The 72,089-nt window shown below is 39.4% G+C and overlaps 1 long non-coding RNA gene across 1 annotated transcript; it reads right to left on the bottom strand.

Moving 5' to 3' along the window:
* Nucleotides 1–37,798: 37,798 nt before the first annotated feature.
* LOC135579693 (uncharacterized) lies at nt 37,799–46,797 on the bottom strand. The gene is made up of 4 exons (XR_010473294.1): nt 46,066–46,797; nt 44,323–44,379; nt 43,257–43,316; nt 37,799–39,876 (listed from the first exon to the last, which is right to left on the bottom strand). It is a non-coding gene; the product is annotated as an uncharacterized LOC135579693 (long non-coding RNA).
* Nucleotides 46,798–72,089: the final 25,292 nt, after the last annotated feature.

Genomic DNA, 72,089 nt, shown 5'->3' on the forward strand with positions numbered 1-72,089 from the left:
TACCCTTTACGTGATTGACATGTGACATATTTTAGCTGTCTTCTATGCCTTCATCCTCATGGTGGAAATTTGTTCACTTTTAATATCCTTGAGTTTTGGCGGGGCGGGGCGGGGGGGGGGGGGGTCTTTCTGTTCTTTCTCTTCCTCAAATTTTTGGGTGCACTCTGATGCCTCAGGGAAGTAAGCAAGAAGAAATCCAAAGCAGCTGGACCAGAGAACAGTTGCCCCCACACAGACCATCCATTTGAAACCAGAAATCTACCACACCTAGTTTATCTGCAGGATGTTCCTTCTATGCCTCCGCCAAGCCTAATTCCAGACGGAAACATTGTGGATGTGGCTGCAAGAAGTGGCCTTCCAAAATTGCGTCCCCATTGAACAAATTCCTGAAGCATTTGTATCTTGTCTAGGAAACAACAAGAGACAGGTTAGGAGGGTTTGCCAAAGCAGAGCCCAGGCTGCAATGACTGTCATTCCAGACTGGCACTGATTTGAAACAGAACCTCCCTTCCCAAAGCAGCTTCAAAATCTCAACATAATTATTCAAATTTTCTTAGAATTTGGATGAGCCCATCTAGGTGGAGACTGGAACTGTGTTAGGAGCTGCACAAAACCATGTTAAGCTGCAGTCTTTTCCCCATAAAGCTTACTGTTCTTACATGAACCCAAGCAAATACAGATGTGATCTGAATGTGAGAGAGTGATTGATTGGCAGCAAGGAAAGATCTTAGGTTTCTCCTTTGCCAGATGGCCCAACCACATACCACCCTGGGCAGTGCCCAGGAAACAGAGGAACAAGGCTACAACTTCTTTAGGTTTTTTTCAGTTCCCACCTAATAACCCGTAACTGGCAACACAGAAACAGAATGAGAAAGCAAGCAAAGGGATGGAGAAGTGGGAATACTTGCTGCAAATCACAACTGATTAGTGATAAGACTGCAAGCACAGCGCAAATCTCATGGGTTCCAGTTTGCTGCTGTTGTTCATGGACCACCAGTGTCCCTGTGGGCAGTTATGCACATGCCTGCAACAGGCGATGCCATCCTGACCTGTACTTCTAAAAGCAGCAGTCTTTTTTCTTAATGATACAAATTGTTTTTGTCACAAAATGGTATTGCCTAGGAAAGGTATTCCCAAAACAAGCAGAGAGCAATAAATGTACATGGACTAACACTGTCAGCAAAATATCAGAAAAGTGACAACACCTGGGGATAATGTACCTAAATGGGATGGCCAAACAAAATTTGGGATCTGTGATGCCCAAATTCAGGTCCCTAGTGTGTCAGTTTGAGAGTAACCTGGAGTTAAAAACTTGGCTGTACCTTGGTCCAGGGGCCTAATCCTGTATCTACTTGTGTACTTAGTACTCCTGCCACATGCAAACACTAATTTACAAACACTGGTTTGTAAAGCTGGTTGCTTTCCTGTGAATCTGCAATGTGAAAGCACATATTTCAACTCCATCTTAACTATAAAATTTCAAGTATGTTATTCCAAGAAACAGCTAAATCCTAACACTGTCAAGAAAAAATCTAGGAGCAATTACTAAAGATATTCTAATTAATATACTGAATATATTCTGAGGGTTTTTTTGTATCATTCTACATCAACTAAGACTATGGTAGAAAAATATTTTACTTGGGCTAATGCTTTCTCAAGGGAAAATACTCTCCTGAGAGCCTGAAGAAGTTTTTTCCAGAGCAAATCAGAAAAATATAAATTTTTGATTGATGGACTGTACTTCCCTGTGTACAATTTCAAGACTGATGCCATACTATTGTGTATGTCAGTGTACAACAGACCTGAATTATTAATTGCTCAATGATTCCCATACTCTGAATGATACACTCCCTCAGCGCTTCTCTGAATGTGTATTCTGTACATGTAAAACAAGAGCAAAAGCATTACTGCATTCCCAGATAAACAGAGGCATTTTTAGGATTGACAGTATTTCTCTGCCCCCACCAAGAGAAAGAATCAACCAATTTAAAATCGCTAAGCAGCAGGGAAAATATTTTTTTTCCCCATGTCTTTCACACCAGAGTATTTAATTATGAATTTATGCAAACAAAAATTTCAGAGCTCTCAGTGCTCCAACAGACTCTTGCCCGAGGTGCTTTCAAGCCCACAACTGCAGAACAGAGGGGGCGGAGTAGAGCCCCAGCATTTCAGACAATCAGCTTTGAAAGCATGTTACAGCCTGTTTAGTTGCAGGGCCCTATTCATTTTCTGTGTTTCAAACAACAGTCACTTGCTCGAACACTGCTTTCTATTTTTTTTTTTAAGTCCCTTTAGTCAAAAAAATGAAAACATATGAAAACAAGAACAAAAGCTAAGTGCAAGTGGAAGACAATAGAAGGAAGCTGTTAAATGTGACCAAGGAAATCATATTTTTTTCTTTATTGGCTGTATCGGAACTGAAAACACAGACAAAGGAGCTCCTAGTTACACTTTTGTAGACTGAGAATAAAGCCACTGAAGCCATGGTATCTTCATCTATTAACGAACCCAAGGTATCTTTGTGTTACTTTACCACAGAAAACATACTTGCATTTCAAAACCCTGATTCCCATTTAAGCAAAGGCCACTGTAAACATTTTGGGTGATGTAAGCAGACCTCAAGGTAGGAGCAAACTATATTTACATCTACTGAATGACTACTTTGAACAGTCAGAGTGGCATGAAGTAGCCTTCGTGTCAATAGAGATCAGATCTTTATTTCCAAAACAATAATGCAATGACCACACTAATAGTTAGTAATGACCAATTTGTAAAACCAGATGATTTTAAATAAAATTTTCCACATAATCTTCCAGTTAGTAGTTTATCTTTACAGGGGGTTTATGTTTTTCAGGTGATGGTTATACACCATGCAACAGGCTCTACAGGAATTAAGGAGCACACCAACTTCACTTATGTATGTTCAAGCAGAGGTGACTCAATTGAAAAGGGGATTACATCCCAGTTTGGAACAAAACCTTCAGACCTTCTAGAAAATAGACAAGCTCCAAATGCATAACCCAAGTCAGGCAGTCCCACCACCTGCCCAAGTACCACCTACTCCAGCAGTGGTGGGAGCACTTCCCTGGCTATGCCAGAGCTGCAGACCTGATGGACCCCAGACTGCCTGCCTGTTTGGGAGTCACACGCTGGGAGCCTCACACTGGTGGTCCTGCAACCACTGGGAACCTCTACTCTGAGATGGTCTCTCAGGGAAGCTAATTCAAAATGAGGATCTGCGTGAATCCTAGGAAATGCAACTGACAGCAATCTGTCCAAAAAGCTGATAAGATCTATGAACGTAGGAGATTTACAGAATCACAGAATGGTTGGGGTTGGAAGGGACATCTGGAGATCATCTAGTCCAACCCACCTGCTGAAGGAGGTTCACCCAGAGCAGTCCACACAGAAACGCTTCCAGACAGGTCTTGAATGTCTCCAGAGAAGGAGATTCCACAACCTCTCTGGGCAGCCTGTTCCAGTGCTTGCCCAGAGCTTTAGAGACTTCTAAAGTAGAAACAAGACAGCTGGAAAGGAGGCTGCAAGCCCAGCTGCACCATGGCCTACAGGGTCAGCAGCTGGTAGTCTGGGCTTTCAGGCTCCCAAATCTTTTAGGAACCTCTCCCTGAGACAGACATGATCTGCTATCAGTTATATGAGGGAGCTACTGACCTGGCTGCCATGGTCTCCTCAACACTCGCTGGGCAGGCAAGCTAGCAGGAAAAGAGAAGTCATCAAAACTCTTCCTCTTCTCCTTTGTCTCCATAGATTATTTTGGATTTGACAAACAGCAGTTTTCTGGGAAGAAAGGATTCTCTCAGAAAACACCCAGCTGAGCCCAAATTCCACTCACCTCGACGTGCAGCTATCTCCAGCAAACACAGTGTCATATACACTTGAAAACAGGAATATACAATACTGAAAATGAACTTTTTTTTCACAGGATTCCCACACTGCCAGAGAATTAGTGAGAAAACAAACTGTATCTGACAGATATTAATCACATCACTTAATACATAAGCACCAGGTGTGCTGGAGATGAAATGGTAGAAGAATTGGTACAGAATAAAATTAATTGTTTCCAACTGTGTTTTTCACAGAAGAAAACCCTCTAGCATGTCTCCCTAATTTTTTTAATAATTATTAGTCATTCTTTCATCAATTAATTGTAAGTTAATATTCTGAAGTCAGTCATTTGGAAAGAAAAAAATACAGGTATGCTCAGGAATGACAAAATGCTGTTCAAAGAAGAGCAGTACTGCCACACCTGCAATCTACTTTGAAAAATTACCTGAAGCCCACAATTAAAGCTCTTGAGAAGAGAGCAGAACATAGTTAGATTCACCTTTAATAGCACTCTCATATCAAATACTGTCTCATCTCACCCTAGCAGCCAAAAAGGAGAATTATCAGTGTTGACCCATATTTGCAGGCTGTGTTGGGGTTGCCAACAAGGATGTCAGAAGCCACAGCATCTGAGGTGCCACGCATTAGTACCCCAAAAGCAGAATATGCTTAAGATACTTCGCCATTGGTTTCCCAGCACTCCAATTAGAACAAGCTAGCACAAATTAAAAGAGAAAAAGAAAATTACTGTATGAACATTTCTCCCTCCAGAGATAATTTTCTTGACTCCTTGGCTGAGCACCAGGCATCTGTTTGTTTCTGTATTTGCAGGTAAGCATGGCAACAGCCACAGTGAGGTCACTGAAGAAATGTTTAGGTTAATGCAATCATTTTATCCCTTTGAAATATAGCATGTCTTCCCAGCAAAGCCGCACACCAGAGAAGCAAGATCTTTGTTTAAGAGCAAGTGACCTTGCTCTTCTCTTCATTTCTCCTTGTTTTGCACTAACATAGCTCAGCTGCTTTCTCTGGCATTGTTTAAGGAAATTTCTAGATACAAACAGGAGCCCAGTGATGTCAAGATTCAATAAAATCTGCACCATCATTACTGATGACTGAAGAAGTGTGCATCCAGGAGAAAGAAGGCTCTATCACCTTACCCAGTCACCACTGCCAAGAGGAAGGAGCATCTAGTTGATCCAATCCTTGACCTCCAACAGCTCCACATCAGCATCAATTACATGGTCACAAACATAGGGCTGGCCCTTCCTGCCTTTGGTCTCCAGAACCCATGCTGCACTGGAAGACACAACTGCAGGACAGTCAGACCAAGCTTTAGGTCTCTGCACTGCTGGGGACCACCTCCTGCTCCTGGGACACCTCTGCCCACAGGCACTGTGCCACCCCATTGCCAGCAGGATCAGGGGCATGGGGAGATAGAGGAGATCTTTGTAGGACAGAGGAACTGCTTCAGGTGGGACCTCCTAGGAGCAGCAAGGCATATGATCCCGAAGCTCTCTGAGCTGACTGATCTCTTCTAAGACATATACAACTCTTATCGACACCAGCAGGAGAAAGACCCAGGGACTCTGTAGGAAAATGAGGGATCCTATTAGTCTTATCTGAATTCATCGGAGAGAAGTGCAGAGACACTTGTATCACATCGCCAGTGTGTCCTTTCAACACTCACAACAGTGAAAGTAATGTACACGGTCTTCATTGTACTGTCCAGAAGAAACACACATTATTTATTGACTGGAAGCTGGAAAACTGAAGCACACCAGCCTTCTTAATACTGCAAGGAACTTATTTGGTATCCACCGAAGTTTTTTTCATTGTCTTTAATAAGCTTTAATAATACAGGTTCACATAGTATTACTTTTTGATTGAATCAAAAACAGAACTACAAGCTAGTTTGCAACAGGACTGGTTGTGCTATTTACTTAGGATACGCATCTACTGCTAAGCACTTTCTTTTTCTCTCTTCCTCCTCTCCTGTTATTTTTATATTTGTTTTCAATAGATTTTTTTTGTGCCTATAACTCTGGAATTTGACAAGTGAAAACACTAATTAGAATCAGATACTGAGATTTTAATGATAACCATATTTCCTATTTAATAAAAAGCAGATGAGCCTTAATTTGAAAAAAAAAAAAAAATATAAATCACATTAAAGGTCAACAGACGCAAACACCCCCTTCATTACAGCCACTGATAAAATCACCTGTGATTTTCAGTGGCATCCAGATTTAGGTCTACTGATCAAACTGATAACCGCACAAGAGAGGAAAATCAGGATCTGTCCTGAAAATTCAAGCTGACACTCTGACCTTAACTCATGCTGTGGTTCTTTTTGAAAGGGAGGCAAAGGAGCAGCTTTCTTCTCAACAGCATGAGTTCAGACTGAAGTGTCAACCCACATTTTCCTGTCTCTCTTTACATAGTTTCATTAAACAGTGCGTAAATATGTTCCAAGATGATTAAATATTTAAAAAGGGACAATTCCTTGCATTAGGCAGAGTGCAGTCAAAAGGCAAAGTGCAATCAAAATTAGCCCATTTCAGAGGGACAATGTTTTTATCCATACAAAGTCTACAAAGACTTGTTTTATAGTGAGAACTCAATGCTTTTAAGGAAAAAAAAAAAATAAAAGGAAAAAGTCAGCTTGTATTGCCTGTTGGTTTCTCCAGTGATCCTTATAATAATATAAAACATCTTTTTTAAATGCTCGATTTCCACTGGAAACTAAGCTTGCCAATATGGAAAACAAAACATCAGTTCCTAATCTTGCAAGATCTGGAGATCTTGAGTATATATGTTTTATTTTGATATTTCCATGAGTTTCTTAAATGCATAATGCTGATGAGATTGTTTGTCTGATTTTGATGCAGGTGATGTACTCTGAGCTCAGTGATCCAAGAGAAAATTTCCCAGCAGGCCACACTTGACAAGCAGGTGTCACTCAATCATGCACGTTTTCACCTCCCTGAGAGGACAGATGGTCCCAGCCTATTTAGCAATTCCACCCTCTGTTGGCAGCCCCCTCTTCAATGCAGTGCCGTAATAAAGATGCTCTGAGATTTGTGTTAATCTGTGGTCTTTGGGGTAAACTGTAAACAAAGGGTGTAGAGTTATCGTTTCTCATTATGAGCTGGACCTCTTATCTTCTCCTCTGCCTATAGCATACAGATATCTTTAATAGCCTATACCCCTGGACTCAGCTTTCATGGAGATTAGTTCCTATCATTTTAAGCACCACAGAATTACTTCGTCTGCAGAGACTTGACCTAATCTGTTTGAGGCTTTTACTATAAAGACAGTAAGACAGTCTTTTTTCCCTCCAAATTAGGAGAACAATGGTTTAAATTGGCAATAGCTCCTGTTGCTGAATTTTATGCATATGCATCTATTATACTTGCTGATTTCCTGCTCGGAGGTAGTATTATTCTTCTCGTCATCATTCAGAAAGAGGAGCAGCAAGGATTGAGAGGGGAGGGAATAAAAATACTTACATCTGAACAGCAGGTTGAGGGGGGTTATTTGTCGATTCTTTTTTCACTTCTGTGATACATTTCCACTGCATCCAATTTCCCGTGTGTAAAATGAAGATTATCTTCTCCTCACAATCTGACAAGTTTAGTAGGGAAAAAAAGGCAGAGGGAGAGGGGGGGTGCCTGTAAGATTTCCAAGAGTCAGGTCTGGTGCCTTCTGTAATGTGTGCCATTAGGGAATTCTCCAGGAGTTTCTACATGCAGAGGGGAAAAAGAAGGTCAAAGGTTCAGAGTCCTCATAACACTACTCAAAACAAAGCCAGAGCTGCTTCCAGCACCAGCATGTGCCATGGAATGAGACTGGAAGGATATCACATCATTAAAATGAATTATCCAAATTCATGCCTTTATTACAATTTTAAATCTCTTAATCTCATCTTTCAGGTGTAACAGAGATTGCATAAAAACCAGGGAGCATCATACTTTAGTTCTGGTTTGTAGCAGCCTCCTTAAGGTGGTCTACGAAAGATTCATGGTGATGCTAGTGGGCTGTGCATCCAATCAGAGTGGCTGGAGGGACGGATGTCAGCTGATGGAAAAGGGAATATTGTCCAGAGTTTACCTCTGAGAAGGTGGAGGAAAATTTTCACCTGTTGAAGCTGGTGGAAAGAATTTAACAAGGCTTATATGTGTGTCATTTCAGAAGTCCTTGGGTTTCTCATTCTTAGTCACAAATCTTGAAATTCTTACCAAGTCCTGGAAAAGAAAAATGCTTTTACATGATTTTGTCAAAGACAAAAATAAACACTAAATAAGAGTTCAGAAGAATCAGCTGGCATGTAGCGAAGCTGAATAGATGGCAGGGGAGTCATCATGTCCCCACAGGTCTCCAGGAAACATATTTTTTTGCTTCGTTACTACCTACATAATCACTATATTCCTCACAGGGTAACAAACTGTTGCAGACCTTGTGCTGGAAGCAGCCATGAGGTAACAACTGAGGATCCTCATCACTGACTCCAAGTCCTTAAAAGACTAACAAGTAAGATAGGGATGGATATAGAAGACATTAAAGAAAAAAAAAAAATCAGATTAGAAGTCCTACATTAAGGTTTGACTCAGTCCTGTGGTCGTTGTACACTCTGCTGCCTGTCTTAGGAATTGGAAACCTGTGCAAATTCAGTAGTGCCCAGGGGCTTTAGCAGAGGTTGGGGATTCAAGAGCCTCAGTGTTGCCCTGAGCATCACAATGGGCTGAGGACACAGTGGCACAGGCACATCCAGCAATTTCAGCCTAGATCTGCCTGAGCAAGGGGGCATAGCCCAGATAAGATCCCTAAGCTATGCAAGAACTTTAATTCCCATGATAAAATATCCCATTTTCCCAGACTTGCCCATTAGTCTGGGCTCAGCAATAGCTGCAAGGCTGAACAATCAGACCTAGCTCACCCTCAGCTAGTGGGAGGAGAAAAGAAAGGGCAACACACCTTTCCGTGGCTGGCTGTGGAGATGTGCCATGAGACTGAAGACATCGGCATTTCTAATTTCACTGCTTGTCTTCTGGGTCACTCATCAAGCTATTGGCAAGTCATTTTGTCTCCCCCTGCAAAGGCGGCCATGATGGGGACTTCCTGTGGACAAATAACATTCCCTAAACTGTGATGTTTGTCAAAGGTAAAAAAGAATGTTATAGCACCAGAGTAGTAAGATATCAAGCATACTGAGTATCAAATCTCTTGCCTTTCAGCTCAGTACCCTGTAGAGTACCTGCTAGAGCAGTTCCCATGTGAACACCTGCAAAGCTGGTGTGCCTGGTCCCTCCAGGGCCCATCCACTTTGTCCACACTGCTCAGTGGTCTCCAGCTCTCAGGAGCTACAACAATATTTCCACAGACTGCTTGGGCATATATTCCTTTCTTATTTTTCCTTTGTAGAAATGGAGCTTTGCTTTCTTACTCCCTTAAACATCCAAGTCTACAAAGCACCCCTGTACTTCATGAACTCAAGCCATTTGAGCAGCCTGTGAGTATATTTTGGATAAACCACTTGAGTTTTCTCATTCCCATCATGAGGAGAGCTCATAGGAAATAAGAAGTGAGTGACTAACAAGCTAAACGACTGTAAGTTGTTGCCAAATAAGTCTTTCACTGAATAGAGGAAAATATTATGAGATTATTTCATGTAAATTCAAACCGCCGTCAAATGAAATATGAGTATATGAGTGGCTACAGTGGGTCACACCAAAGGCATGGCTAGACATACTCTGTTTGCAACAGTAGCTATAAGCAGATGCCCAAGTAAAATATAAGAGCAAGACATGTGGATGTGACAATCCTTCCTAAGCATCTCCAACCTTCAGCTGTTTCAGCTCAGGGGCTTCCAAAACTGGAAGAACAGAACAGAGAACAAGAAAACTGAAGCAAAACATAGATTCTAAAACTAACAGACTCATTCAAATAAGATGAGGTAGTAAAATTTAATTTCAGATATATTTGAAAGGATATTCAGAGCTTAAAATGATAAAATGAGCTAGCATCTACTTAGTTTGTCTGGGCCACTATTTTGTCTATTTTATTTTATATTATTTGGTATTAGCAGTAAGATCTGGTGACTTTTAAAAAGTATTCTAAGGGGAATATAGCTGTATTTGAGAGGAAAAGACCATTTATTTCTTCTGTATCTAGCCGTGCTCACAACTATAGAGTACCACAAGTGAGAAAGAATAATGCAGTTTAAAAGAAACATGAATCAATCACATCAGCAATATCATACATGCAGCACTATACCTTCGGTAATAGGTATGCACCCTCTGGCTCTGACTTAGAAGCTGTATGCATATGTCTGTGTATTAACGTGCTCCCATGTGCATTTTCCTAGTGCAAAACCATTTCCACCACTGAAAGAAGGGCAGCAAATATATCAATTATCTATTTTGCAGAGCAGCATTTGTTTTTCATCCATACACCCAAGGAATAGGGTACATCCCAGAGTAGTTATTTCTCAAGCTTCTATCAGTCCTCTTTCCCATTCTGACTGGTGCTTGATTCACTGAAGCATCAATTGACAGTAAAACCCAACTGTCTATGATCTTATTTTGGCAGAAACAGAAGGAAAGAAGCAATGCATGCAGTAATAGGTTACTCAGCTGCACATGCTTTTTGTAGCTTGCACACAACCCTGTTCCTTTCTCCAAACCTCTCCTCAGGTCATATCATGGCAGTGGGGATCTGGGCTGCCATTTAACACAGCTGGAATCAGTGTCCACTGTGGAAATGAAAAATGTGTCTTCTCGAACCTACAACCTGGGAAAGAAACAGCTAAATTCCTTAATGTGTTGGTGTTAAATACCCACTTACACCTCTGGAAGGTGTCACCTGAGGATCATAATCTTGCCTATAAAACAAGCACAATAAAACTGATTGGTTTAGAAGAAATAAGAATCCTATAAGATGTTATTGTCCTTAGGACTGGAATAGGACAATGCAAGCAAGTAAGGGGAACACATATCCTGCTTCTTAAGGACTGGAAGGGAAAAGAAAAGATGGATTAGAAAAGCATTAAACAGACAAGCAGAACTGCGTGTACACTGATAAAGCTCCTGGGGACAAGTTGACTGGTTACTCTTAGTAGGAAGGAGAATAAGGAAGGCTTTAAGGCACAAACTGAAAAGGGGACACAGAAATCTGCTAGACAAGAGCGAGATAAGAGATTCAGCTGTTGAATTTATTTGTGAAAAGTCATAGACATCTGAGATGATGTATCCACAAAAGCAAAAGGGAATGCACCATATATTAAAGTCTCAATCTAAAGGGAAAGTCAGGCAAGGACCAGCCTCTGGCTGTTAGAAACACTTGTGGACTCTCCAAACCCTTACAGCATTGGAGGGATGAATCTGTAACTCAGACATACCAAAACAGCCCCAAATCCAAGTTCTGTCCCTTATGAAGTAACAAAACAATTATGGAAAAATTCTTACTAGAACGAATGCAATACTATGCGTCACAGAGCTAGGTTTTGTTGACTTTACATTTCTGTCGAAGTAGCAGAAAAAAACACAATACCACTGGTTAGTGAAAGAAACATCTAATCGCCTGTTTCACTTGTAAGACAAAAATTACATTACTTGTGGAAATTCATGATTACTCACAAATACTGGTAGTCCCTGAGCCTTATCATAACTCCAACCATTTTGTGGGGGGTTGGGGATTTTTTTCAGTGAGAAAGTGTGTTATTTGCATAATTTCTTTTTGCAACTCTTTTTTCCATAATATTTCATTTAGTTTTTACTAGTGGAAATCACATTGCCCATTCTCTTTTTATATGTTTTCCTACTCCTTTTTTTCTTCCCCTCAGTATAGAAGGTTTTCCTTTGTAAGCATATTATCAGAAATTCCTAACAAAAATAAGGGTTTATTTTTTTTCAAAATTACAATAGAATATAACTGCTAAAATGAGAAAAAGCATTGAAATTATTGATAAAACTAATTTAAAACATTTTCCTTCAGCTAGCCCTGAGAACTTGTGAAGTTGTCTCAGATTTAAGATCATTTGAGATTCAGTTAAACACAGTAATTGGTTGTAATCCAGCCCATCTATGCTAAAAGCATTGCTAGAAACTCCTCATGTATTTGAAAGGAAGAGCTGAAAGTCAGAGAAAGAATAATTTAACATATAGCTCAGAGGTATCATTAGTAGCAACAGCGTGATGTTCAGAACAGGGAAATTTAGGTTGAACAGCAGGAGAGGAGGCTGAGCGCAGTCACAGGTGCGATGAGGGGCAAAAGCCGCTCTCCCATCACAAGACCCCAGGCACATCACTCCCAGAAAGCTTTCCCCATGCTCAGCTCTTCATCCCGTTTTTCTCCAAGGGTAAATCCCCAACAGTGGTAAATTACAGGTCAGGCCCCAAAGTAATCATTAAAACTAGATTGCTCAGTAGATGAGAAGTTGTCCTTCTATTAATACACTGAAAAAAACATAGACTTAACAAGAGACAGTAAGATGCAACTTTTCTCTTGTTGCTGTCCTTCCACCATGACCACTCCTCCACATTGACCTGTCTTTGTGGATATCGCATCTATGTCTAACTGGAGGATTTCAGGGTTTTTCAGGTTCACCTGCCAGCCCTTACACCTTCTTCCAACACAAATTTTGAACCCTACTAACTGCATTAGATTCATGTATCTTAAGACATCTCTTTAAGACCAGACATCAAGCAGAACAAGAAGACTGGCAGAATTATCTTTTCTACTTTAAAGTTTTTGTGCTTTTTTAACAGGCAAAATAATATTTCACTGTCGGGTCTTTTTGGGAAATACAAAAAAAAACCTAAAACACATCAACCTGATATCCACAAAACCTGCTCCAAGCAGAACAGGATTTAAGGACAGCATAATCTTTCCCAGAGACTTTTTCAAACAAAGATGCTGTGGTTTTATTTGGTTTCTATTTAACTCTCCTGAGATGTCTCTCTTTAAGTCCAGGCATGAAAAATACATTCTCAGTCCAGACACAGAGATTTTAGAAAAGAGAAATGCAGTGAGACAGCATTTCATTTGCAAGTCTTTTATATTTTAACAGTGTATATTGCTTTCCACTCAGCAAACATGACTGAAACTACTGCTCCCTACAAAAAAAAAAAGTAATCTTTAAAACTGTAATATTTCAAATAGTGTACATATCGTATAATGCAGTATAAAAAAGCTTTAGCACATCTGCAAACATGGGCACAAGAGATGCAGGTATTTGTGTTTGTGCACAGTATGTACAAGCAGATGATACGCAACATATACTGCATATTAATATGTGTGTGCAATGTTATTTTCTAAAACTAACGTACCTAATTTCAGAAATGACATTGTTTAGAAAATGAGCAGCCAAATCCAGCCAACAAACACTTTTTAATTGATACCTGGAAAAAGTAGAAAAAGAAAAAAGGTTAAGAAAAAAAAAAAAAAAAACAAGCTTAGACCTGACTTGTCATACATGAGGAAAAGAGATGGATTTTAGTCATCATAAAAAAGAATTCAAGTTTTTCTAGTGTTTAGTCATATTATTCGGGTTCTAAGAAAGGAAGCAAAATTGAATAGAAATGACTAGGATTTGTTTGCATACTTTGGTGAGCTTTTCCATAATAATAAATGTAGCTCAGACCCTTTTAAGCCAAGTAATTGTGTCTGGGAGCTCTGTTTTAAATGTGCTCTGGGGCATCTCATTGTTCCCACTGAGTGTAAAGTAGATTGTTTCTATGCTTAAGGAACTACAGTGTGTGGGATTAAATAATACACTTAATCAAGAGGCTAAAATGACTGCATTCTTGCTACTTCAAATGGATTCCAGGAAAGAAAACCACCCAGGATCAGTGAAAACATACTTTTACCATCTCATATTTTATTAATACACAATCTGTAGTGCACCCTACTTAAAACTGCACTTAAGGAGTATCTAGCTATGATATTACACCACCACTGACTTCCTCAGTATAAATCTCAACATCTCATCTTTCAACATATTTATCCTTCCAACTCACCTAGGACCAGCCCTGGCCAGGTGAGCAGTGGAGTATGGAGAGGTTGACTCTGTGAAAGAGAAGGAAAGTGCATCCATGTCTCCAAATCCTAGACTACTAACCTAATCACTTGAGTAGAGCTGCTGAAATAACAGACTCAGACTAGATCATGGTTTTTTAGCATAGCAAACAAAACTCAGACCTTTCCAAAATCCTCAACACTTGATGTCTTCTGCTGTCCCATAGATGAACATCTTTTGGAAGGGAAAGTTGCCACCAACATTCTTTGCAGAACAGATGTACATGGAACAGCCCCATGTCTGAACATGGGAGGAAACCTAGAACACCTGCACCTGACCAATGCTTCTCCCAAGCACAAGGGAACTGCAGTGAAAACTACTTGACCAGCACTCCACTGCCACACTATGCCACAAACACACTGGTTTGTGAGGGTGTAGCAGCACACTAGTGGATTCCTGTAAGCTATTTAGGAGATCCTGTTAATCTGCACTAACAGGTGAACTGATGCTGAGGTAACAGTCAAGTGATGGCCAAGTTTGGTCTATGAAACCCTAAGTGGCCTAGATCCTGACAACTCCAATGCGTTGTCCCATCTGAGCTTTGCTGTCACTTCACTTTTGACATCTCATGTCAAAAGGGAATTAACTGCTATGCCATGTGTATTTCAGACACGTTCCCACTTTTACTTACCATCGTCTTCCAATGACCCTCTAACATATTTTCCTATATTCCTGCACAGTGTTAGCTTAGAACTCATTTCTTCGCAGTTCATAAAGTACCAATTCCATTTTAAACCAAGGGAATCAGAGTTCCTTCCCTGCCACACTTGACTCCAGCCAGAGAAGGACCTGGATACTCAGCTGTAACACCTGGAGAATGAAGGATTTGCCCTAGGTTAGGCATATGCTTCTCAGTGATGTTTACTCTTGGAAAATCTGAGAGGATAAACCACCTCTTGAGACGCTTCTTGTCACTTCATGGCATGCAGCACTGTTTGCACAAGGTTTTTGTGACTGGGCATGTGCCACATGCTTTGCATACCCCCTGTGCATGCCCCCACTGGTGTTTGCCATGTTTCACAGATGGATCAGCAGTGGCACACATACAGACCCATGTTTGGAACACAGGTGCTTAATGCTGCATTTGCTACCAAGCTAGCCAGAATTGTTAATTTTTTCTTTTTTTTTTTTTTTTTTTTTTTTAAGGATAGGGGCAGCTATGAGAATAGAGAAGCTGCCAAAATACTCTACTGCTAATATTGGCACTCCTTTTCCTTGCTAAAGCACACAACGTCTCAAGCCAAAGCCATTTAGCCTTTCTGCCCATCTCTGACTTTTACCCTCTATTGTGTCATATAGACACAGTGTTCAAAAACAGCTCTAATGATCTGAATTCTAAAGTTTAATGTATTTTGGAATTTAATCCAAAATGCAGACATCTGATCTTTATGTCCTTCTCAGTATGTACACAGAAGTAAAAGTTTTGTTTATAAAATTCCACTTCCAAAGCATTTGTGTGTAAAAAATATTCAAGCTCCCTCTCCATCATTTGCAAATAGTCTCTGTAATTCGTCTCTGATGACCAAAGTTATTGCAATTAGCAAAATCAGACAACAGGATGGAGCCAAGAATAATGAAACACTAACTTCTGCTGCCAATGCTTGCATCATCCTACTGAGATCATCTTATAGAATACCTAAAAGGTGAGCCAGTTACTGGGAATCATAAATTGTGTATTTCCCTCTCATACCAGCTACCAAAGTGCACTGTGGATGTTGCCCTGCCTCTGTTACTGCAGCTCTTACTCATTCTTTGTCTTTCCCAGGGGGTAGCCTTGGAATTCTTGTTCGCCTCCTGCTTCATCACATCCTCTGTTCTGTGCAGTCACCAACAAATATTCAGTGGCAATGGAAGCAAAGACTTTTGGAAAAGAAAAAAAAAAGTTTTCTGCCACATGTCAATGTGCTTCAAGGAGAGCTCAGACCAGGAGAAAAAAAGGAAGTTGAGGGTCAAGAAAAGGTTCATACATTCCTGCCTCTGTGCTGACATCTGAGACTGATGCTGCAGAGTTTTGCATGAAACTTCATATTCACAGGGAAGATATAACTTCATGCAAGTCTACCTAGACTTGAAACATACAAACAAACAAACAAAAACCAACACACCTGCATTTGAGTGCATGATGCTATGTATGTTGCTCTCTTGCTTCCAGATCACCCTTCCCTGTAGAGCCTATTCCAAGATGTGACAACTGGCACAAGAGCTGGCTCAAATGGCTCTACACCAAGAGCCACCTTCTCTAGAATAATTCATTGGTAGTTCCTTACAGCTAGATGCTCTACTCCTTGTGCTTCCTGAGCCAAACAAAGAAATAAAATCACTTATGCTCACAGGAAGCCACTGAGAGGGTCACCCTTAAAACTAGCAGCAGCACTATTGTCATTTGGGTTTTTTAATTTTAAATACAATAATTAGGGTCAGTATAATATAATTCAATAATCTCCACTATAAACAAATATATTCATCCTCTAAAGGACTTACAGATGCTGACAGGTTTAATGGTGAACCTTCATGAACCACTTTACCATTAAACTGAGACATTCGGTGAAAGAAAATTTCAGGCTTACTAGTTTCAGAAAGCATCTATAGCTGCAACACACCATCACACTGGCTAAACTTTGTCTGCTCTGTTCACAACACAGCCTGTCACTCTAAAGCTAGTATGGATGTATTGCATCAGCTTATCTGTTCCCTTAAAGCCTGGGGATTTATGGACTGCAAAGTCTATTTGTAAAACCTACAGTAGACTGAGTGTGAATTCTTCACAATAAATTTTTCTTTCAGCATCCTAGGATCTTCCTGCTACTGATTTGTCACATCCTGGACACCTTTGGTGAAATGGAGTCCCATAATATCTGCCCAGAAACGGGAAGATGACAAATATGCAATACCTGACTAGAGAGATTCATAATATCTCACAGCTCCTCTCTAAATATTGTCGCCTGCTCTAGGAAGATGCTGGATTCTCCCAACGATGGATCTTTCCAGAAGAAAAGCTCTGTACAACTAGAATAACACCAACTGCACAGAAGAGAAATAGGCAACTTAACTGACAGGATTCTCAGTTTCTGGCACCCGATATCTCTGTGTTTACATAGATATGCCATCTTTATTTACAGGTCTAGCAGTGCTTCCCTCTGTGTGGGACAACTGTGCCCATTGTTCTCTTAAATGCCCTCAACAAATGAGCATCATCATAGTGACTTTGAGACTTTTTTTAACTGGTAGAGCTGGCAGGTGTTATGGTGTCTACACAGAAAAAGAAGATGTAGAGGAGGCCCTGGCGAGGACATAAAGCAGAGGGTATTAGGAAGCAGATGTTGTATAAGGGTGACAGCAAAGCACTAGAGGAAAGAAACAGAAGCCAAGTCTCTCTAGAAGTATTTCTTATATAGTTATTACAACAAATGGGTGTTTGACCTCTTTCATGAATATTTGAACCGAAACTCCTGAAGGTGCTTACGAAGTAAGTACTTCAGCTAGAAAATAGGTTTGAACAGGGATTCTTTATCAGAATACCTAATCGACTCTTTCTGCACATGAGGGAGAGAGATTACCAAAGCACTGTGGTCAGTAACACACAGGGATAACATCCACCCCTACTGGCTGCAGGTTTGCCTCTGAAAACAAACAAACAAACACACCACTCTCTTGACCTCCATCTGAGAAACTGCTCCATTGTTTCTCAACTCCATTCATTCCTTTCAACCTGTACTGCCAGAGCTGCACCTCCTATTGCAGGGTTTTTCAATAGGAGGTCACGCAACCAAATGATGAGCCACGGGCATGTAGTAGTAATGGAAGATATTTCTCTCTTCCTGAAGTGATGAAATGAGAGATTAATTAATTGGATACAGGTTTGGTTGAAAGGAGCACTGCTTCAGGTGCATCTGTTTGTGACTCTCCTCCTCCCCTCGCCTTGCCTCATCAGCATGGGGTTAATGCCACTTTACACAGCTCTTCTCCCCAGTCCTAACCCAGAGGCGTACAAACTGCCTTTTTCCAGTCTTGAGGCAGAAGGAAACAGAGCTGCACAAGAGACAAGTATGGCATAATAACACAAAGAGGATTGGGAGAGAGAGGTTTCATTAGCCGAGTTGCCAGCTTTGAACTATAGCCTTGTAACAAGGCAAACTCCAGTCTTGGCCATCTTCTGTCATTACCTCAGAGCAGGACCCACACAGGCCTCTGCATGTGTTCATATGTATATGACAGGGTGTCTTGGGAAGCCTTTAATAACGAAGTTCAAGTACATTCCTGTTTATTCCTGAATAGGACATTTAAACAAGTTTATTTTTGCAAAGCTGCTGAACCCCCACCTGTGCCTTTGGCTGCCCTAACTTCATGGAAGGCCCCAGAGCCTCTCCCCTCGCCAAGCCCACTGGCTTTCCCCAGCTCCCCTGCCACCTCCTCCTCCTCTTCCTCCTCCTCTGTGGCAGATTTCTGCCTTCACTGAGCTATGGCAGGTCTCTCTTCTTCCCATTTTAAGTCATCTCAGTCACAACTGCTGCCAACACAGACAAGTGCATGTTATTATTAATGCATTATTAAATTTTATCTCACATTTAGAGCCCTGTCGATGGTGCTCGCTTGTAGACACTGTGGTGATAAGCACTATAGGAATGGCTATAAATAATGAATATTACCCCTGTCATGTCTCTGCAAGTCTCCCAACCCAGTAGGTATTCACTGCAAGGCAAATGTAGATCAACTCCATTATATTTTTACTTGTTAAAAGTATCACCAGGGTGGGTAGTGGCCACAAGGTAGGCAAAAGACTGCAGTTACTGTGGGAGACAGCCCAAGATATTTGAGCAGCTTCTGTTCCCACCAGGATACATTTCTCTAAAAGAAAAGCAATAACTAATTTGCCTGTTACTTTCCTGCTCCTTGCAGGGCTCCAGAAATTGAGAGAACGGGTGGAAAGATAAAGGGTCCAAATTCTCCTGATGTTTGCTTTTTAGAGATCAATTGCACAATGCAATTTTTAATTGGGGATTGCATGATTTCCAGCATTTGCCTGCTGCTCAACAAAGTTCAGACACCCACTGTCACAAAGACACCCCAAAAGTCAGTCACCAACCAACCAAACCAAACAAACAAAACCAGTCTGGGTCACCTACAGCATTTTCTTCTATTAATATTATAGTGTTTAATTTTTATTTTGACCTATTTTTCAGTTGTGTATAATTAGCTTATATACAAGAATATAATTTTCTTTGAGCAAGAAAAATTTTTTGTTTGTTTGTTTGTTTAATGCTGCAAATGTCTCAACTTTTTCTCAAATGAGCAAATATACTGGGTAAATAAACTTTTTCTAGTTAAAAGAAAGTCCCATTTTAGTACATCCTTGGCTTCTGTGTATGAGAAACACAATTCTATGAAGAAATTATCATCTGCTCCATCTCAGATACAAACCCAGAAAGCATATCATCTCCCCTGATATTCAGACTAAAGTTACCCCTGACTTCATCAGGGCAGGACTAGACCTTATCACAGGCTCTTATAATCTTACCACATGAATTCTGGAGTAATCCAAAATTACCAAGGAAAAAACTTCTCAGGTTTCCTGTGCTTAACACCTCCTGACTTCACTCACTTCACTCACTTCACTAGACTCATGTTTGCCAAGCATTTGACCCAGGTTTCCAAAAGTTTTTTCATTTAATGCCTTTACTTGAGCTGCTTCAGAACTTGATGTGGGCTTGCTTAAAGCTCAGGTTCCCCATTGCTGTGTTCTTTTCTGAAAGATCAGCTGAATTTTATAACATTACCATAATGAATGGATCTATCTCAGCAACCATACTTTGCACTATGTGGTTGTCTCAAAACACACAAAGAAAATGTTCCACACTGATAGGTTTAATCACCAGGACACATTATATCACCACTAAGGGTGTATCCTTCTGTAAAGCTGGGTTTAGGTGTAACATGGTTACACAACTTTTGGCCAGCTTAAATTAGAAGAAAAGTTAGTTTCTGCCTGCCTGCAGAAAACTCCTTACATGCACCATCAGGAATATATCATGAAAACCACAAAGAAATTTGATAATGAACCAAAGCATTCAAGCTTATTTAGCACATATATTCACCCTGGCGTCATTTATATCTTATTTCTTAAGTGTCATAGAAATATATTAATAAACATTTGTGCTTGAAGTTGCCTACATCTGTGGACCCTAACCTCAAACCTTCAGCATCAAGCCTAATTCTAAGGGGCACTAAGCAAGCACCTACATTCCCCATTAGTTTCTATTTTGTCAGGTGTTCCCACCAATACATGGAGCTTTGAAAGTGAAAAAGAGAATCCTCAAGCAGACGGGGAACAGTTATCACTCAACACTCCCAAGATCTGATTCAGGGTTACTATCAGCAGCACTAGAGCTCCTCCAAACCCACAAAATACTAACTCATCAGACAGAAGAAAAAAACAACTTAGTAGCAGCTGGGGTCCATGAAGCAAAACTGTCAAGACCCCTCTCCTAAAGTGGAGATGGCAATCAGTCCACTCCAATATTTACTTTGTGATCTACCCATCACAACAAACAATAATTAGATTATCATGGGTCAGGTTTTTTTCTAGAGAGGTCATGCAACCATATAAGATGCTGTCTTGACAAGACAATCCCAGCATTTTCCTTTCAGATTAGAAACATTTTCCTCTGTAGCTTTACCCAAAGTTTCATGATCTATAATTACACCGTAATTACACAACATACAAATCATAACACACAACACACAGATGTAAATTACAAACAAAGAAGGCATAAAATATGAACAGTCTTACACACCTAACTTGGTGCATAAAGGAGAAACAGCAAATGTATTTTTTAACCCAAAAGGGGAAGAGCAAACTACTCAAATGCTCAAATAACCCTCTCCAGCCACTTCTTGTTTTTCAGAGCTTTCCCTACACCTACACGATGTTTCTCAGGATTAAAGAGGATTGAGTAACTCCTACCACACAGGTTTTCACCAGCTCACACATGTCAGGAGGCCTCAGAAATCATATCATAAGCTGTAAATGCTGATGCTCCCAGTGCTGTACTTTCAGGAGGCAAGCTTGCCTGAGATAAATGTTGCTTGGAATACAAGCTGTTTCTCCTCTTATCAAGGAAATATTTTGTATCCTGAGGATTCCCCCATAAATTAGCCAAGCCCCACTGCTACACCCACTGCTTCCCTACAGCAACACAAAGAATATGGTAACACTCATTAGAGCGCACCACCAGGGAAAAGTCTAATTGCTGGATTTACATTTTGTAGGCAACGTGTATTTATTCTAATAATTCTATTTTGTGCTGCTTTACTAGTCAGAGAAGAAAAGAGCACACTGTATTAAGCACCAGCCCCCAAGCACTGAAATAACACTAACAGATCTAGAGAGACGGGCTTTCATATAATTGACATCTACCCACAGAATGCAGTTGATGATGAAGCATATTTCCAGCAGTTCACAAGAAGGGCATGTGATTCCCTGAGGATTTTCAACCTTTAATATTTGCCTATCTTTGGGAGCATCTACTCATCTCATCATTACAGCAGTGCTAGTCACTTCACTGATTGAAGTGGGACTGGAAAAATCAGCACTTTAACCTTGCCCATTTGGATCTTAAGCGTTATTGCCCTCAGTGGTCATCTCTAGGCTCCCACAGATCCTGCAGATAAAAAAAGGTCTCAGTTTACTGAGAAAATAACTTTAAGAAGGAACAAGAAACTGCAAAATTAGTCATCCAATGAGAAACAGTACCAGAACTTTAGACAACCAAATATTTGTTTCAAAGAGCACTATACATTTTTTGTTTGTTTTACACCATCCTCAGTTCTTGGAGGACACAAAATATAAGCCTTCTTCTTTAAAGTATTCCAGTCACTCTGCTTCCAGCTCCATTTGAAGTGAGGAAGTGCTAAGATTTTACGAAACCTGACTTGTTTTTTGGTTTGATTCAAGATTTCTGCAGGCCCTTAATTTATCTGAATAAATTCAACAAGGCTTAATATTTTCTTTTCCTTTAATGCTATAGAAGTGGGAGTTGTAGACCCATCAAACTGATGAAGGATAAGACAAAGCTTAAAGCCAGTATGAACTTTTCTAAAGATCAAAGTTGTCAGATGCAGGGGTTTGGCTTGGGACTGTCTTGACAACTGCTAATAAAAAAAAGTTAAAAGCAAAGAAAGAAATAAATATTTGTCTTACTCATAATAGCTTTGTATAAACTTAAATATATATATAACTTAATTAAAGGCTTCTTCTAAAAGGAGCTGGAAGCCATAGTGTTGTGTCTCCCTTCATGCTTTTTTTATCTGATTGAACAATCTCAGAAAACCTACTTTAGACATCTTTCTAAGACATGGTTGCTTCACATTATCTCACGTAGCTATTTTACCAGAGCATTGCACATCCTGCTTCTGGCCTCCTTCCCTGGAAACAAATTCCCACAAATTAATACTGTGCTATTAATACTTTTCTGTTTGATGTTCTCTTCACCTTCATTTTATGTAGCGTTTCCAGTCATAAAGCATCTATTTGCGTGGTCCTAACTGCAAATTGACCCGTTCCTTTTTTAAACTCACTCAGCTTCTGGGTGGAAGAACTTGTAAATGAAAATAGGTAATGAGATTTCCATGCACTGTGTAGTGACACAGTGTTGGATGACAGGCAGTCTGGTCTGCTGGAGACTGCTTGAACCTCTCATGAGCTGGACATCAAACTTAACTACTCTTCCAACTCGTCCTGCACTGTCCAGCCATAAGCCTTTTGAAAGCATACCTTTATTTCTGGGGAAAAAAAAAAAAAAAAAGAAAAGAAAAAAAAAAAAAGAAGGACTCAGTTGCAGATACCATATCAAGCCATGAATGTGCAATGGCACAACTGCCAGTGAAATAGGTTTGCACACCAGAGAGGTTCAGAGGTTCAGGAAAAAAGGTTACATGAATTGCAGGCAGCATCGGAGGAAAAATCTACTGCTGAGCAAATGCTGTTTGCTGTCAGACACTGCATGACCTTTTCACTAGATACAAGATGGGAAGACTGTGGATCACGTACTGATTAGATGTATGGGTCCAAAAATACCACTTGGAAATAGAAAATACCTCATTATAATGTAATAGGAAATACGCTGGAACATAAGAAATCCAAGAATACCTCATTTTCTAAAACTCCTAATCTTTCCTTTTTTCTTCCTCGTTTAAATTTACTCTTCCACCTTCTACAGGAGTGATGACTGTTAACAGCATCTCCCCGGTGCTGTGCTCCTGTGCCGTGTAGCACACACATAGCTGTCAGAGGCAACAACACACCGTAAAACCAGCCCAGCAGGCACAGCAGACACCATGGATGTTTTTGCTGATACTGTTTGGGATGGGCTGGGGTGGAGGGGCTGAAGTTTTCCACTGTTGATTTTGGGGCAGACAAATTATTACAGACTTAATTATTTCCTCATTTGTAAAATAACTTATTAACCCGAAACTATCCAATGTTAGTTATTTCAGGCACCCCGCATCTAACAGGGATTACTATTTGATGTTTTAGAGGAAGAAAATATAAGTAGTTTGTTGTAGGCTGTTGTACATAGCAGGAGAAGGCTGGTGACATCTTCAACTGACCTCCTGAAGTGTGCACAAGGCCAGCACACAACCATTAGCCCATATCAACCCTTCATCCAACCCTGCCAGTCCCGCACACCAAGCCCAAGGCAAGGGCCATTTTCAGGACACTGGAATGACCTCAGTCCTGGGAAGGTAGAGACTACTATGCTGAATTAAATTCTTTGTGAGTGTAGGACTCCTGAGAGTGCCCCATATCCAAGGAGGTCTTGTTTCACAGTCACAGGCTCACAGTGTGGCCCCTGGCCAACATATGATCCCAGACAAAAAAACGCGGCTGTAATGTAACCCACCCCCTTACATGTTTTCCTGACATGAAGAGTGGAGGTCTTATGCATTAAGACAACAGTAGGCTGAGAGGTCTGCCCGACTCCTAGGCTTGCTATTGACACAAGGCTTCAGGAATGGGACAGACCTGATTTAGTCAGTGGCTGACATACGTCTCAAAGAAGTGATTGCTTTTATCAATCAAGCATCATCTTATCAAGCATATGCAGCTGCAAATCTTTGGCCTGTTCCCCTAACTGGACACTGATTTAAGAAGGAAGGCAGATGCTAAAGGGACCCTAATGGGGCTACACTCCATTTTTCATATTTCAAAACTTAAATGAATTATTTTTGTTAACAAGAAGAAATTTCAACAGACTGAAGGAAGTAAAAACACAAATCCTTTTCAAGTTTCCTGACCATCATCTTTTATTCTGTTAAAAATAATTAAGACTGGGTGCTCATCAGTGAAAAAACCTCATTTGTGTTTGTCCAGAAGGAGCTCTGAATAGCTAGTCAGTATAAATACAGCATAAAAATTAAAAGTAACAAAGGAAGGGTTTTTTTCTTCATTTGTTATTTTGGGGGAGAAAAGCCAACCATCTGTGTTCCAAATGTGTTGCTTTTTAATGATCCACAAGCTGTTTCTATGGTTTTAAATTATTTGACTTTGCTCTTCTTTCAAATGGTTGCCTTCACCGTATTAAAATACAGTGCCTCATCCTGCTGAGTGCTGTGTTATTTCTCTGGCTGCTCTGCTAGATAAGCATTGCAGAGGTCTGGAAATGATAACCTACACAAGAGGGCAGTTTAGTTGCCAATGCAATAGCACAGGAAGGAAGAAACTAAGGAAAAGTTCATGTTGTTTTGGTGACGATTTTACCTGAAGAACAATTTTATATATTTTTGATGACAGAGAAATTATTTTTGTTCCTATCTGCAGCCGTCATGAACAGTTTCTCACCTTCCCTGAGCTAGCTCTAAAGTGCCTAGAAATTAGGCATTTAAGTGCTTAAAATGGAAAAGAAAAATATGCATGTATAAAAAATAAATCTTCTTACATGTACTAAAAAATCTTCCATATACATTGCTTGTGTAGAAAGCATTTTATTTTGATTGAGAGCAGATTGTTCACTCCTACTCCCAGTTTGAGATTGGGCAGATCACACTATGTGCCCGTTTTCACAAACTGTGATCTTTATGTACACACAGATGTACATACAAAGACATAAACATTGGCATTTTTGTAAATTTAGTATTTTTAATTGTTTTGATATTGAGATCTATACTTCCTAGCTAGCCCAGCACACTTTTATTATTAAGAACATTGTGGATTCAGCAGTTACTTATTAAAGGTAGAGATGCAAATGAAAAAATATTTACATAAATATCTGCAAACACTATGCATCATTCCCTTTGTCTTCAGGAACATAGCCACATGCCAAGTCCTTTGTATATTAAATGACCAAACACACACTTAAATCAAATAGCTGTTCCATTCAGTTTATGCTTTCCACAAGTTGTTAGACATGCTATGTTGAAAGGAGTGACTTCATACACTCAGCTTTTTCAGAGAAACATATGTGATTTAATGACCAGATCTAAGCCATACAGAAGTCTGAACTCTGGGAAACTTGCAGCCTGACTGCCATCCACCCAGGAAACTCCCGCTATAAAGGAGTCTATAAAGATGCCGTTCACACAGTCAGTCACCGGGGTCTTGGTGCATAACAAACCCAAAAACTTCAACTGAGGTCTGGCCTAGAGAAACTCAAACTGTTCCAAGCATGGCAGTCGCCAAGACTGCTGAAAGCACAAAGAAGCGCTTCCTCTGAGACAGGCATCTCTTAATGAGAGCAAACATTTCTCTCTCTGAAGAAGGCAGCGGGAGACGGATGTGTGCAGGGACCAAGCTCTGTCCATCTATTGTACTTCCATTGTTCCCATTACCACAGCATTTTAGAGCCTTGCAGTTTAAATGCATTTCTGTCCAAGGTGCCTCGATAAGGGGCAGAAGTGCTATCATCATTTGGGACAATAAGACACTCCACAACAGGCATCTCAGCATAAAATCATCAGAGTCCTTCAGGTGAGACCAGGAAAATATAGATGACAGTTCTGCTTTTCAAAACTTTGCTTTTAAGTTTCTTGTTAACACCTCAAATTTACATTGAATATTTGTCAATGTTTAAGAACGTTCAAATTCAATTCCAGAAACATAAGCAAAACAGACATCACATACAGATTCTCAAGTATTAAAAGACAAGCCAAAAATGTTTTATTCTTCTCCACACACCACACTCTCTTCTTCCAAAGCCCTTCTTCCCCCCGCAAGTTATTTTTGTTTCTTACCCACAAAGACAAAAGGGCTCAGATTCACTTAAGTCAGGAGTGCTGAAAATATTAAGAGTTTTACAGAATCTTATCAAAACTAGCTGAATCTGTAAAAATGGACAGGAAATCTCACCAAGGCAGGCATACATATTTTTTTATCCTTGTGGTACATCAGATATTTCTACAGTATTTTAGCTCAAGAATGGAAATCAGAGAAACTGTGCTTCATGTCCTGCAGAGACTTACACGCATGCCTGGCTTAAGATCCTCAGGGGAGTGGGGGTATTCCAACAGACCACTCATTCAGGCGCTCTCCCCAGACGTATCTCTTCTCCTGGAGACTATATTGATACCTCAGCACACAAACCTTTTTTCCCCACTTGCCATACCAGCTGCCTCCTGCCCCTCGGTGGCTCTCTGGGTTGTGCCAGCTCAGCTTCCTACATGGTAACACTGTGAACTGCACCAGGAACTGATCCAGTGGAAACAGAACCAGTTCTTTCATCAATTTTCCTTATATTTTCTGCAGAGTAATCTTTCAACTGAATCAGTGCCCTGACACATTTCGCTGCACAGCCAAGCAAACGCTGTGCTGGCACTAGGGAGTGGAGAAGCACTGGGCAGAGACTGCTAAAACCAGCTTACACAGCACTGCTGTCTAATATTTAACCACCATCATAAGCTCCCAACTCTGCTCCTCTGAACTGCAACCAAATTAGATACAGGAAGCAAAGCAAACAGTGCAATCTCCTGCATCTCAGCCCAGGGGTTTCATCGTCAGTCACCAAAATCAGTTGGAAATATTTCAAGGGTTTCATGATTTGTCTGTGTTCATCGTTCCATTTGTGCAAGTTAGAAATGTTGAGAAAAAGTGTCAATAACAATAACAAAAAAAAAAAGCCTTGCAGAAAAGTTTGACTAAATCTACCTGAGCTGCTGTCTAAAGCCTGAAAGATTATCAAAGCAGAGATATGTGTCAAAACCAGGTTTAATCCACTCAAGTCAGTTGCAAAGCTTTCATTAACCTGTGTACAGTAACACAAGTATCTATTTCCAAATACATACAAGCAGAAAAACATTTGCCTTGAGTTACAGAGATGAGAATACTATCATCTCTGATTTTAGTTAGCAGAAATGTGACTCCAGAAGAATGTGTTGTAACCTGCCACCTCAGTAGTCTCCTAAAAGTATGTTCCAACAAGAATTAAGTAATTTCTTGATGGTTTAAGTAATTTCTTCAAGGTTTAAATCCTTCAGAAAGAGACCTGAAATATGTTTTATTACTTAACAGTTTTGCAAAAGATTTATCATCACAGTGAATATTTGTGTTATAATGATAAATACTATTTCCATTGTTCTTGTATATGCTTTGCCAAATGGTCTTGGCTCTTGGCCTATGGCTTGCACAAGGCTTATAGCAGTGACAGAAATTGCCTCAAATACTGTAATAACAGCATGGACCACTTCAAGCTCATCCTAAGGTTGATAGTGCATTAAAAAAAAATACTGAGCTGCTACGCAAAAACACAGTTTTCAGTTCCCAAGCAGTGTACAACAAAATAACAAAGTAAAAATTATCTTTGCAAATGGGACTGATTCTGTGTTTCAGGTTCAGTCCAGGACAGGTGACTCTTTCTGTCCTGGGCTGTCGGGAATCTCTGTAACTGTAGTTTCTTCTGGCTCTCCAGTCCATTGATCCATTCTCCACAGAATAAAGCCTAAAATACTGGAATTATGTTATTTCCTGTGTCATATCTTATGCATGTCCCATTTTTTCCTCAGCTGATCTGAAGTGCTTTTATGGCCCTCAGCTGCCACTGCAAAACAGTGTGAAAAATCAATATTGGCTTCGGTGTTGAAATATGGTACACTGAAGTAAAGATTATGGTTTCTAGCAGATTACATACTAAGGGCAAGTAATGTTCCTTCATAGGACTGAGTGGGATAAGTGACAAGGACAGGCTGGTCCTTTGGAGCTGTATTTCCCTAGAAGAGCTCCACAGAAATGGAGTCACCGAGTAAAAATTTCAGTGACTGTGAAGAGCAAACTCAAATCAAGCAGTTCTTCTGCTTGTGAATAAGCAGAAAGAGAGGTTTGCCAGATTTCTCTCCTTTGGGCTCCTCTGTGCAGCCATAAATGACAGCGTCCACCACTTTCTCTGGGAGATCTGATGCTCCTGCCAACTTAGCCATCCAAGACTAAAAATACGCTTAAGGTCATAAAACCTATTTTCACTTTCAGTTCATTGCTAATTCTTCAACAAGCCGTTGGTAGCAAACCACAGTTGATCTCTTTCTCACTAAGTCTTACTTTTATTGGATGATCTCAGCAGGCAGCAAATCCCTTTTATGAAATCAAAAGAACTTTAATGGTGAATGATCGTTCAAGAACTAATAATGCCACCCTGGATTTTCTTTCTCTCTGATCAGGAAAGGAATCTTCAGAGTTCAGTGAGTCCCTAAGAAGTCACAGTACTAATTTTAAAACAACAGCTGTAGCTAGGTTTTAGGAGCAGGCAGATGCCTTTGTCTTTCAGTGGTCCTCAGTGATGAGACATCACTTGTGTTGCCAAATTAAAAAAAAATAAAAATTTAAAAAAAAAAGGGGGGGGGAGATTGGTGCAGGAAACTTAAGCATTATTCATTTTACTGTTATTTGCAAAAGGAAAAGGAAAATAAATTTTTCTTTCCCTTTACTGAATGGCAAAGCACAGCCCTTGATTTCAGTGTTGCTGCTCCCTGAAATGGGATTCAGCTGTGTACAACAGGGGAGCTGGTTTGAGGCAGAAAGTACTTGTTCAAACATAAAATTCCTTCAAGAATTGGCAGAAATTAAAAGCAAAATATAGCAGAAACAGAAGTCCTGTGTTTGTTTCTTTGCTGTAATCTGGGAATGCTCCTTTCATAAGATTTCTGTCTTTGTTAGTTGATGCACTATTATTGTAACAAATGTCTCAGAAATCAATTTATTGTCCAGAAGGGACCTTCAGTCACAATAAAAGCAAATGCAAAGATTGTTTCCTTAAAATGTAGAGTTCCTTAATCTGCCAGGTTCAACGTGGAAGAATTTGACTGGGATAACAAGCAGTGTCCATTCTCTTTAGTTGGGCAGGAACCACTCCATTTTAGCAAATGTCAAGGTGTGGAAGCTTAGGGTTTCACCATAAAATACACAAATCACATTGTATCTTCAAAAACCAGCTATGGCTCATGCTACCTTGCTATCCAAATCTCACGTCCTACCACTCCTCATTGCCTATTACACCTGATATCACCAGGCGGGTATTTCTTAGAAGAGGGTGGGAGGTAAGGAAACTTAAACACTTCCCTTGGCTCCGTCCACTTACTATAGTACAACTGCCTGGGATTTTTGGACATCTGACTGCCTCCATCTCCAGCCAAGACCTCTTCTGACAGCTGCATGTACCCACTCTACCCCATAGAAAAAGCCATTGCATCCACCACTCCCTCTCCTGGTACAAATGGAGAAGGCCAAGAGGGGATCTTATCAATGCTTACAAATATCTCAAGGGTCGATGTCAAGAGGATGGGACCATACTCTTGTCGGTGGTGCCCAACAAGATGAGGGGCAACAGGCACGGACTGAAGCACAGGAGGTTCCATCTGAATATGAGGAGAAACTTTTTTACTTTGAGGGTGCCAGAGCACTGGAACAGGCTGCCCAGAGAGGCTGTGGAGTTTCCTTCTCTGGAGACATTCAGAACCCACCTGGACACATTCCTGTGTGATCTGCTCTGGTGAACCTGCTTTAGCAGGTGGGTTAGACTAGGTGATCTCCAGAGGTTCCTTTCAACCCAAACCATTCTGTGATTCAGTGTGAAGTCTGTAACGTGAGCAAGACCAGCACATTTTGCACAGTAACAGCTCCACAAAGTTGAACATATTTTTGCTTTAGCTTTTCCTTCTCTAAAAATCAGATGCCAACACGACTGACTCCCTGAGCTTGGAGTTTGTCAAAGCAGCCTATCTTACAGAGCAGCCTGCACAGACAGCTATTGAACACCAGTTTCTCAGGCCATAGGAAAAGCAATGTATACCAGAAACCTGTTAAACCATTAGAGTGAAAAACAGTGATGTGTACAGATGATCCAAAGAATATTTTACTGTTTAACTCATCTTGTCATAAAACTGCAGTAGGACCAAACTCATAAAACAGAAATTTCCCAGATTCCATATGCACTCAAGATAATTTAAAAAGCCCTGCTACACAGGACATCCATTTCAGCACAGGAGAGGATTTTTGTTTAAAGCAGTTAAGACAGGGAATAAAGACAGGGCAGTATGAACTGTGAGAAAGAATGCCAGCCCCCAAAGAGAGGGCTCTTAGTCTTTCCTGCCTAGGATTGATGGTGACATAGAGTAAATAACAGCTACTGCATGTTCAAAGCTTCTGGGTCAAAATCTCAGCCAACATAAATCATCAATACTTTTTCTCTGTGCCTCTGATTTTACGAGGGAAGCTCTTTTTATTACATATTTTATGAACTGCGGTGATGCCATCATCCCAGAGGGACTGGCCAGAGAAATGTGTGTTAGACTATGTAACACCAGCAAAAATGAAATACTGGAGTTTTACTTTGAAAGAAGGACGGGAAAAGATTGCTACACAGATGAAGACACAATGTATTGGAAAAACATATTTAAAGTTTTCATGTCATTGCTTATGGAAGGATGCATTAGCTATTATTATTTACACTATAAAAGTTATGCATCTTTATATACAGTGAAAATGAAATTATGTATAATCCCTGTGAAAGAAAAGTTATCTACCCAAATCAGACAGAAGTGTTTTTTCCCCTGAATGTTCTTTTCTGGAAACTGTTAATTAATTTTGCTTTTTAGTCTCCACTACAATTAATCACAAATGCAGATTTCACTGTTTTGAAGTCCATTATAAAATTAGTTCCCCTTTGGCAGTTATCTGTGGTCATGACAGTTCTTTTAACGAGAGAGGTAATTCAAGATTTAGGAGTATATTCTCCAATTGCAAGGTCCATCAGTCAACGAGAATCTTCTTACTGTTTGTACTGGATGCTCAACATAACAGGCCTCAAACTACCACCAAGAAACCACAGGAATCACTATCTAAATACACAAGAATAAAAGTTTTCACCTTCTTTCTTTTCAAAAATAGGTTTTATAGCTTCTTCCATCCCTACTACCCTCCACCTATCCCACGTTTTCTTTTTTCTCTCTACTTCAACATCTTCACGGCTTTTTCTCTCTCCAGTTCTGCTTCAGCAACATCATAAATCACATCATTTCCCCCACAGCTTTGACTTTTCTGACCATATATTTGCTGACTATTCCTGCATCTTTCTTTCCTCATATGATTGCTCCTCAGAGTGCAATTTCTTACTCCAAAAGGAGATTAATGTTTTCAAAAAGACTGTTTTAGCCCCAAGAGTGAAAAGGAACTATTGTGAAGAGCTGTCAGTGCTTCTAAACTGAGAAACTCCAAAACTATCCAGGAAGAAAAAAAACAACATTCCTTGGAGGAGTAAAAGGGGCAACTATCATGAGTTCAGGATAAGATACGGAGGGATGCTGTAAATCTAATAAACCTTAATTTACAGTGAGATGACAGAATCTGTCCCTAACGGATGAGCTTGCATGGACTGATAAATTTTCAATGACACCTCAAGATTTGACCACAGTTCCTAAGACCTCAGTGAAACTTGTGTGACCACATCCCCGCCCATCCAGAATACACACTGCTCCATAATCCTGGATGCCTCCAATTTGCTTCAGGTGTATATGGAGCAGTGTGCATTATGGATGGACAGGGATGTGGTCACATCATGAGGTGTCATTATTAAAATGTAAAGGAGCCCTTATCAGTAACAACTGTTACCTGACCATCACCATGTATGTTATTGGCTCCAGCTTGTTCCTGGACTCCTGTACAATACACCATCCATACCCATGAAGTGAGGTGGGTCCTGCTCCAAGGAGCTCACAGCCAGCAGACAGACAGAAGCAGAGAACACATGTACTCTGACTGCTGTTCTGCCCATGAGAAGTAAGGTACAGGGAGATTAAAGGTGGGATTTTCAAAGGAGACTGCACAAACTCCTTCCTTCACTAGCTGCCTTTGAAAATCAAAGACTAAATGCCTCGCTCAAAGTTACACAGAAGTTACACAGCAAGGCTAGATATTAATTCTGGTTTTCATGAATCCTTCCTCCCCATAGGAAAGGATTGAGGCTCAAGTCTGCATCAGTTTCCCCCAAAAAAACAGCATTCCCAGTGTGTTCTACTTTTACTGGGTTTTTCACTAGAAAATCCAAATCCACAATGTTTGTCCTTTTCTGGCATCACAGCCAACCACCTAGATCATAGATTGAATAAGTTTCATGAGATTTTACTTATGTAGTTTTTCAAGGCTCCTGCAAATATCTGTTCTCTATATCAGCAGCAAGTATATGCTGAACAGAGAACTTTAAAACTATTTTACTTCTGTGACTAGATCTCAGTAAAATTTTCTGAATGCTCCCCCCCATCCTGCTCAGCCCCAGGTCCCATGAGTCGAGCCCAGTCTGCCTGGGATCATTTCCCCCGATATTGAAGTAACCTTGCCATCCTGCTTGCTTCACACTTTCTCTGAAGGCCTATAACAAACATATCATAACAGTTTTATATCTTCTACTTAACCTTTAGAGCTGTTTAAGTTTCTCTGAGATGGAAACTCCCTGATTTATACTCTAATGCCTTCCAGTCTAAACTAACATAATTCTTTCTAAAATGCCCAGGTTTAAATTATGGATTACAGTGTCCAGAATGCTGCTGCAAAACCTCACACTAAGCTGGGCTCAAAGTCACTGAAAGCTTTTTCCTGTGTTGCACTCATTAATTTCACTTCATTTCTGTGTCCATCTTTACATTCTGTTTGTGATATTTAAATGTCCTTATAACTTTCATTCTCCTGACAAATTTGATCTGCAGGACAAGAAAGCCTCTGGGTATGCCCTGGTGTCTCAAATGCTTTGCCAAGCAAATTTGCTTGTTCCAAGACACTGCTGAAAAGTTTCAAGGTAAATGAGTGGTGTTGCACCCGAATATTTTTTTTAAGTCAGATTCTGTGTTCATAGAAATAACAGTCTTGACAAATGCAAAAGCTCGCATCCTGGCTTAGCTGAGGCACACTATTAAAAACCCCAGAAAAAGAAAATGGACATTCCCTAGATCAATACCTCTCCTAGGACCTATCGTGGTGCAAGAAGTATGGTCCTCATTAAAACTATGATGGTAATACACAGTCCTTTGGCTTCTGTACTGCAGTTATGATTGCAGAGGTTATCGAAATCCATTGGCAATGGACATTTTCACAAGAACTGAGACCACTAGATCAATTTAAAGAAACCACAAAAAAGTCACCAACCAGTGGTAATAGCTTTCAGATTCTCCACACCCCGGATTCAAAGAGAAGGTCTAGATGTAAATGGCTAAAAGTCTCATTACACTGCAAATCTATCACCAGCCACTATCCAGTTTCCCATGATAGCTTGTACTCAAACCTCCATTTCATTGCCATTTTAAAACATATTTTAATCCACTGCAAAAAGTCTGCGAAGTATCTGTCAAGGCAGCTGCATCATACAGATGCCTGAGATTTGAGATTAGATAATTTCAGATAAAGTTAGTCAGAAAGGCATCTGGAAGTTTTCACCATTTAAAGAAAGCCCTATTGAAAGGTTCAGCTGTGTTACATACCTAAAATTATTGAAGGTGTCCAATTCTGTGTCAAACTGAACGAAACACAGGCATATAATCCTACAGAGAAGGCTATAAAAAACATTCTTGCTCCAGCTATAAGCTGATAAATTAATATCCACGGCCAATTTCTGCAGTGTGCTCCAGGTAAGTAGCCCAGCCCTCTGAACTCAACAGGCACAGCAGGCTGCACACCTGGAACTGATTGCAGAACCAAGGCCCACTGTATGACACCACATCAGAAGAAAAGAATCATATCAAGCAGAAAGCAGATTTAAAGAAAAAAATTGTTTCAAAAGACAAGGAAACAAAAGTTTACTAGACAAAATCAGAATGCATTTTGTCCGCACACATTTTGTGGTTTTAGCACAAGCTTTACCTATCAAAAACTTTGACGGGGGAAGAAAAAACAGAGATTCATCCCGTTAAAATTAACTAGTTGTGTAGAGTTTTTCCCCTATAAAAAAATTCAAATAAATTCGTTCTGTTACCCCATATACAGACCCCGGATGTAATTAGTATGATAATCAATATATCAGTAGGAAACAGCTATTTAAGTGCACCCAGTGCAGTTATAGATTTAGGACAAGTGAAACGGGCGTATTCAACAGCAGGGAAGAGTATAAATGCAAATGAAGCTCATAAAAAAGAATGAGTGGTTCTGGTTGTGCAAGCTGCTCAAAATTTATCTAGGTTGTTGTTTTGTTTTGTTTTTTAAATAGAGAAAAGAATAGGCTGCTGTGAACTACTCATACTTGGCTAACAAATGTCAATATGTGCCATAGACCTTAATTTGTTTTCCCACTTGAAGACTTGTTAAAAAGTGCTGCTAGCTTTCTTCTCTCCACTAATGCACCATAAAAAAAAAAGTTCTAATAAACTGTGCACCTGTCACACTCATATTTTTAGTGTTCAAAATACTCCCTGTTGTGTGCAGAATACCAGCTGTGCCAGCAGCTTCGGTGCATGACTGACATGCTCAGAAGCATCGATGGCCAAAGGTAGCTTGCCTCCGATGTGGCTCCAATATTCTCTTCTAACAATGGGACTTCAAAAACTGCAAGCAAAACACCAGCTTGGTGGAACATCTCACAAGGAATGACATCTCAAAGCAGTGTTTTCTTTTTCCTCTCCTTTGAATATTTAAATGTTTCAATATAAAGGAGAGAGGTGGAATTTCTTCTAGAAAACTAGAAACAGGTTTCCAAAATAACCCTACATAACAGTTGTTTTACTGCTTTCCCTCAAGGGAAAGAAATAAATCAGGAACACCTAATGAAGGAACCAAGTGCAGGTTTTGTAGAGTTTGGATCCTGGGTGTTTCTCTTCAGCAAATGAATTGTGGGACACTATTTGACAATGTATTTGAAAAGTCACAGCAAACTTCACCCCACCATCCTCTAAACACAGGAAGAGTATTAACATAATGAACTGAAAACATTGTTATGTGTTCTGTATTATTCTTTAGGGCATGATACTCCTTTAAGGACAGAGGTATCTGACTCCTGAGACTTTCCCCGTCGCCAAAAGCAAGGGGAAGGTGGACTTTGGGCATGAGGATGAGATAGTGGAAATAAATATGGCTGTGGTAGAGATCCATGTTCATTGCCCTCTTTGTAACTCATGATTCTCTGAGCTATGTACAAAGAAAAAACAGGGAAAGATATGGCTGAAGCAGAGAATAACTGATTGGGATCAGATTATCCGTTTCTCTGAGAGGACGCACAAAGGTCCATATTTTATTTAACTCATGACATTAAACATTGTCTACAGGCTTGGTCTTTAGTTAGAGATAGAGGAATCTTGCACACAATTCCCATCTCCGTGCTCTGACTAACCACACTCATCAGACTTTGAGTCAGGGATGTGCTTTATGCAAACCTGCAGATAGCCGAAAAAAGCAGGAACAGACCTTAATAGTCTAATTTCATCCCCTAAAAGTCCAGAAGCTTCTCAGCTTTCAATATCCTTCAATTCTTCATCTAAAAATGAAGTTCTGTATATCCTCTGCGTGACACTGTTTTCAATTCTGTTTTTTTCTTGGATGATGGATTTGTATCACTTTGGTTTCAATCGCACCTCAGTGGGAATTTCAGCATTTAACTTTCACAAGAGTCAATATCACTAAGACACAGTTCAAAGTGGACCATTTGGCATCAGAATCCACAGAGAGATCTAAAGGAATGCTTCCACAGCATCACAAGTCAGGGTTGGCCTTAACAAACATTTAGGCATGTACCTAATTTTTGTCTGTGGCCAAACTCTAAAAATAAAAAAAATTAATAGAACTAAGCTACCAGATTCATCCATATATTGTGGAAACATAGAAGGGAAGGTCAGAGATTAAAAGCAGAGATGCCATTGTTTAGGGCGTTCTACCTGTGAATTTCTGTATTTTCTAAAGTTTAAGAAAGGTCTTCCGTAAGAATCCAGGATTTTTCATACACAGCTTTTTCGAAAGGAATGCATATGTTCTTTTAAATATTCCTTGCCCTGTGGTAACTGATAAAGCTTTATCACCTCATGCAAAGCTGAATTATGTTTTTGCCTGGAAATATATACATCCACTAGAGAGAAACAGACGGTGTGTATTCATATATTTCAAAACAGAGGATTTAACCTCTGAAAAGAGATATCAAAGTGGCACTGGAGCATGGACCTGCATTCAACGCTTTCACATTTGGTTCACAAATACCCAATTAGGTTTCTATCTGAACCACAGTACCTCAAATTTATAATTAATCATCTGTCAAAGTTCCAAGGGCAACAGAGCTCCTTATTATTTTGAACAGTGATAAAAAAAGAGATGTTGAGGTCTTATGAGAGAATTTCTTAGCTCTGAGAAGCAATATCAGGCTCTTCTTCAGTGAAGAGTTAATAAAGACTAACACAATATCTCTGTAGCTAACTCAGCAGTGTGTTTTACCTCCAAATAAAGACAGAAAAGACACACAATATTTGATGTAAACTCAGAATGGATTTTTGTAAATGATAGCTAATTTTATAAAAAGTAAATGATTAGGAATCAACCCACATTTCATGTCCAATTTCCATGTATTAAGATTGATCCTTTAAAGCTCAAATGACTCTTGAAAAAATATCTTTTCCCCTTTGTTAATTGCAGGTGGCTAATGGCCTCTCTTTGTTTGGGAATGTGAGAGCCTGTAGTAAAGTTTAGCAACGTTAATTAACACCTCCATATAAAGGAACAAATGTTTATAACTGCTAAGGATGCAGAAACCCACCAAACTAAACTAAAACTCTTTTGTCTTAATTGGGGATATAATTGGAATGATTCCCCCAGGAATTTTGCTGTTCCTTCTACATAAATCCGTATTACTGGTTGATCCCAGAACAAAGATACGTTCCAGAGATCCCATAACCCTAATCCATACAGTTCTGTCCCTAGCGGGTACACAGGTGCTCATAAAAAGTAAAGGTCGCCATCTTTTTAAAGAAGCTTTAATTGATAAGACCCAGACAGACTGCAGACAAACACAGCAACATAGTAGGAAAATGGCCTCTTTCCCACTTTTCCAGTGGGAAAATGATAGAGGTTATTTGGCTCAAAGAGCAGCTGTAAGGTTAATTTCAGAAAATGGGATTTGTCTGAAGGCTGAAATGATATTCTTGGTATCAGCAGCCACAAACTGCTATAATTTGGGACCATATCCTGCTCACTGTGTATCCTCTTAAACAGATCCACTGTACACAAGGATGGTTTCCAGGATTTATTCCCTGATGTTATCTGCCTGTCCTATTTCCAGTAATTCTAGAAATGTGGCCACCTTCTTCCTCACAGCATTAGGCAAGTCTAACAAAGAGCTCCGTTTTACACGGTGCTTACATGGGAGCAATTCCATTGAAACAAACAGAGGCACAGCAAGGAGAGAGGAAAGCCTTTAATGGTAAAGAGAACAGAATCCAGCCCTAAGAATCAAAACCTTATATGCCATAAAAATCCAAAACCACCAAATCAAATTAACTTTTTTGCTAAAGTGAAACATCGCAGAACTAGTCCAAAAGCCTCCCTGTAAAGAGGTACGCACTTTTCGTGCTTCTTGTGCACAAAGTAACCACCCCTTAGCCCAGTCTAATACTTTATACTGTGGTCATATTTAGTAAGACACTGGAGGAAACGATCATCAAACTGGTTGCCACCCACGGTTCTTGCTTTCAGTTGCTTTCTGTGCACAGAGACAAAATGCATCCAAACTTCGAGAGAGCTTACACTGGCTGGGACTCACCCTCACCAGAAGTCCCAAGTTCAGCTGCAGCCCAGTTTAAGATGGTGTCGCATCTTCATTTTGGAGAAAGAAGAGCAAATCTGAAGGGATGAGGTCTAACAAGCTGCTGGGGCAGCAGCACAACTACACTGTGCTTCAGATTGGTTTTCTTTTTTCTTGTAATTGGATTTGGAATATTCAGTCTTTAAAACAGACTTACAGTGGCTACAACTACTAAAAATAGGAAGTAAGCATACCTTGTTAATACTCATAAAACTTCCCTGACCACACACAGAGGCACATAGGAGCAGATAGACAAAAGGTGTCTTAATTAGTTTATTGTTTTACAACTCTCTCAAGCTATGAAACACAATTTGTTTTACAATGCATCATTAGAACTGCACCCTCCAAGGATTTCAAATTGTTTGAATAATATAATTATCAGTGTTAACACTTCCTTTTATTGTTTTGACAGTCTCGATTCTGCTGCCATCACGTTTGAGCATCCTCCAGCCAATAAAGAAATGAGCATTTCTCACCTTCTCTCCTTCCCCAAATTGGGTGCATAGTTTATAGAGACACAACTTAAAACTCTTAGTATAATTTAAATACTTTAAAAGTGCCTGAAACTTTAAAAGAATCTTAAATCGTAATGTTAAAAAAGGAAAAACAGCACAATGAATCGTTCAGACAAGGCTATTTCCATTAAGACTTATTATACAGCTTGGATCATACAGAATCATATTACAGCCCCATTTTTGACATGGAACTCTTTCTATTGGAATAAGTCAAAGCAGGATAATCTAAAATTTCTCAGGCAGTTTGCTATCAACTGCTAAAACATCTGTATAGAAGAGTGCCCCTGTGAATGAGCTCACTAGGATACCTTGTGCCAAATCCTTGGCTGGTACAGCACAGATGTTCCATTAGCACCTTTCTGCTGACGTTGGTGAAATCACACCAGCAAATGCCCACAGAGCAGTAATGTTTTCTCATCACTTTAGTCTCTCCCCATGTTGGGCCACGCTTTCCCTACTCGTAGGTTAAGTCACTGGAAGATTAATTTTGAAACAGATAACGACATTTTCAAACTCAATGTTCCTCTCTATTTTCATACTGTGTATTTGGTTATTACATACAAAGCACCAACAACATGTGCATCAATGAGTGAGAGATGTGACTCCTATTTACTCAGTGTCACAGGCCTCTCGCCAAACCTCATAACCATCCTTCCCCCATAATCAGTCATGTCAGGGCCATATGTGTTTCCCTTATTCAAAACACAAAGCCATTCATATCATTCATATCAAGTGCCCTCACAGAATTTTTTTTCCTGTTTGTATACAGCTTTGCTGTACAAGTCTAGTCTAGGATGGGCTTCTCAGACCAATGAAGCTTCAAAGCAGTGGGAAAGCACAATGTGCACAGTATACAAGAGAAATGGGAGGTTCAGACAAATCTTTCACAGTTATACACAAAGAGTTTAAGCTGCCTTTCAGCTCATTGGTTTTCAGACTCAGATAACAGCACAAAATCCATGCAGTATCTCTGCAGGGGGATGGGATGAGAGGTTTGTGAGATAACTGGCCACATAAAAAATACAACGAATCAGACAGGAAATAAGAAAAGCAGATTTACACTAATATGGAAGCAGTTAGGGAACAATCAGACCTGAAGTCTTCAGCAGAGCTACGTTCAGCCTCCCAATTCCAGCCTTGTGCCTGATCCATGAGAACAGTCCTTTTCTCCATTGTGCTTTACTGCCCATCTTTCACATAGTGGGCCCTGAAACAGTTAAATCAGAGATTAGTAAGCTGGCACTAAAATATACTTGGAGGACTTATTGAATGGAGGATATTATCAATATCACGTCTGTCACAGATGAAACACTACATATATGGATGAGTACTGTATAATCCATTCATTGTTTTATAGACCTGGAACTCCCCAGAGAAGAGCATGAAACCCACATGACATCCCCGAGTGTGGAATTTTACATTCAGATGTCGGAGCTGGCTGGATGTATACAACCACAGCTCGACAGCCAGCTCCTGTGGGACCACACCTCCAAGGAGGCTCCTCTGCCTTGTTTATTCCACCAAGGATATGGAGCATCTTGCACTCATAAAACGGGTCACAGCAAGGCTTGTCTGTGGTGACCCTTCTGTGCACTACTGACATGCAGGACAGAAAGATTCTGCCTTGAGGGAAATCAAATCCTTTCAGGATATCTGAACAACAGACATGTTAGGATCCTTGGATCCAGCCATGGCTTTCAGAGCTGATGAGTCTCCACATAAGCTGCTCCCCTTTTCAAAGATAAATGCATGCAAAACCAAACCCTGAAGTATTTGCATACACAGGGGCTCTTGGCATGCTGGTTGGCCAGTATTTCCCCTGGAGTACACTCCATCGAAAGACTTCAGCTGGCAACTTCCTAACACTGCTGTTATAATTCATTGAGTCTCGTGTTTCCTTACTCACTTCGAGCTCCACAAAACCACTTCCACCTCCCCTCCACATTTTTCCAAAGGAAAACAAATGTTTGCAAATGGATGGATGGATAGATAGACAGACAGATGGATGATAGAGCGAGCTTCAGCACAAGAACCAGGTTATATCTCCTATTACTTTAGCTGGTATATAGGTTATTATGCTGCTGTTTGGATATGTGTAAACAAGCTTCTCTTTCACATACAGAAAGCTAAATAGTCAAGGTGATATTACCCAGAGTCCCTGTCTTAACTATCACAGAGCTATGCAATGCAAGTTTTCAGGGGCAAGTACATGTCTGAGTACTGGAAAATTAAGAACAGCTCTCAATACATACCAAAATAACACATCAGAGCAGCATGTTTCTTGATCCTTTCTAATAAGTTCATTGAGTCCAGGGCTCCCACTGGTTTTCTACACCACAAGGGCCCATCCTTCTCCAGCCAAAAGCTATGCAAGCTCTGAGAGTGACTCCCGAGATCCTGAAATGACTCCACCAAGGAACTACCTCAGCTCCCGAAAGCCACTCAGATGTAGTCCACAGACACCAGTAAGTGAGAAAAGTACAAGGAACTGAAATCTACAGCCACCACAAAACACCAAAACAACTTTTCTGAAGGCAGATACTTTTTTAGCTGAAATATTTCAGTTTCATGAAAATTATTCAGAGGTTTGATGGTGGTTGTGCTTGGGTTTGCGGTTTTTATTTTTTAAACTTTTTGACAGTAAATTGAAATTCTCCATCGAAAAAGTGAAAGTTATACTTCATTATCATTGCTGGTTTTGATGGAAAAATACATCCACTTTCTCCAGCCAGCCCTAATTTTTCCCATATGACCAGTTTCTTCAGGATGCCCACTGCTTTTTTCTTTCCTCTTATTACATTTCTAAACTACTTTGATGTGAGGCATAGACCACTCTCAAAATAAGCAGATCCATTCAGAAATACTAGCCCAGTATTCATGTTTGTGAATACTACTACTTGGTCCTCCTGGATACTACCAGATAGCTCACTTTTCACAGAGGGCATAGACTCACTCCAGTTCACGTTACTACTACTGTGGTCATTTTTATTATTCAACATACAATTTCAGTTTCATTCCTGCTGCCCACAGACTTGATTTCTTGAGATATTTAAGACTGCAGAAAAAGGAAGGAAATTTATCTTTAAAAAGACCTGCAGTCCCACCAATTTTAACTTTCCTGTAGTTCAGATGTGTGTGTTCTGTTCATACACATGAACAGAATTCCTAAATGCAAACACATTGATAAGATGATATTATCTGGCTTTTTTTTAATGCTGCAAAAACAGAAGACTTCTATGAAAAATAACTCAGAGCACATAACTGATGAGGGTTTTTTTCATATTTTTTTAGAGAAAAAGACCTTTGAAAACCATTTAGGCCCTTATAAATGTGCACATTGCTAAATCTAGCTAATCTACTATAAAATGCAAGTGTGAAATAACTTGTACATGAAGGTCTGTTTTGTTCTAATAATTTATCATCTCCTATTGTTTATAACAGTCTGACAAATGAACCTTCTTTTAAATTAATTTGTTTCTAATTACCAGAAGGAAAACCATCCTATATAACTGTAATAATTGCAGCCCAAGTGCAAACTCTGAAGCAATACAGAAGATAATGTCAAGGGGCTTGCTACTATTTTTTTTTTAAAAGCAGCAATAGTTAGACACCATTTAACTCGAAGGTAAGTTTTACATATTTATCTTTAGCTTACAGGCATGTCTCAGATAGGATTAGAAAGCCATTCTATGAAGTATAAATGGAGAAAATTTAACAGAATACAAAAATATGAGTTTGAGATCAAATTTTAGTTAATGAATTCTGGAAGGGTTCTTTTTTGCATCTATTGCAATAGCAAGAAAGAAAGATTTCACAGTACAAAGGTTAATATGCTCAAAGATTTCTCAATATGCTTTTTCAGTTCTCTCATCAGAATAACTTGTGCCTGTTCAAAAAAAAATACTGGGATAAAAGGTATAGGGGGAACGGACTAACAAAGAGAAGACCAAAGCTGGTTACCTCAGCCCCAGTTATATTACCACACAATTATTACTTTATTGATTCCCCAGTAAAATTCACTTAACTAGTTTTCTGGGTTTTATAGCTAAATAAATTGCTTAATCTATTTCAGAGGAAAAACCTTATGCTGATGAGTTTGTGTTAAAGATGTCATAACCCCTTGGGTGTCGCTCACTAACCACTCGCTCACGACTTCTCTCCCTTGAGACCAGAGTACAGACATCAAAGGCACAGCTGGATAAACTGTATAGATTGGATCCTGAGCAAGAATTATCATAAACACTATGAAGCCACAAGGAATGTGAAAGGAATGATCATTTAGATCCAGAGAGTTATTAAAATTCTTTCAGTCCATCTGCTTATGGAGGTATGCGACATTAACCATCAACCGCATTATCACTTGAAGTTCAAAAACTGCTTGGGAGAGGGCAATTTTGCAACAGCCATTCCACAAGGAGAGGCTGGACTCAGCTCTGACTTAGTTCTCATGAAATTTTGCAGTCCTAAGTGGGATTTCATGACATGTGCAATCACAACATAATCACAGTGACTGAATAAATCTGGTGTTTCAAAGATCTGGCAGACAATGGAAAAGTGACCGTTTATTATTCACCCCACCACATTTACCACTGATGGACTCCTTATTACTTGCAGATTTCATTAGAGTCCCCAGGGAATTTCCCAAATCTAAACCAAAAGAGAAAAACACTTTTTGTGAATATTCTTGCAATATAAAAGAGAACCACTTTTCCCGGTTTCCAGTCAGCTCTAATAGCAATTCTCTTGAAGCAAAATCAGAGCAAGCTGTATTAATGAAAATATTCTTAATGGCTCTAACAGAAGTTTATAGCATGTATAATAAAACATCTTTTCAGTGAGTATCTGTGTTGACCAGGTATGACACTATGTTTTTATAAAAATTACTTATGTCCAGCACAAAATTTTCCACTTCCATTGAAAAATACTAATAGAAAGATTAAAAGTTTGCTATTTTCTATCACTATTAATGTTACCTCCTTGCAGCCTTCAGCAAGTTAAATGTTAATTTTTCAAAGCTGTTTGATGGAACAGTAAAATTCCTTTCAGTTCCGTATATGGGAACACTGATTAACCTTGACTAGACAAAACCCAGCTTTCCTTGTTCCTGAGAGGTCCCCCTATTTTATTAATTCTAATTATATAAGCAATATGAGCTGACTTAAATATTTTCCAGTTTAAAGATACTATAAAATACTAGCTTTCTTGGACACTAATGTATATTAATGACCAGCCCCTTCTCTTTGCACTCACATTGTGCTTTACACAATGTGAGGTACTGGTAATAAAGTGATTTTCAGCGTCTCCTCTGTGGGCCTTTGGGATCTAGCCCGTGGGCTATTTCTAAGAAGTCTTGTGAAAGTTGCCCAGAGAAAGTGAGTTCAATCTTGTGCTAGAGTAATCCGTGTACAGGAAAATAATAAACCTTCCCTGGAAGAAAGTTAGGTACTCACAAATCAAAACCAGTTGGAAAATAATATTTGCTTTAAAGTATTACTCAACAAAAGGCAGCATGGAAAAATCTAGCACTACACAGACATTTTTAGATTATCTACTAGGTCATTCATGTAAAAGAGAATAAATTACCAAGACCTGGTTATCTCAACTTGGAAAACAATCCAAAGCAAAAGATTATGGGGGAAAAGGGCACTTTTACCTTTTGTAACACAAAGATGCACAGTCAAGATGGAATGGTTCTCCTTTCTCTTCATACCTAACCACCAAAGAGAAAAGGAAGCAGAAATACTGTGATATCACCAAAAGCAACAATATTGAACTTTGCATTTATGAAACAATGGGTAGCAAACAACGTCATTGTGTTTAAAGTCCATCCAAATGAAATCTCTACTGTTAAAACAGAAAAGAAAAGACATAGAAAAGAAGGACTTACAAAACTCTATGCTGTCTAGCAAAACACTTAAAAATAATCTCCATTTCTCTACACACTAGAAAAAGCCCCATGGGAATGCCACAAGTGCCAGTCTGTCTGCTCCTCTCCAGAGGAGGCTGCCAGCCAACTGGCTATGGAAATGACTTTGTTTCTAAGCTCCAAAAGGCCCGTGAATATGCTTGGGAACATGTGAGACAAAATACACAAATGTTTCAAACAGATTAAACATTAATTAATCTCAAGATTCGGACACCCACCTCTCTTAGATAAAGACACCACCCTGTTTTGTTGGTCTTAGCCACCAACTTCCAGTGTTACTTATCTCACCCAAGTAGGAAGGAACTGTGAGGAAAGGGTGTATCGCTGGATTGCTCAACAGGATTACCACCTCTCCCATTTCCCTTTCAGTCAATGCCTGCTCTTTTCCCTTCAAATTCTTGGAAGGAGGAATGTCTTGTTTTCAGACCATTTCAGCTTCCAAATATCATTCCCAGAACCTGAAGACGCATAGTCCCACAGTCCTCGAGAGACCTCATAAGGCAACTGAGTTTCTCATTATTATCTTCCTCTTTCTCTTGACAAGAGGGGAAAACAGAGAGAGATTTGTGTATTTTATTTATTTGTTGTTCCTGAAGGAAAAAAAAAAAAAACAACTAATAGCTGTTATAAAATAATATTTTCTAACAGCTAAAAGGGTTTGTGTATTTGAGCCAAATTTAGATCACGGTTTTCAGGTTACTCTACCACTTGTCAAATGAAATTCTCTGCGATTTGGCTCCTGGTTTTCCAAGTTAGAGTGGGTAGCCATCGGTCAAATACATTTGTAGGCAAGAAAACTATTTGTTGAAGGAGAATGACAAGCATTTTAATATTCTTCTTGACATACACTAGTACAAAAGTGGTAAGGCTTTACTAACACAGAGTTTACTGGGTAAGATTTTCAAAAAAGCCTGATTCTTACAAGTTTCCTATTTGATTTAGGCACTAAAATTCCGGTTTCATTTTTGACTAGGCTTCTACATATCTTAGGACTTTTATATTCCCTTCCAGCTACTGATGCTATAATAGACTATTTTTCCTCAATGTTTTTACTATGGATGTACACTGTCGTACTTGTATTGGTTTGAGAAATTTGGGCCAATCACTCCAGAAACTGGAGACAATTACACTCCCTAAATCCATACATGACTACCTGAAAAAGTGTTTTGCTTTCCAAAAGCCAGAAGCATGAGAACAGCTACCATTCATTTCCAAGCCAGCTGCTGGATGCCCAGCGCCTTGGCATATCACTCCAACTACCCCAAAGCTGTAAACAAAACCTGCAAAATTTGGCCTTTAGGTGATTATCTACGGTACCAACCTCAAGTGGTAAGTGCATTAAATCCACTCTCTCCCATCCTCTGAGATTGAGTGGAAAAGAGGGAATAGGGGGTGGGGGGAGGAGGCGGAAAGGAGTTCAAGATAATTGAAATACATAAATGACAAAAAAAGCTATTTGTGATAAAGAACCTTGCGTGCAAGAGATGTCGATGCTGCAGGGAGCAGCAGTGGGCTGGTCTGCCTGGGGACATCTGTTTGTATTTGCGAGGTTCAGGATGCCAAAGGTTTCCACACTGTAATGAGAAGGAAGTTAATATCACACAAGCATGTAAGCTGCTGCCATGTGCCAATACAAGTGGAAAGCCCCTTTTCTTCTGCCTCCCCTCCCCACCCCAAATGCTTGTTTCCCATCTGACATCCTCTTTTCCCCAGCCTGCAGCCTCGGCAGTTTTGTTTTCTCCAGTGATAGTCTCCGTACGTCTCAAGACATCTTTGCTGAACAACAGATCCCAGGCTACTGGAGACAAAGCAGAAAGGCCGGAGTAGCCAAGAAAGTAGCTCTTGAAATTGAGAGCAGATGAAGCACTCAATTTGCTGCAATGCTAATAAGAGGATGGAAAACATATATACACTGACTCACCATTATCACATTTTCCAGGAGTGTATTGCTGAAAACAACTAAGTAGCACACTGGTGGAAAGTACAGTTAACCAAGTGTGTTTTATTGTTTGTTAATTCTCTGTTGTCTGTCTTTCTGTTCTGTAGCATTTGTCTGACAGGAGGACCAGGAGCTCACCTGTGCTGTGAAAGCAGGTGATTTACACACCACACTCTGGGGCAAAGCAGATACATCTGAACCCAAGGCCAGCAGTCTTCTAGCCAGAGCTCTGGAATGCTTCTCAATTTCAGCTCCAATAACATGTTGGGAGCTCCAAGCCATGGCAGCTGGACTGCTCTGAGAATCTCACCCAACCTGCCTAAAGCTCAGCTGATATTGAAACAAAACTTAGCCACATATATATATATATATATCTGTATCAAGCCTGGCACCATAGGGTTCTCCAAGATCAAGTATTTGCACCCTGATGTAATAACAGAACTATATTTGTATCATTCCTACTGTATTACAAGCTCTTGTTTTGACCACCACACATTATGTTGGACTGTCAGTTTTCCCTTGGTAAGCAAGTGGCTTTGCTTCAAACCTGCTATTCACTAGGTCCCTGATCCCAGCAGTCCTGTTACTTTCAGTGGGAATATCTGTAAGCCTTAAACGAAAGAGGCATTTTTCTGAGTTAGAGCTTAAACTGCCAGCCTATGAAGCTGCTTAGCGCATGTTACTTCTAGCTATCAACAGCATCATTAGCTTCGCACTTTCTCAAAGCAGCTTTTAGACAATGGAGATACTTCTGTTCTTTTAAAGACATCGATATCCACTTTTACCAAAAGTAATTGGAAAGAAACTGTCATACTCTATATGATATTTCCAGTTTACAGCTTATGTGGTGCATTTCAATCAAGCTTTGTATTAGATTCTGGCATTCCAACACCGCATATACCCCCACAGGTACATGTCAACCCATTTTCCTTTAGTCTGTATCATGTGTTCAAATGATCTTTATGTTATTGATGATGCTTCTTTAGATCAATGGAGTACTCATAATAATCCATCTTCTTATTTTTCTGGCAAGCCAGATGTTATTCTGGATCTTCATACTTTTAGTGTTTGCCTCCAGGTGTTGCATCTATCAGGGTTTTTATAACTCAAATCTAGCTATTTTTAAGGGGAAATATAATAACTAAACCTAGTAACTGTCACCTGAAGAACATCAGTAACAATGTTTAGTCTACAAGAACATTTCTGTGAGAGACAAATTTTGGAGGCTCTGCTTCTTTCTATATTGAAAAGACTAAATTATTTTGATTTAGTTCTTTTCTGCACAGATTACAGTTTCCTACATGTACTTATTTTGGGCTTTTTGCTAATAACATTTGCGTCTTTCCCAAAGTAATGATTTTGTATAATATATATTTGAAGATAAATCTGAGTTTTCTGCCTGTAATAAATTTTTATCAAGCTCACTGGGTTTTATCAGCTCTAGAATCTATTGAGGTTGTGACCATTATATTCTTTCTATGATTCTTCTGCATATTTTTATGATGACCTTATGGGATTACAGCAATTTATTATTTATGAAACTCCCAGCCACCTCCCTCTAGCAACTGCAGATTCTACAATCTCAAGAATCAGAAAGCTTACTGGAGGTAGACTCTCCCAGCTCTTGTGCTTACAACCTTTTTTGTTTTTTGGCTCACAGTGAAGAAAATTAACTTATTTTAAGGCTTTGTGTAGGCTTACTACTTCACACCAAAGAGAGCTCCCTAATTTATACCTCCTGAGATGAGCTACAAACATTCAAAAGCTAAGGATTATTGACTGCCTCTCTAATCCCAGCTGTATAATTTTGTTTTAGAATCAGGATTCCTTCTTTGTTTACCTATTATTTACCTCTGTGGAATGGCAGACAGCTTGTCACCTATGCTCAAACTAGGAACTATACGGGCTTCATCTGATGATGCAAATCCAGTACAAAGGCACAAAACTTTGCTCCTTTCTACAAATCCCATCTCCACAGTGAGGAAACCAGTTTTCCATACATAGGCAATGGCAAAGCAACAATTACATGGAAACCTTTTGAGGCTTATATTTGAAAATTCAGCTTCTAAACTCTGGAAAATATTAAAAACATTAATCAAAGTCCCCATCAGAAATAACAGTGCTTTAAAATCAACCACCAAGTGCCTTTACATTTCAAGGACAAGCAAAAAAATGTTCTGCATCACTAGCACCTATACATGAACTCCTATTTTTTCTTGTATTTCAGTACCTCCTAGAACACAAGGTGAGGGACAATTCCCAGTGGCATGGTCAGTATGCAGATGTAGCTCCCTATCAGTTGAGCAGGACACATGGATGGACTTCCTGGGCATCATCTAGAGCCATTTGGCTATGGTGGTGTCTCAACAGCCATATGTGAAGCTACACAACTCCATGTGCATAAAGACTGTAAACAATCATCACGGTACTTTGGGACCAGACCAAATGTTCTCCTGCTGAATCCAGCCTCTGGAGCACCAGTTAGACATCCCTGAATAAGGTTTTCCATTTGTAACCAGAATTACCTGTCTCTGCGCCTACCAAAAAATGTCTCCTACTAAAAGCTTCCACATCTACCCTTGATACTCTTTACCAAAGTTAAGCCTGTTGTCTAAAATGCACAATCAAGCCAGCCCATGGCCATCTTATACTTAACAGCTTTTCAGCATCCTTTAGATATTGTTGGAACTAGAAAGTTTTCGGGGTTCAGAGCATTTCTGGATGAAAATCTCTCTTTTGCCTTGCCTTTACACACATGGCAAAATAGAGCACCATTCCAAGGTATGAAGCTATGTGCTGCATCATTATGAAATATAGTAACGAAGAACATCCCAGGACTACCAAAAGCAGATACAGCAACTGTGGGATGATCACCCCTAGTGCTCACCCCTCTCTGTGACGTACTTCATTTCCAAGCCACCTGCTCCTTGTGCCAGCTGAAGCAAGAGGCACCATCTCTGTGCAGGTGAATTTGCAGCCCTTGGTATGCTTGAGCGACCTTTTGAGCTCTGCAGAGCCCTCAGTGGCATGCAAAATCACAGGTGGTGATGGGCAAACGCCACCCTGGAGCTGACACCTGTGCAGTGGAGGCTTGCGAAATGCCTGACACCTTGGGGGGCCATGATTTGTTTTCCTTTCAACTCCTCAATCAACATGACAGGAGCTTGCTTTGAGTTTTCAGTTTTGGTAGTGCAAATAAATTCCTCTTGCACTGGCAGATTTTAGTTTCCATTCCTGCTCATTCTTGACTGCTGCCTTTGTGGCATTGCTCCCCACAAGGGCAATTACTGAGGCTCTGTGGGGTGCATTAAATTCCTTATCAAAGAGTATGCAGCAATACCGCTGCTGCAGCCACCTCTGCATCTGCTCTGTAATAGAAAATGCTCTGAGGCTTCGAGCTCATTTCATTCCTACCTTTTAATTAGTTCAGACATTTTCCAGGGGTGATTTTCATGTTGTTTTAGGGACATCTCTCTAGCCAGTTCATCTTGCCTTCTGTTAGAGAAAGAGCAGACCCAAGAAAAGTGCCAGAAATATGACAGTATTTGCAGACCTCTCTTTACCAGTACCTCTCCCTCTCTTCCCAGTATTTTCACTGGATATTAACGAGCCAGAGCATTAATTCAACCAACTGAATGTTATTATACAGTAGACATGCAATATATGTTTTTAGCATGCAATGAAACCTGTTTTGTCAGTTGAGGCCAGCAAGACTTGAATTCTAGGGTGCCAGGGAAATATAGTTTCTCCTAAAATGAAGGGACTGGTCCATCTCCTTCCAAGCAGGGAAGAGCAGGAAAGTTGCCTTCACTAACCGATAAAATCTAAGTTTTCTGTAGCTTGTATTTACTGTTGCATCTAGTCTTGCTTACCTCTACCTTGAGTCTCAGTCATGATTATTTTCCATTCATGGTCAGGAGTGGCATGCTTCCTGCTGTGGCCACAGGGTGTTTATTTTACATAGTAATAGCGTGCTTCCCTGTATTTTAGCTTCCCTAACTTCTTTTCTTTTCTTCCCTGAGAATAACCAGATTTAGCTGTCACTGCCTGTTCCTACCAGCAACTCAGGTGCTCTCATCAGCTCTGCCTGTCTGCCCAGAAAACCACAGATTGCCACGGGCAGCCTCCCCCAGCCACCTCAGACCGTGCTTTTCTCTGCAGTCAATGTGAACTGCCCTCAGGATTCGTTTTCATCTAAATTCACTTCAGCAAAGAGAAATATCTTTCGCTGTCATAATGAGACATGCTGGCACATCAGTATTTCTGGGTTAATATGTGAGAGGAAAAAAAAAAAACATAAAGAACAGTGACATTTAAAACACTGGTAGGAAAAGCAAATATCAGTCTCATCGTTTGCTTAACTGTTATTTGCCTGATGGGATGGATCTATTGCTTTCCCTACCAGAAGGAAAGTATAATTTGATCATTTCTTCTTTTCTTCTTTTTTTTTTTTTTTTTTTTTTTTTGACCCTTCATGGAGGTTTTCCTTAAATTCATTTCCTAGTGCTCCTAATTTAAAGTCACTGTCTCATAGCAGGCTGTCTGCCTACCTATTAATAAAAAAGAGTCACCTTTAAAAAATACAGTGAGCAGTGTGCGAGAAAAGGTTTTAGTGTTTCAGGTCAGGGTGAGGAAGCACTTCTGCACTAAAATAAATAAATAAATAAATAAAATCAATAAACAGAACACTTAGCAGAGTCATAGCTCTAATTTCTATTAATTGTTTGTAACATACAGATGTACAGAAAAATAGGTGCAGACCGTCATCCCAACCTGTTATAACTGACCTGAAGCCCATACAGATCTAAAGAACCATGCGCTCTCTACAGCAGATGAAGCCCTGACCCAAATATGATATTTACATTTATTTTCATATTATGAGACAATACCTTGCAATAATCATTCAGAAAGGAGCCTGACAAAAATATGCAAGAGATTTTGAAACAGTGAACACATTACTTTGTATTGAGTTTTTAAATTCTACAGCCTCAGACTGTTATGATAACCTCCTTTCATCCTTACTAAATAACATCAGGCTTTCAGGACAAAAGGTTTGCCCATTCCACTTGAATCTTTCTAAAAAGAACTACATTACTTCAAGTGCAATGCATCATCTAGGGTTAGCCAGGATATTCATTCACCCCCTTCTCCCTTTCACCAAGTTAAAATATCAGAAAGACAGGGAGCATCAACCCCAGCAGTTCCAGACTCATCAGGTTTGTGTGGGTTTTTAAAACTGTCTCTATGCCTTCCCCAAAAAAGATTTGTTTTCCCTTCACCATCTGTGCAGTTCTGGCAGCAAGATTTCCTTAGTTCTTTCTGCGGCAGCTATCCCCTCCCAGAGCATTAGTTTTACACTTGCACTGAGAGGAGAGATGGTGCTTCTCCCATTGCTTGGTCTGTTGGTTCACATAGATTATGCTCTGAGTCAAACGTTTCCCCTGTTAGACATCAGCCGAGCACACATTGTCCAAGCCTTTCTCTCCATTTCAAGGCATGAATGAATGAAGGCATTTTCAAGCATGATCAAACTAATGCCTGAATTTGCCTGCTTGCTTATTCTTCTGTACCATATCACTTGCAAATTTTTTCACCCCCTTCATTATTTAATATTCTGTAAGATAAACTTTATCTTGAAGAAGTGCTATAAACATCACTTTGCTAACACAGAGCCACAAGAACCACCAGAGATAGCTACATCTGGGGAAAGGAAAAAGGCTCATCTGTTTTTAAACATTCATTCCCACATTCGCTTTCCTCCAGCCCTGGAGATCCCAGTCGGGATCCCGGGTAGACCTGTCTGCCTGCGGGCGAGGAGCACAGCTCTGCGGCATACAGCTCCAGGCACGTAGTACAAAGCACAGCTTTGGAGCCTCACTGGCACCACCATGCAGGAAGGGAACGGGAGTTTTCAAAGTGCTACTGGTCTGATTGTAAGATATTTAAAGTTAAACCCATAGGTATGCACAATAACAGCACACAGTTGATTTTCCAGGACAGCATCCATCTAGCAAATTATATCTAAACTGCACAATTTTCATTTTATTTCCTCAATATTTCCCCATCCTTATACAGACTTGAAAAAAAAATACTGCGAGGAGGAATATTTCCATTCTAAAATGGATACATTTACAAGCATTAAGGAAGCATGAAAAGGATACTGTAGGACCACGGAAGTCAGTAAGAGTCTCTCTGTTGACGTCAATGAGGTTTTGGATCAGATTCTAATTTATTGGATAGATTATTTGTTGACAAGTCCGCATTCATCTTTAACAGGAAGAGACCGTGACACATATAAGAATCTGGGCACAGAAAATGTATTTGTGTAAAAGTATTAAGCCAAATGTTCAGACAATAAATTGGATCAGTGGGGTGAAATGTGACGCTTCCGCAGACAGAGACGTATGGCTTTTCATATAGGAAGGAATGAAGAAAGACCCATATAAAAAGATGTGATTTTAGCATTTCCTGTGACTTTTACAGCACGTAACATTACCCCATGGGTGGGGGAAATAATACAGGATGCTACCAGCACAGAGTGACGTGGTTCTCACTGTAGTCAATGGTTTGACAGAACTTTTTTCTTTTGCTATGAGACTGCCAGCCCCATGCAGTAGTACATGCAGAGTCACCTGAAGCATGGCAATCAACAGATTAACCTTCAGCCAGGTAGCCTTCTAAGACTGAAGACAATTGTATGCCCATGTCTAGAAAGTTACAGCAATCTTATTCTCTAAGCAGTAGCATTTTACCCCAGGCTCAGCTGTCTGATTTTCAGTGGCTTGACACCTCCAGTCACCTGCAGACGCTCAGATGTAAACCAAATGACAAAGGACAGCAGAATCTGACTCTTTGCCAGGTCTAAAATTTTATGTCATGTAATGTAACCTCTCTCGGTGCAATGTGTATGAGCACATGTGTAATACTGTTATCTCTCGATGAAAGTACGCAGGTGCCCGTAAACATAACTTTTTAAGATCTCAGGGCAGTAAATGGAAAACAGTTGCTTTGAAATGAATGGAGGAACTCAAGTATTAAAACTTTAGTTACTAGCAGCAAGCACGTCACCTTTTAATCAGTCAGAATTCTTTCACATTTTTACCAGTATTTGGTTAAGGCAAGACACCTCTGAGTCAAAAAACACATGTAAAATAAGAGTTGTATACATCCAGCATTCTGCTTTTCTTATCTGCAAAGAATTTAATGGGCAGCAAAGTAATCAAAAAGTAAACCTCTTTTTAACAAAAACTATCCACTCCACACATGCATGAGAGTTTCAGTTTTCTATTAGGAGCTGCAGGTTGTTTCCCATCCTTCTCCCCACAGGACAGAATCCAGCTCAATACCTGAACCCATGCACATTCCTTCCCACTCATGGAAGATCAGAAGACTTTTCTGGAAATTAAGAAAAGAGGAGCAGGGCACGACAGTAAAACTCTGTCTTTCTGAACAAGTCTTGTTACAACTGGAAATTTGCTGGGAATACAAGTTTACTTCTCATAGAATAGAAACTAATGAGCCTAGTATTGCTCCAGACAATTCGAACTCCCTAGCATGTGTCTTCCACTTAAATAGTTTTAGTTTTAGGTCAGCTGTCTGCTTAAGGACATTTAAATAATAGAGTACACAGCAGACTTTATTTTTTAAAATAGGGAGGTGTTAGGCAACTCTCTCTTCTTTTTCTTTTTTTTTTAAAACCAGAAATAATCCATGCCACTCTTAGAAAAGGCAGTGCTAAATTCTAATGTATACAATAAAATTAAAAACAAATCCAAACTTATGATGGGTATGACTTCTAACATCAAAACCTAACAAATAAGATACTTCTTTGGCCACTAAAGCCCAACATGCAATTTAGTAGGCAGGGCATTTCAGCTGATGACTAGATTTTTGTCAGACTCTTCCCACTTGAAAATCAAGACAATGAATTGTATCAGAGTTGGTCCTCTCCAGTGAATGTGCACTAGTAATTTACTCGGGTTAGTGCAAATAAGCCTATGGATTTATTATTTATCCACACTACTTCAAACTAAAATGAGCGACCAAAGATAGAGCAAATCAAAACTAGCTACACCACGTTATTTACAGAATTAGCTGCTGTTCTCCGGTAATCAACTGCAAGTTGAGCTGCAAGTTCACAGGGACTGTTTCTCATTTCCCACTCAATTTTAGTCTTCATGGCAACAACTGTATCAGCTGAGTCTAAACACTGGTTGATGAAATCAAAGTATGCGGCTTGCAGGATATCACTCATACCAGTACTTGATCTGTGGGAAGATAAAAATGACCAGGCCACAGAGGCTTTGGTGTGTCAGCACCTATGCAAATTCAGATCTGCACAATTGGCACAGCTGAGGCCTTTCTGTATCACAGCTACTCACACCTGGGCAGTGACTCTTCCTAGGCTGGTTTCAAGTACTGACAGAGTTAGGCTGGAAAGGGGACAGTGCTGGAGACACCTGAATTGACCAGCCATGGCTGCAACAATGGACCCCTAGCAGGGTGAAAAGGAAAATCCCCTCCAGTAATCACCTTGACATAGAAGGGGCAGAGTTATACTTATCCAGATGACCTAGTACGTGACAATACTCTTCATGTCATCCCTTCAGTCACTGCTCACTGCAAACCAAGACTGACTTGAAACACAGTTGTCTCTGTAACAGATCAAAGTCAATTCCTATAGTGATTCATCTCATCCCAAAATAAATTTAAGGCTTTTATTTCTTACGCAATCATTCCTCACTCCTCTATCCAGTCAAATCTCTGTTTGCTCAGAACACACCAAGGCTTCTGCCAGGTACATGTGTTTCCATTCCTTAGGTGGAACCAGAAAAAGGCTGGTGCTTGCCCAAGTCCTGCTCCAGTGCAGGTCAAGGTGTGGCCAAGGTACTTCAGGACTTGGGAAATGCTTCCACATGATACAGTATCGGCAAAGCCTAAGACAGAGGGAAGAAGACATCCTCTGGTGATGCCTTCATCTTGCCAGATAGGTGACAAGAGTAAGTGTATACCAGTATAAAGAAAAATCCAACACCACATTACCTTTGCAGTGATTCCCCAGAAAAATCACTGAAAGCACAGCTGATATTTTTGTTCCTTTCCCTCTAGGAATTGCCTTATCATGAATCAGAAGTAATAAGAGACAATCCAAAACTAGGGTTTTGTATAATTAACATTTCACAGTATGTCCCAGCAGGAATTTATCAAATTTAATGTTAACTATGACACACTTCATGTTAGCTAGAATAGAGAAGTGATTACATCAGTTTTCTTTGCTGATACCTTTTCCTGACATAAGAGGACATTGATCTAGATAGAGTATTTCATAGGACACTGGCAGCACTTATATTGTGTGCTTTATGGATAATATATCTCCAAAGAAAACATTCATATGCTTGGGTTGCTTTCTCTTTGTGTAGCACTTGGGCATGTGAGTCAGGCACGTATGCCTTCTGTAGTTCAAAGAAGAAAAGTCCTCATTAGGTTACATGTGTAATGGCCTCACAAGGTGCCTGAATAATAGACATGAAACCCGTTCAGATATGTTGGCAATTTTTTTTTCCTACAGTATGCATTACTCTACCTCACAATGATTTGTTCAAAATATCCATTACTTCAGAGGAAAGAATCCAAGTGCAATGAAAACTAAAAAGCCTAAAATCCCCCTGGTGCTAATAAAGCCAAAGCACAAGGAAGCAAGCCCTGCATTACCCACATGGTCAACCACCATCAGGGAGGTAAAAAAATTAAAATAACATGGGTTTGATCAAAATGCTGTAGTTTCCTCTTCACAACCATCCAACTGGACATTTGCTTGACTTCACAGCTGAATAAAGACTGGGCAGTAGCAGAATCTCAGATGCTCATTCCATGTTCATGCTCAGGTTAATTCTCCTGGCCCCAAATCTCTACAGAGAGCACAACATGCCACAAAAGACAGAGGAGGATTCCAGCAAAGCTTTTGACATTTACCTCTCATGGATGAAAGCATGAGGTGAAAGAGAGAACCTGCCATGCACTGTAGTAATGTTTTTCTTTGTGAAGGGTGTGACATTATTTCTCAACAAGCACAGTACAGAGTAACACAGGACATAAACAGCAGGATTCTCATTCAGCAGTCTCAAAACAGTAGAAAAATCAGGGTCCAATTTCATGAACAGCAGCTCACCAACAAAAGGCAGCAGGGAAAGCCTGACTTTCCAAGTAGTTGCAGCAGCAGATTTGTGTATTTTATATTCCTGAGCAGTATCCAGACATAAAGACAATAGCAGAGATAAGTGCACACAGGCAGATCAACAGTGAGCTTTATTTTCTTCCATGCAACATGCAAGGAAAAGCGATATTTTGTGTTTGAGCTATAGGTTTTAATGCATGGGTACAGGACCACAAAGTGACCTTATTTAATGGGGAATTAAATCAATACAAGCTTTTGCATTTAAACTTTCAAGTTTGCTATTACCTGCAGATCCATTATTTACTCAGACTTTGCAAGACTCAGTGTGAGAAGCAGTAGCAACCCTTCAAAATGACAACAGCAAAGCATTTCATTTTTAAGAGACTGAAAAGCAGTGAAAAAAGAAACAAGAACTCTCTTCCCAGGTGGTGTTAGATACTGGAGTCCTTGTTCCACCATATAAAATGGATCGCGCTAAAAGAAGGAATGAAGAACAATTACCCTTTCTTATTCTGGCACCTCAATACTTAAAAACTAGACTATTTTCTGGGTGCTTACTCCTGCTCGACAGTCTGATTTGCATTTTGGAACCACTGATCTTCTCTCCAAAAAATAAAGCAAAACAAAATAAATTAAACATACTAAGCTCTCTAAGGTGAGTTTATCATTCCATGCTATTTTACACAGCTTTTTCTTTTTAGAGTCTTTCAAGTTTTTGAGCTATGCAACTACCATGTTTTAAATTCCTCTCAGTTTAGCAGAACATGGGTTAGAACCTTACTTCTCAAAACGACCACTAAGATTTGCAAAGGAAACACAGACTCACAGTGGACAACTCATGTAAAAATCAAAGTGACAACTCATATTCCAAACTCTTCCTAGACCACCTTACTGGCACTACTTATTTACAAGAACTGCTGTATTCAATGGTGTTTTCAATAAAGACATGGATTTGTATATTGTCCACATTATCTAAGTGTGTTCTGTTCTGATTTCAAAGGACAAGTTGGTTGCATTCAGCCTGTTTGCTAAATACACCATTCAGCGGCAATTCCTTATACACAACCAACAGAAACTTTCCACATATGATTAAATGTAACCTATGTCTTTGCAGCGATGACAATGTTCTCCTAAAATCCATGCTTTTTAAAAAGAAAAAAACTGTTTTGTGATGAGTATGTAAACTTTATGACCCAGTTACTACCTAAAGAAACCACACACAAAACACAAAATTGCAACATGGGACAGACATTCTTCTTCTTGCTTGAAGGAACAGTTAGAAGCTGTTCTTTCCACCTCTGTCTACAGAAGCTGAATGACTTTTCAAATGTGAAATAAAACTCATTTAGGAAAGGGGCAGATTTCCGGAGGAACTGTCAGGAGGCGACAAGAACATGTGTCACACAGACAGAAGTGTGATCATCTCTCTGCAGAGAGAAAAATTCTCTGAATCCCACCAAGGAGCTACTATATTAATCAGATCTTACCAGTCAACTGTAAAACAGAACAATTGTTACCAATTTAATTACAATCCTTGTTGCTAATAGCACCATATTCAGCTGAAAATTATTTTGCAATTATTTTATCACCAGAAAGCCTTGCATGCAAGCCCCCTCCATTTGCTAATGAGAAGGCACTGAATTATTCTATATATGACAATGACAGAATTTGTTTCTTTTGTAAATGAGAAGATTTCTACCTCCCAGGTGATTCGTCTTACCAAACAAAGAATCTGACACACATTCAGTTGCAGGGGGTTATATATATTACTATTAATGTTATGAAAATAACTGTGCATCAGAGCCTGATAACTTTAGCTGAAAATAGTCAATAAATTATTTAGTTCACAAAATGTCATTATATGTGGGGTTTACTTAATTGAATAGAATAATTTATGGTAAAACCTGGAAAAAAGATCAATGCAGATGGCTTGTGAGAATGATTGAGTTTCAGTGAAGGCAATTTGATTTTTATCCCTCATTATAATAATGTTAAAGGGAAAGCATCAACTTTGGTAAAAATCAATATTTGATGAGTGCCTAGGCCATGAATTTTAACTAGAGGTAGAACTGAGGTAGGAATAGATGTAAATAATTAATAACTTCCATACCCTGAACAAATAACTGTTTTGTTTTGGAACAAACGCCTATTATCCAGAGATCCTTCTGTTCTCATAAAAGATAATTTAGTAATTAGTGTTTGGTTGTTAAAATTCTCTTTTTTTTTTTTTTTTAATTGACAAATTATCCTTAAAAGAGTCTTGCAATACATTTAATAAAAGGTTTTTACAGGCAACAGAACACTAGAAAATAAAATATCTTCATTTTCTGAGCGAAGTAACGTATTTCTCATTTTTCCCTTTCTCTTTAAACTAAAAGAATATTTTCCACTTTGCTATTAACAGCTATGATAGCAAGAGATAAAATGAATTTTAAAAGTACACATTTCATGAAAAAAATAAAATCGTAAATTAAATCTGTACAGAACCTTGTACACAGATTTGCAGCTGTCAGAGCTGTGCCATAAAAACAACCTGTAAAATCTATTTAAAGAGCAACCTTACTATGAAACACTAGCCATGCAAAATTATCTATTTATGGGTTGGGTTTTTTTTAATAAAGCATGAGGGATTTGGTGTGAATGTAGTGTATATCTTTGTTTTTACTGTGTAAAATATTCTGCACCTCAACCAGAAGCTAAAAATCCATCTCAGGCTTTTCTAATGAACCATTTTTATCAATGGAGTGTCCAAGAAAAGATGGCCTGGGATTATATCTATGTCCTCTCTTCCCCAGTATATTGGGAAACCTCCTCTCACATTGACACTGCACAGCAGTTCTGTATCTACATGGATTTTCTTACACCATCCTTCATTAGCTCACATCAATAAAATGGCTTATCATGGCAAGTAAGTACACATGTACCATCATAAAGAAAGAAAAAGTCTAGTCCCTCTTAACAATGCAAGACTCTTCAATTTCTTTCTTACAGGGACAGAGGCACAGGGAAGAAACTGAACACCCAAGCTGTGCCACAAGTGAAATAGACCTTTACAGTCACAAAACAGTGAAGAATAACAATGATGCAGAAAGTTGGTGGAAAGAAGACCCCTAAGAAGTGAGCACCAGGTTCAAACAGACTCAGATTCCCACATGGTTTACTGAGTTACACAGAGCCTGCTTTTTATTTTTTTAAACTATAGTAGACAACACTGCTTTACAGATCTCTACATAAATGCAGTTGTCAATTCATGGGTCGCACATCACTGATATTCATTACACTCATTGCACCTTCCATTGGATGCAGGGCTAGAGACTGTCACGAAGAAAGCAAACATCCTTCAATAGCTTTCCAGCAAAGTAAAAATCTACTTGACCTAAGGATTCAACAGGTCACTGATTTTTTTTCCATTAAATCTTTGGTTTGGGCTGAAAACACTGACCGCAGTTTGCAAAATGTCACATTAACGTTAATTTGTGCAATAGGTTACAGAACGTGAAAACATGGAGAGATAATAACAGGTGGAGACTTTACACTATAGAAACAATGTTGGAAGGCATAGTGCTGTCTTTGCTCCAGAATTAAGACTCTGCTATCTAGTGTACCTTGGAAATGTTTACAGTCGACCTGTTAAAGTTTCCTCTTATCACAGAGAAACATCCCATATGTGGGCTTGAAAGGAAGCGTTCCTCAGAGCAGGGATTATAGGTTAGAATAATAAAGCAACTTCCTGCAAGGCTTGTGAGTCTTCTGTTCCATGCTTTGAGCCTCATGGTTATCACCTACTTTTAACATTTACTTTTAAAATGTCATCCCTTTTAACATTCATTTTTCAGCTCAAACTTCCTTGGCATTTGTAGCAAGATCCAATGCAGGTACCACTGTATTTAGAAGTATAAATCAATTAAGCATATGTCTTGCTATGTAAGTAATGTGAAACAGGCAATAACTCTGCTAAAGCCTATATTATGTCTTCAACTGATTCTCTTTGTTTATTCCCAGCAACCTCCTGGCTGTGAGCGCTGTAACACAACTTAAAGCAGTGTGTTGTTGGGCTGAATAGTTTATTGCCCTGTAAGCAGAGTGCTGCAGGCCACTGGCTAAGGAAAGGTGCAAATACCAGGCAAGGTAATTCTATGAGCCAAAGCATGCACACATTTACATGAGATTACACACTTCTATTACTCACCATAGAGCTGCATCAAGAAGTGACAAAATTAAAGTGACGGGAAACTGAAGCTGAAATTCACCCCTGAATTTATACCTTATTGATTCAAGCTGGGTCCAAAGCCAAGTTTCCAAGAAATATGTCCATTCCTTTATAGTGACATTGAATAGCGAAGTTTTGAAAGAGATAACTACAGATACATTAACATTTGCCAGATTCAGCTCAACAATTTAATTACTGTAAATCTTCTGGAAAACCACAAAGTTTATTCATTATCTTATCTAAAGCTGGTAGCACCATCTAAGCAACACAGAATAATCCTGCGGAGTGAAGGTGTATAATTTGGAACTAAAATGATTGTAGTATTTATGCTCATTTTGGAGAGAGCAAGCTTGGGAGCTCCTCTGCCGCCCCTCCCGTCCGCCGCCCTGCCGCAGGTGCATCCTCTCCAGCGCCCTGCCAGCCTGGCACGCTGGAGCTTTTCTTCTGCAGCTCTGAGTCTGTGGGGTAGCAGGAATACCGGTGTGCCCTGACTCATACAGCACTTCTACTTTGTTATCTTGCCAAAAACATTAAGGAAATCGGTTGTATCCAATGGCCTGCAAAAACCTACCTTGGACATTTCCTCGCTTCTTCATGATTTTACACCCTCTGTAATGCTTTTATCCTTAAAGACATGAACGCCAGTTGTAACCCCACTGTAGCAACACGAGACGTAAGTCCTATTTGACCAGCTTTTCTCCAAGTCCCACACTTTTTCAGGTTTTCTGTGGCAAAAATGACAGCAATAAGCCCAGCATCAGAGGAATCCCAAAGCAACAGAGTATCAAGCCCACAGACTTACAGTGCTTCACCTCTGAGCGGGACAAGGGGACACAAGGAAACGTTGTGTTCAAAGCATCAAATTCAGTCATCACTCTGTTCTAGAAATGGTCGGGCTGCCTGAAATACTCAGCGTTGGGCGCAGCTGTGAGCAGAAGGGTAAACAAGCCCTCAGAGCAATGTGCTTTCTCATCAGGGCTTGAGATTAAACTCTTCCAGAGTTTAATCATGTAGTGCTACAGCACCACAAAATTCAGATATAGGCTCTAAACCAACCACCTGAGTAAAGCCCTACCTCATACCAGGGACATTTTTCAGATCTGGGATGTCTGAGGTCTGTGTTCTCCCAGAAGACATTGGCTTTTATTAATACATTACCAAATCCACAGAGACAGGACCTCTGAAATTCCCATTAGGTGCCTAGATATTCTTAGAAATATGTCCAAAAGCATTTTCTCTACCTGTTTTCCAACACAAATTTTTAGTGCCTTGGCTTGGTGTGTCATTATTAAATAAATTATCACCCTGTTTGGAAGCTCTCCAAGCAATTTGAAATGGGGCTACAAATTGTGATCTGGCTAAATCCACAAACTTCAAGCCTCAGAAGGATTTAGCTGCCATGATTTTAATAATCTTATTAATAATCCATGATGAATTTATGCCCATTAATCCAGAAGTTGCAGGAAGTACAATTAAAAATTCTGAACACATGACACAACCTGAATATATTATTCAAGCACCCATTCCCATCACTGGCCATAATATAAATCATATAACATGAAAAATACATCATAAACAGCTTTGAAAGATTCAAATATCCAGAAAAAAAATCCTTCAGAAAAAGCCTCAGGAGATAGTTTATTGTACAGATAAAACTCTAGCAAATCACTGTTGGTTTTCTACTAAACATCAAGCCATGAATCAGTGTACGATTTCTAGTTTTTGCATTAAAGTTCACACAGATTTCTTACCAAGAATTTTTCTGTGGAAACAATATAACCCCATACCTTCTCCATTTCTGTTTCTCTTTATAGTGAATTATTAAATGAATTTATATTCCTTATCAATGATATAAGGGTACATTGCCTTTTTTTCTTTTTCTTTTTTTTCTTTTATCAACTCCATATAATACATCTTACAACTAACCTAGAAAAAAGTCTCAGCATCTCCCAAGAAATAATCTAAATCACAGATCTCTGAAGAATAATGCCATAGTTTACCTCCAGCAATACCACATGCAAAAGTGGACATCTGATTGACAACCATATTAATTTTTAATACCAGTATTTGCAGTTTTAGCTCTTGTGCAAGACATTTTGATTATAATATACTGTTCGGTAAAGGCACTTGTCACTCAAAAGGACAGAAAAATGCACAAAAGAAGATGGAGTAGGTATATCGAGAACACAGAGCACTGAAAACTGTCGGTACCAACATTTCATCTCTCGCTATGGATCACCACAGAGGCCAAGTTGTGAAACTGAGCTATCAAAACAAATACAGTGCCATTCAGAGAACAATGTATATTTGTACAAATAAAGACCAAAGACACAAGAAGAGCATTGTGCAGGAAAGTAGTGGTGACAATAGTACCCAGCCCTTTTTCTTTAAGCATTGCTTCTTAATTAATGGCAATTTAAAACAGGCTGTAATGTTCTATTAAGTACATTTCACATTGCATAGACTGAACACATGCACTCAGACACTATTCACATATTTGTCAGTTTTATGCTTTCAGATAGCATTACGTAATGATCTTGGCTAAGATTTTCAAAGGCAGCTTGAAGATCACAGTCTTAATACGGTGCCATGATTTACTTTCTGGTTCTCCTCAGGGTACATTTTATGTTAAAAAGTTGCAGTTGCAGAAAGCCTTACCAGCTCATATGTTGCAAGGTCAAGAAACACTTAAATATGAAAGTGCAGGAAGAAATAATGCCCTCAGCTCATTTCTCTACAAACATTAATTAATAAAGGGATTGTTTTTTTGTTTCTGCCAGAGAATTTGCAAAACTTTATTGAAGAGTTAGAAATTTTAAAAGCAACAATTCTCATTCATCCTCTCCACACCTGTGTTACATTGTACTATCGAGTAAAGCACTATAGCTCTACTGACTACATTCAAATTGCTTGCAGCCAATGACCCACTTAAAGCATTTTTACACTATTGCTTTTGAAATAATTCTCCCAAACCAAACCTGTTCTGTTGCAGACAGGCTTTTGTGTTGCGAAGCATTTTCTGAAGTAGTATTTATCAAAACCCAAACAAATGATAGAACAATCTAATCAAAACTCTGGAATGACTGCCTGATTGTATTTTAAAAATCATAACCTAATTAGAACCGAATTGATTTTTCCGTTAGCATGAAATTAAAACTAATTTTCCTGCACAATATTTACTCTAATATTCCCCAGATGCAAATACAGTCTCATAAAACATTTCATAAAGAAGGTTTTATAACTGTTTCCTGATTTTTTTTCATTACATCATCAATTGTATTTATCTTTCTAAACTATTCTTCTTGTTGTCTCTCTGGAAAATGCTTTAATGAAGGGAGAGATGATGAAACATCACTGAAATTCTTTAACTGCTCAGATACCACTGGCAGATAAAGAGGTATTTTTCAGAGGATCTAGTCTTTCATTTCCTTTCCTAGCCAAACCTGCTCCTGAGATGACTTCTCCTAAATTAATGTTACACTCGGGCTGATAAACAGCAAAAGGTGGCAGATGCTCCCTGTTCAATTTCTTTTAAAGAAATGGGCTAGAAAAGTAGATTTGTCACCAAAAGAAATTCTTCTGTCATCCTTCAACATATTCACAGCTTTCTTATTCGGTGTCATGTCTACTGCCCTATGCTCTTCCTTTCTCCTTGCCACAGAAAAAGTTCCCAAATTCCTGCGGCATATGGCAGTTTTTACGTTGGGAAATTGAACTGTGAGACACTACCTCACTCAAGCACAGACACAATCAGATTTATAGGTCTATAATTTTATTTGCTATGATGGCTGCCTTAATGAGGAATGCATGTTGCTATCCAACCAGGACTATTCTTAATGTAATATACTCTTGACCTTGAACATTCATTGTGTGTGTCTGACCAATGGCCAATCTTAGGGAGTCCACTCTCTTTAAAGCCAAAATAATGAAAAAAAGAGTGTTATATAAATATCAGGAAAATTATCTAATTGCCTCAGGAAGAAAATAAATTACAGAATAGCCACCTCACAACTTCTTCAAATTTACATACCTGTGTATGGAAGCACATTACATTTTGCAAACAGTAAGGTGATTCCCCAACAAGTGACTCTAATGCAAAACCATAGCTGAATTTTAAATACTGTCCCAGTTCCTCTCTATTTCAATGGAATATGCAGTGCTCAAAATAAAAGTTAATTCCCAGAAAACTCTGGCTTACTGTCTTTTCAGGAGACACCTTTTCTTTTGCCATCAGAGATAAGCAGATACCTCCCTTTATGTATATAAACTATTACTTTGTGAACGCAGATTTTCTCACACTAATGGAAACCACATTGTGTCATTTGCCCTAATACACAAAATAAAAATGTCCATTCTGATTAGGAGAGTTCACTCACTCTTTTTATAAAACTGCAATGGCAACATCTCCCAAGGCAGGCTTGGCAAAACAATCAAATAAAAGAAAGGTAACATCCTTGTGGTGAAGGCACTTTTCTGTACTTGGAGCACAGGGTCTCTGGACAAGACCTGGTAAGATTTTTACTGTGCAAGCATACGGTTCACCAAGCAGAGAAGGTCCTTGGGAGGGACATGCCTATTTGCTGCAATACAAATAGGCAATAAACAGAGACAAGGGCTTGGGAACTTTGGTTTCAGTTCACATCTCTGTTGCAGACCTTAGGGAAATCATTTCTTTCCTCTTTGACTCAGCTCCCTGAATGTAAAATGAGGTTAATGATATTTTTATCATATCCTTTGTCTGATTCATCTACTCAGAATTCAAGTTGGGCAGGGGGTGTCTTTCACTGCATAATTCTACAGTAGCCACTGTAACAAGGACAAAATTTTGCTGGGGTGTCTGTTCTCCACTGTCACCCATATAAACATGATGAATCATCTACTATTAATCATCAAGGCTAAAAAATTATCAGCTCACTAAATGGCAATAACACAAAATGATTCCAGCAATATCCCTGCCATTTATCAAAAAAAAAAAAAAAAAAGCCAGGAGTTTGCTGGTAGAGGAATACATAAGCTAACGGATCCAAGAAAAAACTTCCATCAGCAAAATATTAATTCAATAGGCTGGGTAAGTTCCAATTCTGACCCTCTGCTTTTGCATTTGTTCTATATACTTTCTTGAAACTATTGATAAAAGATTACAAACCACTATAGAGTTATCTTCCAGGAGATATTTTGTGATTCTTTTCTCTTTTGAAGGGGGTTCTCCAAGCTACAAACACAAAGAGGCTTGTACAGTGAAGTAAAAATACTACAATGCATATAACAGGAACAAAGTTTTCAACATAAAAGAGACTTTTTTGTTTTTAAAATTATGAGCAAGCAATTAAAGAATTGGAATATGCATATCCTCATTTAAGCACTTGTAAGGAAATCTCCCTCTTGAATCAAGCTATACAGACCGAATACATTCAGGGAGCAAGATCCTTCCCCTCTCTCTTCTAAAGGACAGTAACCTAGGGGTTACATTTCTTGATTTCTTTAACGATGATGGTAGATACTGCTGCCCAGTCTACCCTACTTCTTTATATTTAACAAGAAAAAAAAATCCTGTAATGCTAACAAGTATGCGAGTCTACTCACCTGCTTTGGGAACTCAGTGGCATGTGCATGTTTCCCTGCAAAATGCCACTCAGTCGTGTGTTTCTGGCATTTAGCCAGTAAAGTACCACACAGTTTTCTCTCATTACACAAATTCTCTCATGTTGATGGCACTGTTTGGCAGGCCATTAACTGAGCCTTGTTTATGCTTGTCTTCTTTGCATTTATAGGCTGGTGCACATAAACTTTTGTGTATTTTCCCAGGTCTTTGCCTTTAACACCAAGTTACCGCCCAGCACTGAAACCTGCAGTAAATTCTCTTTGTGAATAGGCTGAGCTGAGTCTCTCACAGGTCCATGCAAGAAACCGTTCCAGTGAAAGTGGTCCTGATGAAACAGGCTGTCAGCTTAAAAACGTGTATTGCAACCCAATACGACAAAATAACATTGCCATCTTGGATAAACACACCATCATTTAAAATTCTTTGATTCTACTACCAGCTAATCACACATTCTGGTCCAGTTTTGTAGTAAATTAAAACCCATCACGCTGTCTGTGTTTACTCAGAGCAACTGTCATAAAGATATTCTTTTTCTCTTTAAATACATCATTAAAACAAAACACTAGAAAACAAGCATTTGATATTCATCTATGCCTAGAAGCCATAGGCTGAAAAAAACATAGTAGAAAGTTATTACAAAAGCTTTTGTCTTCTTTAACAGACAAATATATGTAAAAAGAAGCAAAGCTGGTTCTGGCAGCAAGGCCACACAGTGCTGTGTCTGTGCACAACAAAAGAATAGTCTGAGATCCAGCAATGGGAAGAAGAGGAGGCTGTGATTCATGGGAGCTCAGCTAACACACAGGCTCAGTGCACCATCTCTCCAAAAAGAAAATGGGTTGGAGGGTAACCGTAAGCCAGAAGGCAAAGCTAGACCTTCTTCTGTGTTTGCATCTTGCTTCTCTGATGACGCATTTAAAAACACAAGAGGAAAAAGAAAAAATGGGGGGAGGGGGGAAAGGAGGCTGTCCAATGATTCCAGCTACAAGTTCTATCCTACCGACCATGGTAAGGCATTTAAGAACATGAAATCAGGAGCGCTGGTTCACAGTTAAACTTAGATACCAATCTTTTCCCCTCTTTGGTAAACATATAAAAATTACAATAAATGTGGTTTTGTCACTGACATCTCTCAATGATTTTTAAGTGTTTATTATATGCCAGATGTCATGTGATGGATTTGGGTTTCAAAGTGACACAAGAGACTTTGGAACAGCGTGAATTCTAGGACAACATATTGTGTGTGTCTGTCTTTATCTGTCATGGTAATGATAAGAAAGGGCAAGAACACAGAGGCATTTGCTACTCTCCAAATATAATCACCATGCTCAGAAATTCCTAAATAACAGCCTCGAATCACTTGTTGGGGTGAACAGAAATGGTAATCCTTGACTGGCCTAAATTAGCTCGAGATTACCACATATGAAACCTGTCAGGGAGAAAGCTGACAGCTCCAGACTGCAAGGCTGCGTGTCTCATCTTACATATTCATCGCTCAAGGTACCGCTCAACATCCCAAGCAACAACTGTGCAGAAAGACCAGCAGTGCACAACAGAGCCCGTTGCTCACAAGTGGTAAAGAACCCAGGGCAGTCACTGCATGAGGAGGAGGATTTTCAGGGAAGGGTGAGCAGTGTGAAATTAGGAAATTAAGGAATTTGATGAGCAGGGGAAGAAAACACTTTAATCTAGAGATTTTTCAGGAAATCCCGATGAATTGTTTAATTTGCACAAGTTAATACTTTCAGAGGCTAAGGATACCATAAAATAAATGAGTGCACATTGCTTTGGGTCTCTCTCTTGGAAAATGACAAAGATCAAAGACTCCCCGCCTTGTTTCCTTGCTGAAAAAAATATGAAAATTAATTGCCTGAATTCACATACCAGTTTATTCAACTCCTGTCTTTTTCAGTCATACAATTTGCATTGACTGACAGATACTTTTAGAGTGCTAACATAAGTAGCTGGCCTAATACTCCATGTCAGGGTGTATTTTAATTGGTAAAAAACAATCATCATCTTTGTTGCAGTAGGGTCATTTTCTGAATGTCAGATATCAAATTAACACAAAAGGATAAGGTCCCTATCACAAAGTTGTGCATCCACAGCCTGTGAGATATAAGGTAGAGAATAAAATCCATCAAGATTGAAGGGCAAACTCAGTTCATAATGAGGACAATGATATCCAAAGGTTTCTGATCCATCTTAAAATTTAAAAAGGAAAAAAAAAGGCTAGGATTAAAACTATAGAACTGAGCTTGCAACATGTATACTGTATGTATACAGATATTCATGGCTCCACCTACACTACAAAAGCTGAGCATTTGACAGTAACCTTAATTAGTCATAGCTACGGCTGTCAACAGTAGAGGCAAACTCAAACAAGCCTGGGTGGTCTCTATCTGGGCTGCCCGCCCCTCACACATTCATATCAATTAGTCACCCACCTGTACAGAACACGCAAAATCTTATTACTTTGTAAAAAAGGCAAGTATGAAATATGAAGCCTTGGGGTGTTGCGATTCATTCCCTTCAAACAATTCAAAAAAACACGCCTGTGCAAAAGCTATGCACATAACTATTCTCTAGTTGCCCCGTGACTAGTTAATTAAGTTTCATGAATATGTAAATTCTAAACAGTGCAGTGGATTCTTTGTTTTTTTCCTTTCAGTTCAGTATTGCACTAATAGACTTGGGTCTGCCTAAGTAGAAGGTACAGTGCCTCTTTATTTTAGGATGATAAATAATGCCCACATAGCACTGATCCTGCTGTGTGTGTGCAGTCTGTGCTCATCAGCATCCTTCCTTCATCACCATCCTCCAAGGCTTACCTGCAGCAAAGTCGTGTCCATGGCTCTAGACCAGAGTCTAATGTTCCTCTGAAAACCAGAATTCTGTGACTTAGCTGCAGACCTTGCTTTGTCATATAAAATCCAGTCTCTACCTCAGACCAAGATTCAAAGCTTCGGAGTCAGAAATCATGTACTCCATTCCCAGGAGCAACTGCCTTTAACAGCTCCGTGGCTAGAAGCTACAGAAGGTGTCCTAGAGCCCAAGGGTTGAAACACTGAATGTTCTTGTTGCCCATAAATATCGAATCAGTTGAAAGTCTGCCTGCCACTGTGTGAATAATGGATTTTTGTTCAGCACAAGGACTTCAAGGAAAAAAAAATGCTTCCAAGTGACCTTTAGACATTTTTTTTCCCTTTTGGTTTATTTCCAAAAATTTTATATAGCTCCACAATTGACTTACTAGCCCTGAAGAATTCTTTGAACACATACTTTCAAAACAGAACCAAAGTGTTTCCTTTTAAAAGTGTTGAAAACAAGCATGAAGCAATTAGTTTAAATTTGGCTTGAGTTTGAGTTGCCAAATTCCTCAGTGAACTTGTTCTTCAAAGTTTTTTTTGCCTCTCTCTAATCCTAAAAGATTTTCAGTTCCATGGTATTTAATCTTTCAAGTTCATATGGTAAGTATAAGATTATTTTTTGCTCTTTCAGCAAAATCGGCTCCTTTTCAAAGTTCCCACCACCTACTAAACATACATTTTTCTGTCTGTCTACCAGATTGACTTCTCATTATTCTGTTCTGCTTGGACATAGTGAACACTGCTGCCAGGAGACAAGATTGTTAAGCAAATTACAGTAGATGCTTATGGATTATACCCATGTATATGGTGTTGTTTAAAAAATAATAATAGTAATAGATAATCCTAAGGAACAGTGTGTAATTTCTGACCCATTTCAAAATGCCATCTTTATCAAAATTCTACCTACAGAGTGTGAAATCAATATATGGATGTTGCTGTAAAATTAATGAGCTCTTCAATAGGCTGTTTTGAGATTTTTATCATTGTGAAACCTCTCTGATTTTTCTTTTCCTAAATTGTATAGACACATACATTGGTTGACTGATGCTGCACCATAGCATGAGAAAAATCTACAGGAAGATTTGTCCCCTGTAATGATCTCCACCAGGCATATATTCTTCTTTCTCCACACAGATAGACATCAAAATTAAGTACATTGGCTTAATTCAGTTGCCATTGTAAACTCAAATGGGATACAAAGTGAAATCAATATTAGTGAAATAGATCAGACTAGAATTGGAAGGTAATATAATTAGGTTGGCTTTGCTGTACTTGTACTGCTTATCTGTAGTATTTTACCAAATAGAATACGGGTATCTATTTTCTGAAACTGTAGGAGGTTTTCAATGCTGTATTGTCTTTATTTGCTTCTCTTTGAGGGAACACTTCAGAAAGACCTGTGTGTCCATCTCTGCGGGATTTAGGGCTGCCATATCTCACCGAGAAATCTAGATTTCGTGCATACAAGGGAGATTTGCTTCTTAAGCAACAGCATTAAGAATTGTTTTAATAGCATGATACAGAGAAAGCATTATGTGTTCTTGCCGTAGGAAATGTGCTCTTTGCCTCTGAATACAAAGCATTTCACTGTGTGGCAGTCTTGGAGCATAGAAATGAAGAACACAGTACCTTGTGCCTCCGCTTCGCAGACTTCACCCCAACCCCATCAAAACTGCCCCCATCAGCTGGACAGCTTTACTGGGCATCAGCAAGATGGGGGATGCAATGCAGGCTAGCTTCTCTCCAGGGCTCTCAGGAGATAGAGAGTCCTCCTATAACTTTTCTTTGCTCCATTCTTCTTAGGCTGAGCTCAGGTGCAGGATCAAGCCTCAGATTCTGTACACTGGTTATCTCCATTAGAAAAGTCATTTCTGAACAATCTAATGCAAATCATTGTCTCCTTTTGCTGCCTCTGATGCACAAATCTTCCCCCAAAAGAAAGGGAAATTTATTCCTGAAACCTAAGGTATATTTCAAGGATGACTAAAGCTGCTTAATAATTTAATTAGCTTGGAACACTAAAGATTTAGTGGAGGTAAAATTCTTCCTAAAGGTGATATTAAGAAGCTCCATAAACTATGGCTATACATCCTTTTGATTGATAGAAAACATGCTAAAGGTTTTATTAAAGAAATTTGAAGAATACTCAGACTTTGTCTAAACATAAAGTTTGATGTTCCCCAAAAGACCCACTGGATATGAAATGAGAGCTCTATCTTGCCAAGATTGAGGCATGTCACATCAGGACATGAATCCTGTAACATGGTAGAGAAACATCCCACCCTTAGGTCATACCAGGCAATTAATTCCCACTCTTCTCACATGTCTTGCCCAGGGTGTCACAAGAACCAAAGTCAAAACTGGCCTTGCAAAGACAATGCCTGAATCATTGAGGAACCTTCTTCTAATGAGGAGCAGGCTGAAGAAGGAAGTGCTCCTGCTCTTCAGCAAATGCTTTTCTACTTCAGAGGTTAATGATTAAGCCCCAAGGTTTTTCATCAGAATTCCACTTCATGGATCCAGCATTCACTCCCCTCAAATCCTGGGATTTTATTTTAGTTACAGAACAAGTATTTCTTTTAAATCCTTACAAGTATTTTTTAAAAATCCTTATCACAAACAGAAGGAAAAAGGGGATAAGTTATTTTCTCTGCCACTGTCTCTTCAAGGTTAGCTTTAATGATTCTGTCCCTTTGGGA

This window comes from Columba livia, chromosome 5, assembly GCF_036013475.1.
Source record: "Columba livia isolate bColLiv1 breed racing homer chromosome 5, bColLiv1.pat.W.v2, whole genome shotgun sequence".
Taxonomy (NCBI): Eukaryota; Metazoa; Chordata; class Aves; order Columbiformes; family Columbidae; genus Columba; species Columba livia.